Genomic DNA, 50,466 nt, shown 5'->3' on the forward strand with positions numbered 1-50,466 from the left:
GACAAATCTGAACAAGTGAAAAACCGACCAAAATTTGTTAAGGAACTGATATCTCAGTGAAATGTCAATTTATCTCGTCCATCAACTGGCTCGCTCTCGAACCTAGAGCCTGGGGATGAGTCGGTTAGAAAGTTTCACACTGCCTATTGTTTGATTGACAAGATACATTTATTTATAATACAGCCACAAATAAAGAGAAATCACAGAACAAACAGCTGGTGAGGTTGGGGTGCATTTTATATAAATAATCATTAAAACCCATTTTGGGGACTAAAACACCAAAACAAAACTAAAGATGCAAAAAAATCTAAAGCAACAACATTCTTGAATAGTTATGTATACTTGGCTTGACTATAGTTCCCTTTCGCCTGCATATGCCGTTAATGCATTTTTTATTAAATGATCATAATTATTACCGTTACAAATATTGTAGTTTATTGAAATGATCCATGTCATTCAATACACATCACAATGTGCGCTTTAATACAGAGTAACTGTAGGATAAACAGTATAGTAGTCTAAAACGAGCTACATTCATACAGTGAGGGGTGGGATTCCCAGTATGATTTGCAGAAGGGGGTAAGTCCTAGCCTCTTCTCCATTTCTCTCTGGAGCTTCACTCTTACATCATCACGTTGTCAGTCGTCAGACAGAAAATAACTAGTGAAATCAACCACTGTAGTGCATCATGTCCTGTTATTGCATGCTGCAGACCAGGCTGTCAAAACATTCATCTCCCCAACGTCAGGGAGCTGGAAAATAGAGAACACAAACCTGAGGGAATCAAAAACCGACAATTAGCTACAATCATTTACAGTATTACTCAATGAGTTATCAGCACCCCTCAATTAAACATTTGCACAATACAGTTAGAGATGACAATAGAGGATTCACATTGTATTACAGTCTGAATAATGCAGGATTCACATAGTATTACAGTCTGAATAATAGAGGATTCACGTAGTATTAGTCTGAATAATAGAGGATTCACATAGTATTAGTCTGAATAATAGAGGATTCACATTGTATTAGTCTGAATAGAGGATTCGCGTAGTATTAGTCTAAATAATGCAGGATTCACAGTGTTACAGTCTGAATAATAGAGGATTCACATAGTATTAGTCTGAATAATAGAGGATTCACATAGTATTAGTCTGAATAATAGAGGATTCACGTAGTATTAGTCTGAATAGAGGATTCACGTAGTATTAGTCTAAATAATAGAGGATTCACGTAGTATTAGTCTAAATAATAGAGGATTCACGTAGTATTAGTCTAAATAATAGAGGATTCACGTAGTATTAGTCTGAATAATAGAGGATTCACGTAGTATTAGTCTGAATAATAGAGGATTCACGTAGTATTAGTCTGAATAATGGAGGATTCACATAGTTTCACAGTCTAAAAGAACAATAGAACCAAGATTGTATGGATAGGATTCTGCATCTGTATTGCTTCTCCCCTCAGTTGGTGCTGTAAGAATGTGGCCATTTGCAGTGAGTGGGAGACCCCCCCCAGCTGTTACTGCTGGACTCTGTCAGACAGCAGACTCCAGACTGCAGCCAGTACCTGGAATGGCCCGTCTTTTACCAAAAACAATATCCTGTCCAGTCCATTAGGCCCAGTCTCAGCTGTGCTGCGAGTTATTTGCTGCACAAACTAATATAGATTGGATGGTGTCCCCTTCTCCATCCTCCTCCACCCTTCTCCTCCTTATTGAGAAAAGGCAGCTCAGTGTTTTTGGATGTCTCTGAGAAGATGCTGCAGAGGAGTGTGATCCCTCTCCACCCACACACACACACTCCCCCCCTAAGGCTCTTTCCTGATCGACTCCTAAGAGTGGAGCAGAGTCCAGGCACTAGCAGAATGTGTGGGAGATGCCTGCCTGCCCATGAGTCAGAAAGGATGCCGCTCGGTTCCCTCTTACTATTAAACGGCTATTCCATTTCTCACTGATTAGCTGTGGTCCCAGATCCATCCATGTGACTGAAGACAACAACCAATAGGTTGCAAATGATGTCATCTTCAATTTCCTACAGTACTGTAGATGTGGCGTTTCAAATATGCCAATAAAATCATTTCCCAGGGGTACTGTATTATATAATTATTTTAACAAATATGTTAAATGTGTTGCATATAGCACGATCACAATTTTGTAAATTGTCATAAAACGGGCAACATGTTTGTTAGGAAGGGATATTCTTCAAATTAGCATCAGAATCCCCTATTGGCTCAGGAGATGCAATGCATTTGTATGAACCTGTTAACCAGGCAGGAGTGCATGATGGGATCCTTAATTTTTCCTTCAGAAAGAGGAATGTGAGGCGTGAGGCAGGGGGAGCTTGTTAAAGAGTCAGAGCCCGTTCTCAGCAATGACTCATAGGGAGAGAAAGAAAGAGACAGGGAGGGAGAAAGAGGGGAACCCACATGAATGAGCAGGTGCCTCGGGGGGGAACACAGAGAGAGGGGGGAAAATAGGAAGAGAGGAGAGAAGCCTAGAAAGAAGATTATGCTGCATCTCCCTCCCACGCAGTCCGCCCACACACTCCTGCTCTCCATCCATACAGAGGAGAGCATCAGCGTCAGTCAGGGCTCTTCCAACCCCACCCCGTCCCTAGCACCATACGCTGCGTCAACCAGCCCAATCCTGCCTCTCCAATAACCGAGCCTTCCTCCCTCTCCTCTCCTTCCCTGGAGACGCCACTCTACTGTTCGGCTCCATAATTAGACTCCTCAGGCCTGTGTTTTTTTTACCTTGAGAGCAACTTGGAAGACAATCAAGGCACACATGCGTAATTACACCAGGCAGACGTGTAGCCAGAATCTTACCTCCATTTGCTTTTTTGTATACAGTTAGCTGTAGGTTTCAGGAGGGGATCAAAGGACTATGTCATCTCAGTTAAATTGATAAAAATGTCATCTTACTTGGATTTAGTAGCATTATCTTCTGAAGGTCACAGGGATGCCACAAGGTCTAAACTACACCATATTGTACAGCTGTTAAACACTCTCCCAATGCCGCCTCCTCCTCACCTGTCCAGTATATGTGTTCAGGGCTGGGGGTCCAGGGGCTGCCCTCATTGCTGCTTGCAGTTGGACAGCTTGCGGATGCGGCTGTAGGTGGACACTCCTTTGCGTGAGGGGTTGGAGGAGGAGGAGGAGGAGAGGCGTTCTGATCGGGACCTGGTCCTGCTGGTGGTTGGGTAGTGGTCCTGGTCTGTCTCTGTACCGTTCACACATAGGGTCCTGAGCCCCAGCCCCGGCCCCACACAACCCCCCTGGTGCCCGTTCTGCTCCAGCCCATCCTCATGCACCCGACCTGGGGAGAGAACACAGAGACGAGAATTAGAGGTTGGAGGTCAGTGGTCTAAGCTGACTCAGAGAAACATACGCTGTCAGCCATCAGGTTAGACTCCTGGTGGAAGTCATCTTTATGCACAGATCTGGGATCAACTTACTCCCCCAAACCATTAGGCGGAAATGAAAAAAATGCCCTTAAATCATTAGGTCTAGGACGTTTTTCCTCCACACTGTTAGTAACAGGTCAGAGTGACCCGAGATAATGGGGGAGGTGAGCACTGAGCAACCTTGAAGAAAGTTTGTAGACGGGCAAAAACTGTTGGGAGACCTTTACTAAATGTAAGCATATTTTTACTGTGTTCTTCAGCCGTTTGCATTTTTACAAAAGAGACTGTTCAGGGTCGCTCCCAATATAATTGTATTAGCAAATGTAGCATAGAAATAAAACGCTGCATTCAAACATAGACAAGAATTGCACATATCCCTGAAAATGTAAAATGTCTCACCTAAAGAGAATACATTTACTAATTAATGCCAAAGCGTTTCATGCCATTTCTTCTATGTGGGAAACTCAGCACAACCAAAAACAGCCTGCTTTATTTTAGATGTAGTTCTTCTAAAGTTACAAAAATTCTTGCAAAACTAAGGTGAGGTGGGCTTTAGCTTAAGTAGTGACTGAGCACATTTGGGTCCGCTTGCCAAATCAAATCCTCCAGACGCGAACAGTATTCCCACCAGTCTTGTTTTTTAGTCCAAGACTATGCTTCCATGTCTGGGAAACCCTAATGTAGAGTTAGGGCTGTTGCGGTGACAGTATTACCACCACACCAGGAGTCATGACTGCAGTCAAATTCCACGTGACTCAAAAATCTTTTCTCATGCACTCGGGACATGTGTTGGTAGTAGGCCTATCCAATTCACTAATGACCATCAGGTTACGAATGGCCTGATACTCAGGGCTCTATTGTCCTTCTAACCACTCTGACGTTAATGCAAATGCGATCTAAAAATCACATCAAACACTTATCATTAAAACAGTATCATGCTTTAAAAAAACTCACCATTAGGCTACATTTTGTTACATCTGTGATTATCAATTTGAAGAAAAGTTCAACAACAGGTTGGATCTGAATGGAAAACATGGTTGTTTGAAAGCCAAACACAATGAAATGGACAGCGCTTTCTAAGGTGATGATTCATTCAAAAGCCTTTAAGACATTGCATGTAGAACACCCATACAAATATCAGGGCTTATGCCTATATATGAGCCCAAGCCCGAAAGAAAAAAGAATTAAAATGATTGCGCTGTTATACAATACATAGCCTACCACATATTACGCAGTGGCGGTCAGTGTTGTTTAACTTCTTATGGCTTGAGGGCGCCATTTTCACGTCCGGATGAAAAGTGTGCCCAAAATATACTGCCTGCTACTTAGGCCCAGAAGTTAGGATATGCATATAATTGGTAGATTTGGATAGAAAACACTAAGGTTTCTAAAACTGTTTGAATGATGTCTGTGAGTATAACAGAACTTATTTGGCAGGCAAAACCCCGAGGACAAACCATCCAGGATTTTTCTTTTTTTAGGTCAGTCTTTTCAATGGTTTTTCATTGAGAATCCATAATTCTAAGGCAGTTGCTTGCAGTTCCTATTGCTTCCACTGGTTTTCAACAGTCTTTAGAAATTGGTTGATGTTTTTCCTCTGTGTAATGAAGAAGTAGCCCTGTTTAGAATGAGGCTCGAGGGAAGTGTATTGTTTGATAGAGGCGCGTGACCTGAAAAGCACGCTCCACTTTGTTTTCCTCCGGTATTGAACGCAGTTTATCCCATCTTAAATTTTATCGATTATTTACGTAAAAAAAATACCTAAAGTTGTATTACGAAAGTTGTTTGAAAAGTTTGGACAAAGATTAAAGGTAACTTGAGATATTTTGTAGTCATGTTGCGCGAGTTGGAACCGGTGTTTTTCTGGATCAAACGCGCCAAATAAATGGACATTTTGGATATATAACGATGGAATTAATCGAACAAAAAAAGGACCATTTGTGATGTTTATGGGACATATTGGAGTGCCAACAGAAGAAGCTCGTCAAAGGTAAGGCATGAATTATATCGTTATTTCTGAGTTTTGTGTCGCGCCTGGCGGGATGAAATATGATTGTCTGTGTTGTTTGATGGGGTGCTGTCCTCACATAATAGCATTGTTTGCTTTCGCCGTAAAGCCTTTTTGAAATCTGACACTGTGGCTAGATTAACAAGAAGTTCAGCTTTAAAATTTGGTGTATTGCACTTGTGAATGTATGAAAGTTCAATATTTTTTTATAATTTTCTTTTGAATTTGGCGCTCTGCCATTTCACCGGTTGTCGTCAAATCAATCCCGTTAACGGGATTTGAGCTATAAGAATTAAGATAAGTGAGGACAAATGCTTTTTCATGAGCATGGCCTTATTTATATTACAGCATATTGGATGACTGTCATTCATATTCCATTCACCCAGTTCAATGTAACATCAATAGGTTTAGGCTACTACACGATACTCGAATTTTCCCTATAGGTTGCCACAACCAAGCCTATGAATGAAAGTTTACAACGTAGGCGCACACAGGTCGAAAGAGAAATTTGAGGTGACACAGTGACAGACAGTTACACATTATATACCGCCTTGCACAATCTTGCCTGCATCTAGCTTGCAAATGAGTTTCTATTGGACAAATTCAGGCATTTTCATCCCGTTTTGTTTACTTCAGTTTAAGAAACGTTTTTCAACAGAATCGGTGGATGAATACACCCCTGATCATAGCAGCCACGTTGTATTCACTCTATGCACTCTTCTCCTCTCACCTTTTCTCTTCATGTGTGGACAACACATCAGCTGTATGTGACCAGGCACCGAACCGCTACACAGCCTACATCAACGTTAGTGTACAGTCAGTAAGCGGGTACACCAGCGGGCCTCGTGGTAATATATTTGTAATACCAAAAGCTTACATTGTGTTGGAAAGTCAAAGCCAGTGAGCTAACATACACCCTGCTCAAACAGAGGGATTCTTTCAGTAGGCTAAACTACCTAGCTGCATTTGCTAGCTAAGTAACGTTAAGTGAAACTGAAAAAGAAATGAAATCTCTATTTCCCCTCTTGCTTCTTCCTCATTTTGAAAGGAATTACATTTGTTCAACTATTGTCATTCCCTCTCTTTGAGTCAACTACTCACCACATTTTATACACTGCAGTGCTAGCTAGCTGTAGCTAGTATTAGATTAATTCTCTGATCCTTTGATTGGGTGGACAACATGTCAGTTCATGCTGCAAGACCTCTGATAGGTTGGCGTAATTTCTCCGGAAGTTGTCATAATTACTGTGTAAGTCTATGGAAACGGGTGAGATCCATGAGCCTCCTAGGTTTTGTATTGAAAAACAAATGATAGTCCCACTAAGCGCAAACCAGAAGGGATGTGTATCGCTGCAGAATGCTGTGGTAGCCATGCTAGTTAAGTGTGCCTTGAATTCTAAATAAAATCACAAACTGAGTGTCCCCAGCAAAGCGCCCCCACACCATCACACCTCCTCCATGCTTCACGGTGGGAACCACACATGCAGAGATCATCCGTTCACCTACTCTGCGTCTCAAAGACAGCAGTTGGAACCAAAAATCGCAAATTCGTACTCATCAGACCAAAGAACAGATTTCCACCGGTCTACCGTCCATTGCTTGTGTTTCTTGGCGCAAGCAAGTCTCTTCTTCTTATTGGTATCTTTTTTGTAGTGGCCTCTTTGCAGAAATTCGACCATGAAAGCCTGATTCACGCAGTTGATGTTGAGACGTGTCTTCAAAATATCCATATAAATTTTCCTTCCTCGTGATGCCATCCATTTTGTGAAGTGCACCAGTCCCTCCTGCAGAAAAGCACCCCCACAACATGGTGCTGCCACCCCCGTACTTCACGGTTGGGATGATGTTCTTCAGCTTACAATCCTCACCCATTTCCCCCCCAACATAACAATGGTCATTATCGCCAAACAGACCAGGCGGCATTTCTACAAAAAGTGCGATCTTTGTCCCCATGTGCAGTTGCAAACCATAGTCTGGCTTTTTTATGGCGGTTTTGGAGCAGTGGCTTCTTCCTTGCTGAGCGGCCATTCAGGTTGTCGATATAGGACTCGTTTTACTGTGGATATAGATACTTTTGTACCCATTTCCTCCAGCATCTTTGCAAGGTCCTTTGCTGTTGTTCTGGGATTGATTTGCACTTTTCGCACCAAAGTACGTTCATCTCTAGGAGACAGAACGCGTCTCCTTCCTGAGCGGTATGACGGCTGCATGGTCCCATGGTGTTTATACTTGCGTACTATTGTTTGTACAGATGAATGTGGTACCTTCAGCCGTTTGGAAATTGCTCCCAAGGATGAACCAGACTTGTGGAGGTCTACAATTTTCTTTCCGAGGTTTTGGCTGATTTCTTTTGATTTCTCCATGGATGTCAAGCAAAGAGGCACCGAGTTTGAAGGTAGGCCTTGAAATACATCCACAGGTACACCTCCAATTGACTCAAATGATTTCAATTAGCCTATCAGAAGCTTCTAAAGCCATGGCATCATTTTCTGGAATTTTCCAAGCAGTTTAAAAGGCACAGTCAACCTAGTGTATGTAAACTTCTTACCGACTGGAAATGTGACACAGTGAATTATAAGTGAAATAATCTGTCTGTAAACAAATTGTTGGAAGAATTACTTGTGTCATGCACAAAGTAGGTGTCCTAACCGACCTGCCAAAACTATCGTTTGTTAACAAGAAATTGTTGGAGTGGTTGAAAAACAAGTTTAATTGACTCCAACCTAAGTGTATGTAAACTTCAGACCTCAACTGTATGTATAGATAGAAAGATCATATTTACATAAGTAGTCAGACCCTTTACTCAGTACTTTGTTGATGCAACTTTGGCAGCGATTACAGCCTAGAGTCTCTTGGGTATGACACTACAAGCTTAGTACACCTGTATTTGGGGAGTTCCTCCCTATCTTGTCTGCAGATCCTCTCAAGCACTGTCAGGTTGGTTGGAGAGCGTTGCTGCACAGCTATTTTCAGGTCTCTCCAGAGATGTTCGATCGAGTTCATGTCCAGGCTCTGGCTGGGCCACTCAAGGACATTCAGAGACTTGTCCCAAAGCCACTCCTGCATTGTCTAGGCTGTGTGCTTAGGGTCGTTGTCCTGTTGGAAGGTGAGTCTGAGGTCCTGAGCACTCTGGAGCAGGTTTTCATCAAGGACCTCTGTACTTTGCTCCGTTGATCTTTCTGTCGATCCTGACTGGTCTACCAGTCCCTACTGCTGAAAAACACCCCCACAGCATGATGCTGCCACCACCATGCTTTAACGTAGGTTTCCTCCAGACGTGATGCTTGGCATTCAGGCCAAATAGTTCAATCTTGATTTCAACAGACCAGAGAATCTTGTTTCTCATGGTCTGTGTCCTTTAGGTGCCTTTTGGCAAACTCCAAGCGGGCTGTCATGTTCCTTTTACTCTAGAGTGGCTTCCGTCTGGCCACTCTACCATAAAGGCCTGATTGGTGGAGTGCTGCAGAGATCGTTGTCCTTCTGGAAGGTTCTCCCATCTCCACAGAGGAACTCTAGAGCTCTGTCAGTGACCATTCGGTTCTTGGTCACCTCCCTGACCAAGGCCCTTCTTCCCAGATTGCTCAGTTAGGATGTTTGTGCAGAACTTGTCAACTTAAATAGACTGTCATAAAGGTAGGAAATGTTTGAATCAGATTGGTGCCATCTCAGATGAGGCAAACACTCGAGTTTCTTGTCTGAACTGGTTTCGCTTCATTATAGAGAGCAGAACATGACATCTCTGTGATATGTTGCTTCAGGAACCAAGATAAAGTATGCAACAGGTTAGTAAAACATGCAAGTTGAAAAGGGAAAAGAAAACTCAATTTTCTCAAAGCAAACTACATGACATTAATAATCATTAATCATGACCTTTCATGAATGGGGCGATGAAGTCACCCTGATTTATGCACACAGGTTCACCAGGCACAAGATGACTAAAACCCCGGTCATAACGACAATCATCACCATAATTAACATCTGCACATTATTAGACTTGTTCAATCAGAAATCAAAGCGCTTCCAGCACTCTCAGTAATTGAACACCAGCTAAATGAAGTCTGACTGGGCCCTCGCTCTAAACCCCGTGAAGCTGTCGACACTGGGCTTACTGATTAGCCTGGGCCATAAATATGTAATCAAAGGCAGCACAGCGACACTGGGCTCGCCCTCATTAACCTCCCCCTCACCTCCCCTTTACTCCAACAATGGCTAACCTGTGAAGACCTGTGCCTGTCACCCCCTCTCTGACAACATCAAAGGTGACAAAAGAACAGGTAGAATCATAGTGTCAAAGCAGAGAGCGCGGGAGGAGAGAGAGAGAGAGGGGGAGGCAGAGGAAGGGGGGATATACAGTGCAAGTGACTTAACGAACTGCAGCAGGATGACTCACCTAGTTGCCATGGCAACTTAAAACACTCGCTACTCTCTAATCGGCGATTTTGAACTGCTGCTCATGAAACCGGCGAGCGGAGAGGGGGGGATTTTTATGTTTCCGGAAATCATTGAAATACGTGGTGGTGGTAGTGTTGTGTGTGTGTGTGTGTATGCACAAAATGAGCACAAGGCTGACGCCGGGGTCACAAACTAGGACGTTTGACGTCAAATACACCCCAGGCCATACATACACCTCCCTCTCTTTCTCTAAAACACCTCACCTCTCTAATGCAGTCAAGCTGTGCTCCCTCTATAATGGGTTGCATTGTTGCACAGTATGAGTGGGTGCTGCTGGGGTGGTTTCTATGCCCTAAATGAGCAGCAGCTATGTACTACGCATCCCTACACACATACAAATCCTTTACGAGTTCTTAAATTGCTTAAGAATGCTTCAACCGTGAGAGTGAGAGAGTGAGAGAGAGAATACAGGAGTGTGTGGTGTGCAGTACAGGAGGCTCAGACTGGGGAGGTGGGCGCAAAAAATAAATAAATAAATAAATAAATAAAAAGACTACTACTATATGACAGATACAAATTCTAATGAACATTTCTATCACACTGTTGTTCCCTTACACTCACACGGTTGTTCACCTTTCTCACAAATCAGTCTCCCAACAGGCATTGCCCTACAAAGCCACGCTGTGATTCCTGTTATTTTAAAGCCCTATTTTCCAAATGTAACAGCTCCAGCATGGCACAGAGAGCAAACACAACAGACTCAGATGATGGTGAGGGAAAAAAATAAAATTCGGTCCGATACCCATTTTTGGGGGGGACAAACTTGCCGATATTCTATTTGATCAGAGTCAGAGAAATTAAAAAGAGTGTTTTCCACACTGAATTCTTATAAATTGCCATCCAAAAACAGCAATTGTCCAATAAATATGCTTCAAATGTTGATTTCTTACATTGTGAAATGAATAACATGAGAATGACTGCAAGTGTTCAGATAAGCATAAGATTCCCTTTTTTCATCCTATTTATTAAATATATTAGTTATCGGTGGATTTATCGTCCGATACCGATATAGAGGTAAAAAGGCCAATATTGGCAGATATCGGTAAATTGATATATCGGTCAGACTCTAAAGGGTAGTGGGTATAATTTCACAAAATACCCTCCACAGGACACCCAAGAGGAAGCAGTGGTGAATCAAATCAAAAATACAAATAATATTTTTGTGCTTCCCTTTGAAGAGGAGAGTACGGAATAAAATGTACCCTGAACATAAACAAGTTTCCGGTTTAAATTGACTTAACTTTAATTGGCAACACACAATGCACAAGAAGCCACGGCAGACAAATCGCTTAATGAAAGACTGCCAGGAAATAGTGAATTGAAAGGAAAAAAATTTAAAGAATGATGGATACTCTCTCTGCATGCTGTCCTCATGTAATTGGGTATGGACCGATTGGAAACATTACCACAGTTCAAACAAGCCCATAAAGGTCTATTGTGGAAAGATAAATAATGTAATCTCCTTGAAAACCAATATAATAAAAAAGCTAATGAAAACAATTTCCATCCCTTCTTATCTCTAAGAAGACAGAATGGCTAGGAATGGCTGAATTAGTGTTTTGAACTTCACAGTGGTTATAAGAGAGGAGGCGGTTTGGCCAATCTTCTATATTATGACTCAGGTAGGCGAATCACTGCAGTCAATAGGGAAAAGTAAAACATTAACCCAAAACTAACCCATACTAGAATGAGTCATAAAATAAAAAATAAAAAAAGGCAAATAGCTGTGTGGTCTTATCATGGCATCTATCAAATGTACTGCTATCAGTTAACAAATCAGAAGATTACAGGGACACAGGAACAATCCAATTTCAGATTAGATTCCTAGATGCTATACAATCTAATCTTCACTGTTTCCATCTTATCTTTTGATATAATATGCCTGGTGGGCTTTTTGTATTAATTCAATACTGGATCCCTGTCGCTTTGAGGGAGTGAAACGCATAGTTGGCTATAGATTTGAAATACTTAGTGTGTAATATATTCTACATCACAGCCGGTGACTAGGGCTTTAACAGTGGACCAAGAATGACTATACCGTGTCTCTAACCGGACCCATGACACCAACAGCATGCAGTAATTAGCAGAGGCAGGCGAGGACTTATTGAGTGCTTCTAGCACCTTATGTTACAACATTTGTTCAAGACAGCCAATATAAGTCTACCTTCAGGCATTAGCTACTGCTATACTATATTACTATGACATCAAACTGTTAGAATGTGAGAAATGACCAATGCTAAATCAATGTCCTCAATGCAAAACATAAATATATCAATACTCCATATAAATATGTGCACATCACAGCAAGTTACAGACAGAGAGAAAAATAGTTCTAAGGACAGTAGAAATGAACCCAACAACCAAGTCCATGGACATTCTCAGAGCCTGAGGTACTCAACTTCATCTGCTCCCTCCTCTTCCAGACTCCTCTCAGCGATGACCTTGTCCAATCACTAATCTGAGCCGGGGCAAAGTGACTCACTGGTCCATAGTAGCAGCCAGCCCACAGACTCACTGGGCTGATGCAATTACAGATTGACTGACCAGCTCTTCCGAAGAGACGGATGGACTCACTCACTAGTACATAGATGACACCAGGGACAATTCAATATCCTCCTGAGGACAGATCTGGGATGATAATCTAATCCAGGGCTCTCCAACCCTGTCCCTGAAGAGCTACCATCCTGTAGGTCTTCGCTCAAACCCTAATCTACCCATCTGAACCTAATAATTACCTGGTTGACAAGCTGAATCGGGTTAGTTAAAACAGGGGTTGGAGCAACAACAACAAAAAACTACAGGAGGGTTGCTCTCCAGGAACAGGGATGGAGAGCCCTGATCTAATAATGGCGACAGAGGGGATGGCCACCTGACCAAGTGTGTGTTTATGTGCTGATCATATATATATATATATATATATAAAAAAAAACTGTCAACTGCATTTATTTTCAGCAAACTTAACATGTGTAAATATTTGTATGAACATAAGATTCAACAACTGAGACATACTGAACAAGTTCCACAGACTTGTGACTAACAGAAATTGAATGTGTCCCTGAACAAAGGGGGGAGGGGTCAAAATCAAAAGTAAACAGTCAGTATTTGTTGTGGCCACCAGCTGCATTAAGTACTGCAGTGCATCTCCTCCTCATGGACTGCACCAGATTTGCCAGTTCTTGCTGTGATATTTACATTTAAGTCATTTAGCAGACGCTCTTATCCAGAGCGACTTACAAATTGGTGCATTCACCTTATGATATCCAGTGGAACTGTTACCCCACTCTTTCACCAAGGCACCTGCAAGTTCACAGACATTTCTGGGGGGGGGGGGATGGCCCTAGCCCTCACCCTCCGATCCAAAAGGTTCCAGACGTGCTCAATGGGATTGAGATCCGGGCTCTTCGCTGGCCATGGTAGAACACACATTCCTGTCTTGTAGGAAATCACGCACAGAACGAGCAGTATGGCTGGTGGGATTGTCATGCTGGAGGGTCATGTCAGGATGAGCCTGTAGGAAGGGTACCACATGAGGGAGGAGGATGTCTTCCCTGTAACGCACAGCATTGAGATTGCAGGCAATGACAACAAGCGCAGTCCGATGATGCTGTGACACACTGCCCCAGACCATGAAGGACCCTCCACATTGATCCCACTCCAGAGTACAGGCGTCGGTGTCACGCTCATTCCTTCGACAATAAACACGAATCCGACCATCACCCCTGGTGAGACAAAACCGCAACTCGTCAGTGATGAGCACTTTCTGCCAGTCCTGTCTGGTCCAGCAACGGTGGGTTTGTGCCCATAAGCGACGTTGTTGCCGGTGATGTCTGGTGAGGACCTGCCTTACAACAGGCCTACAAGCCCTCAGTCCAGCCTCTCTCAGCCTATTGCGGACAGTCTGAGGACTGATGGAGGGATTGTGCATTCCTGGTGTAACTCGGGCAATTGTTGTTGCCATCCTGTACCTGTCCCGCAGGTGTGATGTTCGGATGTACTGATCCTGTGCAGGTGTTGTTACATGATCAGCTGTCCGTCCTGTCTCCCTGTAGCCCTGTCTTAAGCATCTCACAGTACGGACATTGCAATTTATTGCCCTGGCCACATCTGCAGTCATGCCTCCTTGCAGCATGCCTAAAGCACATTCATGCAGATTAATCTTTCTTTTGGTGTTTTTCAGAGCCAGTAGAAAGGCCTCTAGTGTCCTAGGTTTTCATAACTGTGACCTTAATTGCCTACCGTCTGTAAGCTGTTAGTGTCTTAACGACCTTTTCACAGGTGCATGTTCATTAGTTGTTTATGGTTCATTGAACAAGCATGGGAAACAGTGTTTAAACCCTTTCCAAAAAATTGGAAGTTATACAAATTATATATATACAAATTATATATATATATATATATATATATATATATATATATATATATATATATATATATATATATATCTCTATATATAGAGATATATATATTATTTGTGTATATATATATATATATATATATATATATATATATATATATATATATATATATATATATATATATATATACACAAATAATATATATATAGATATATAGAGATATATATATATATATATATATATATATATATATATATATATACGCCATCGTTTCATATGATCGAAAAGAGCTTCTGGACATCAAAACAGTGATTACTAAACTCGTCAGATGTGGCAGGGCTTGCAAACTATCACAGATTACAAAGGGAAACAGAGCCGCGAGCTTCCCAGTGACACGAGCCTACCAGACGAGCTAAACCTTCTACGCTTGCGTCGAGGCAAGTAACACTGAACCATGCATGAGAGCACCAGCTGTTCCGGACGACTGTGTGATCACGGTATCCTTAGCCGATGTGAATAAGTCCTTTAAACAAGTTAACATTCACAAGGCCGCAGGGCCAGACGGATTACCAGGATGTGTAATCCGAGCATGCGCTGACCAACTGGCAAGTGTCTTCAATGACATTTTCAACCTCGCCCTGACCTAGTCTGTAATACCTACATGTTTCAAGCAGACCACCATTGTCCCCGTGGTTACATACAACCTCATGCTAAATCACATTAGCTCAACTGTCCCACGGGGGGGTGGGGGACCAATCCCGTAGAGGTTAAACAATACAGATACCATTTCAAATATTAAAAGATTCCCTACGCAGAAATCCCTCCGCCATTTCCTGGTTGCAAAAATTCTAATAGTTTGCCTCACTTCAGTTTGTGACAAAACAAGCAAGTAAAAAGTGTAGAGAATATTTTTTTCCATAACCAAAGTTATCGTATTTTCAGCTGGTGTACAAAACAGAAAGGAAAAGATGCAAAAACAAACAAACTTAACGGGAAGCATAGAAATAGTGCACATAGAACAGATGGACTGCATCTTAGATTTGCTTTCAGTGAGAATTACAGAGCTATAACACAATTTCTATGTGAATTTGGTTAGTCACCCAAAAAGTTACATATGGCAGCTTTAACTTGATTATATAACTCAAATGTCAAACAGTATTTTCAAATCAAAAGTTTATTTGTCACATGCGCCGAATAGAACAGGTGTAGACCTTACAGTGAAATGCTGACTTACAGGATCTAACCAATAGTGCAAAAAAGGTATTAGGTGAACAATAGTTACGAAATAAAACAGTAAAAAAAGACAGTGAAAAACAGTAGCGAGCCTACATACAGACATCGGTAAGTCAGGCTGATTGAGGTAGTATGTACATTTGGTTAAAGTGACTATGCATATATGATGAACAGAGAATAGCAGTAGCGTAAAGGGGGTTGTCGGGTGGTGGGACAATGCAGATAGCCTGGTTAGCCAATGTGCGGGAGCACTGGTTGGTCGGGCCAACTGAGGTAGTATGTACATGAATGTATAGTTAAAGTGACTGTGCATATATGATAAAGAGGGGGGTTGGGGGCACACAATGCAAATAGTCCGGGTAGCCATTTGATTACCTGTTCAGGAGTCTTATGGCTTGGGGGTAAAAACTGTTGAGAAGCCTTTTTGTCCTAGACTTGGCACTCCGGTACCGCTTGCCATGCGGTAGTAGAGAGAACAGTCTATGACTGGGGTGGCTGGGGTCTTTGACAATTTTTAGGGCCTTCCTCTGACACCGCCTGGAATAGAGGTCCTGGATGGCAGGAAGCTTGTCCCCGGTAATGTACTGGGCCGTACGCACTACCCTCTGTAGTGCCTTGCGGTCGGAGGCCGAGCAGTTGCCGTACCAGGCTGTGATGCAACCAGTCAGGATGCTCTCGATGTTGCAGCTGTAGAACCTTTTGAGGATCTCAGGATCCATGCCAAATCTTTTTAGTTTCCTGAGGGGGAATAGGCTTTGTCGTGCCCTCCTCACGACTGTCTTGGTGTGTTTGGACCATTCTAGTTTGTTGGTGATGTGGACACCAAGGAATTTGAAGCTCTCAACCTTCTCCACTACAGCCCCGTCGATGAGAATGGGGGCGTACTCAGTCCTCCTTTTCCTGTAGTCCACAATCATCTCCTTAGTCTTGGTTACGTTGAGGGCACCACCCGGCCAGGTCTCTGACCTCCTCCCTATAGACTGCCTCGTCATTGTCGGTGATCAGGCCTAACACTGTTGTGTCGTCCGCAAACTTGATGGTGTTGGAGTCGTGCCTAGCCATGCAGTCGTGGGTGAACAGGGAGTACAGGAGGGGACTGAGCATGCACCCCTGAGGGGCTCCAGTGTTGAGGATCAGCATGGCAGATGTGTTGCTACCTACTCTCACCACCCGGGGGCAGCCCGGCAGGAAGTCCAGGATCCAGTTGCAGAGGGAGGTGTTTAGTCCCAGGATCCTTAGCTTTGTGATGAACTTTGAGGGTACTATGGTGTTGAACGCTGAGTTGTAGTCAATGAATAACATTCTCACGTAGGTGTTCCTTTTGTCCAGGTGGGAAAGGGCAGTGTGAAGTGCAATAGATTGCATCATCTGTGGATCTGTTTGGGCGGTATGCAAATTGGAGTGGGTCTATGGCTTCTGGGATGTTGTTGATGTGAGCCATGACCAGCCTTTCAAAGCACTTCATGGCTACGGACGTGAGTGCTACGGGTCTGTAGTCATTTAGGCAGGTTGCCTTTGTGTTCTTGGTCACAAGTACTATGGTGGTCTGCTTGAAACATGTTGGTATTACAGACTCAATCAGGGACATGGGACATGTTGAAAATGTCAGTGAAGACACCTGCCAGTTGGTCAGCACATGCCCGGCGCACACGTCCTGGTAATCTGTCTGGCCCCGCAGCCTTGTGTATGTTGACTTGTTTAAAGGTCTTACTCACATCGGCTATGGAGAACGTGATCACACAGTCGTCCGGAACAGCTGATGCATGCCTCAGTGTTGCTTGCCTCGAAGCGAGCATAGAAGTGATTTAACTCGTCTCGTAGGCTCGTGTCACTGGGCAGCTTGCGGCTGTGCTTCCCTTTGTAGTCTAATAGTTTGCAAGCCCTGTCACATATGACGAGCGTCAGAGCCGGTGTAGTATGATTCAATCTTAGCCCTGTATTGACGCTTTGCCTGTTTTATGGTTCGTCGCAGTGCATAGCAGGATGTCTTGTAAGCTTCCGGGTTAGAGTCCCGCACTTTGAAAGCGGCAGCTCTACCCTTTATCTCAGTGCGAATGTTGCCTGTAATCCATGGCTTCTGGTTGGGGTATGTACGTACAGTCACTGTGGGGACGACGTCCTCGATGCACTTACTGATAAAGCCAGTGACTGATGTGGTGTACTCCTCAATGCCATCGGAAGAATCCCGGAACATGTTCCAGTCTGTGATAGCAAAACAGTCCTGTAGTTAGGTATCTGCTTCATCTGACCACTTTTTTATAGACCGAGTCACTGGTGCCTCCTGCTTTAATTTTTGATGGTAAGCAGGAATCAGGAGGAGAGTTGTGGTCGGATTTACCAAATGGAGGGCGAGGGAGAGCTCAGTACGCATCGCTGTTTGTGGAGTACAGGTGATATAGAATTTTTCCCCCTCTGATTGCACATTTAACATGTTGATAGAAATTTGGTAGAACTGATTTAAGTTTCCCTGCATTAAAGTCTCCGGCCACTAGGAGCACCGCCTCTGGGTGAGTGGTTTCCTGTTTGCTTATACAGCTGACTGAGTGCTGTCTTAGTGCCAGCATCTGTCTGTGGTGGTAAATAATCAGCCACAAAAAGTATAGCTGAAAACTCTAGGCAATTAGTGTGGCCTGCAATTTATCACAATATACTCTACTTCAGGCGAGCAAAATCTAGAGACTTCCTCAGATTTCGTGCACCAGATGTTGTTTACAAATATGCTCAGACCCCCCCCCCCACATTCATCTGTACAAACAATAGTACGCAAGTACAAACACCATGGGACCACGTAGCCGTGGAATCCCAGAACAACAGCAAAGGACCTTGTGAAGATGCTGGAGGAAACAGGTACAAAAGTATCTATATATATATATATCCACAGTAAAACGAGTCCTATAATCGACATAACCTGAAAGGCTGCTCAGCAAGGAAGAAGCCACTGCTCCAAAACCGCCATAAAAAAGCCAGACTATGGTTTGTAACTGCACATGGAGACAAAGATCGTACATTTTGGAGAAATGTCCTCTGGTCTGATGAAACAAAAATAGAACTGTTTGGCCATAATGACCATCGTTACGTTTGGAGGAAAAAGGGGGAGACTCGCAAGCCGAAGAACACCATCCCAACCATGAAGCACGGGGGTGGCAGCATCATGTTGTGGGGGTGCTTTGCTGCAGGAGGGACTGGTGCACTTCACAAAATAGATGGCTTCATGAGGAAAGAAAATGATGTTGAAGCAACATCAAGACATCAGTCAGGAAGTTAAAGCTTGGTCTCAATGTGGTTCTTCCAAATGGACAATGACCCCAAGCATACTTCCAAAGTTGTGGCAAAATGGCTTAAGGACAACAAAGTCAAGGTATTAGAGTGGCCATCACAAAGCCCTGACCTCATCCTATAGAAAATGTGTGGGAAGAACTGAAAAGGCGTGTGCGAGCAAGGAGGCTTACAAACCTGACTCAGTTACACCAGGTCTATGAGGAAGAAATTCACCCAACTTATTGTGGGAAGCGTGTGGAAGGCTACCTGAAACGTTTGACCCAAGTTAAAGGCAATGCTACCAAATACTAATTGAGTGTATGTAAACTTCTGACCCACTGGGAATGTGATGAAAGAAATAATTCTCTAATATTTTTCTGACATTTCACATTCTTAAAATAAAGTGGTGATCCTGACTGACCTAAGACAGGGAATTTTTACTAGGATTAAATGTCAGGAATTGTGAAAAACGGAGTTTAAATGTATTTGGCTAAGGTGTATGTAAACTTCTGACATCAACTGTAGACATTTAATAATCTCATGAATGTAATGCACAGTTGACACTATTGTCCAGGGAACACTTTACTTGAAGCCCCCACCAACCCCTACATAACACTGTTGTAACAGTAACACTGTATTTATGTTGTATGTACCTTATCAGCCTACCAGCTGTAAAGTTCAGTTCGGAAATCAAAAATTCTTCTTCATTTCTCTATCGCTCCACCTCTCCATCGATCTCAATCCCTCAGTCTCTCACCTGTCATTGTGAAACCCTGAGAATAGATGATCTCTCCATCTCCGTAGAAGAGTTCGTCGTCATCCTCATCATCCTGGTCGGCGTAGCCGTGCAGGTGCTCCAGGTAGGGCAGCACGGTCATACTACGCCACGCGTCCCTCCGGTCAGCACTGGGAGGCATGGGCACCAGAGGCTCCGTTGCAGGGTGTTTCTTCCTCACCCAGCTAAAACCACAGAACATTGGTTATAGAATAAAAATTCCCAAAACTTAAAATAAGATACAATCTTAGTTTTGGGCCCCTACCTAATTTTTTGGGGCGATATATGCCTTTCATTTAGGACCCATCAAGCTTATTCTTTATTTGTGCAGCTAATTTAGCCAGGTGAGTCAGTTGAGAACCAATTCTTAATAATGCTGGAGATGCCCAAGGCAAAAGACTCAGCGACACCTTATTTGCTTAAGGTGTCATACTTTGGGATTTTAGCAATTAGACCCTTTATCTACTTAACCAGAGTCATATTAACTTGTGGATAAAATGTGCATCTCTGTGTCCAGTATGTTAGAGGTAGTTTCACGAGCCAATGCTAAATAGTGTTAGCACAATGACTGGAAGTCTATGGGTATCTGCTTCAAGTCATTGCGCTAATGCTAGTTAGCAACTTCCTTCAAACTTCACGCATCTGACTCAGGCGAAGTCGATAAAGGACCTCATTGTCAAAATCCCGAAGAATCCCTTTAAACAAGAGGATTTGCTTATGGAAACATCACAATACAGTGCCTTTAGAAAATATTAACATCCCTTTGCTTTTTTCTCCCAAGAAATGTGTTACAACCGGAATTTAAAATGTATTCAATTGTGCGTTACTGGCTTCACACACACAACCCCATAATGTCAAAGTGGAATTATGTTTGTGAATTTTTACAAATTAGTTAAAAATGAAAAGTGTTATGGCAAGCCTAAATAAGTTCAGGAGTAAAACTTTGCTTAACAAGTCACATAAGTTGCATATGTAATAATAGTGTTTAACATGATTTTTGAATTACTTCCACATCTCTGTTTCCCCACACATACAGATAATTGTAAGGTCCCGCAGTCAAACAGTGAATTTCAACCAGTAAGACCAGGGAGGTTTTCCAATGCTTGTAAATGAGAACTTGTTCTCAACTAGCCTACCTGATTAAATAAAGGTGAAATAAATAAATTAAATAAATAAATGCCTCGCAAAAGGCAGGCACCGATTGGTAGATGGGTAAACATTTTAAAAGCAGACATTGAATATCCCTTTGAGCATGTTGAAGTTATTAAATCCACTTTTGATGGTGTACCAATACACCCAGTCACTACAAAGATACAGGCATCCTTCCTAACTCAGATGCCGGAGAGGAAACCGCTCAGGGATTTCACCATGTGGCCAATGGTGATTTTAAAACAGTTACCGAGTTTAATGGCTGTGATTGGAGAAAACTGAGGATGGATCAACAACATCGTAGTTACTCAAGAATACCAACCTAAATGACAGAGTGAAAAGAAGGAAGCCTGTACAGAATAAAGATTCCAAAATATGCATCCTGTTTGCAATAAGGTACTAAAGTAAAACTGCAAAAAAAAATCCTGAATAGAAAGCGTTATTTTTGTGGCAAATCCTACACATTTGAGTTGCTTACCAAGATGACATTGAATGTTCCACGTTATAGTTTTGACTTAAAAATCGGCTTGAAATTCTATGGCAGACTTGAAAATGCCTGTCTAGCAATGATCAACAACCAACTTGACGGAGCTTGAAGAATTTTAAAAAGAAAAATGTGCAAATATTGTACAATCCAGGTGTGCAAAGCTCTTAAAGACTTACCCAGAAAGACTCACCTGTAATCGCTGCCAAAGGTGATTCTAACATGTATTGCCTCAGGGTTGTGAATACTTATGTCAATTAGATATTTCCATATCTCATTTTCAATACATTAGAATATATATACATTTTTTTAAAGCAGGTTTTCACTTTGTCATTATGGAGTATTATGTGTAGATGAGTGAATTATAATTTGTAGAATCCATTTTGAATGCAACAAAATGTAGAATAAGTCAAGGGGTATGAACGCATTCTGAATGCACTGTATATGTAACATATGCAACATCCTTGTTAAATGTGTGAAAGAAACTACTAAAGGGGGAATGTCCCAGGGCTCTGCAGCTGACATGTAGAGGAACATGGGGACAGGCATTGACATCTCTATGACAAAGAGGCAAGCTTCTGTCATATGCCACGTCATTAGACAGTGTGTGTTCTCTCAAGACCTGGGTTCAAATACAATTTCAATTATTTTAAATTACTTTTAAATACATTTCAAAGTAAGAATTTCTAGATTTTTTTCCTTTGAAGATACATTCTAATATTCCACTAATTGTATTTGGAAATACAGTTGGAAAGTATCAGCGTGTATTTGAAAATACTCAAATACACAGGCAAGTGTATTTTCAAATACAAATACTCCCTTGCATTTGAATCCAGGTCAGTTTGGGCCTAGAGTTTTGAAATAATGTATTTGGGAATAAGTATTTGAAAATAGTTTCAAATAGCAGGCCGTTTATAGAAATGTTTTAAAATACTCCTAAGACTGGTAGTTGATTCAGCACCACATTATTAGAAAATACTCAATTACATAGAATAAGTATTTAAATAACAAATACTTAGATAATGTATTTGAAGCCAGGTCTGGTTCTCTCTTACTCATTTACACATCAAATAGCGTGCACACACACTAGGGGCTCCTAATTAGGGGGCATGGTGGAAACAGCTGGTCTCCCCCAAGAGCACAGGCCTTTCATGTGTTTCATATTCAAAAAAGACACTCCCTGTCATCCATTACTATCATAGTAATTTGACATGCAAATACTCAACTACTGTACTGAAGTACAGTACAGAGATAGAGACTTGTTAGTGTAAAAAGCCTACTCCCAAGCCAGCTTCAAAGCCAAATCTCCAGTGTCCTCACATTGGGCTAAATACTAGTGATGGGGGGGTTCCCCTCGTCTCTCTGCAGCAGACATATGGTGAGCAATATGTTTGGAACACCAAATCGCAATAAAATCACAATATCGAATCACAATACTGTATCGTATTGTGAGGTCCCTGGAAAACACCCAGCTCTAGTAAATACAGGACAACAAAGTAGTCTTTGCAGCCAGACATGATTTGCTCTGAAGTAGGCAGACTATAAGTGCAGATTAAGGACAACATAAGCAGAGCCGCAATGCACAACAATAGAGCGATGTGTCATGACAACTGACCAAGGATTTCTTTGTCATTCTCACTGCAGTATGTGTCACCACTAAATCTCCTGCATGTCATGAAGCAGAATCATTTTGACAGGGCTCATATTTTAGGAGGCAGAAATGTCCCACGTCCCCTTCCTCCTATTGCCAGAAATAGTGAAGAGCTAAGCAACACACTATGTAACAGGCAGCTTCCTTTCGGAGAGAGGAGTGAGTAATGGTAGAGGCCTGTGGAGACCTTGGCCTTTTGTTTCGTAACACATGCAGCGTCAGTGACGACAGCCTTGCCATGGGGCCACAGAGGTAGGTGTATCTGCGCACAGTATGAGTGCGTGTGTGGGTGCATGCGTTTTCTGTACATTGTGACTTGGGATTGATTGTGTGCGTTTTCTGTACGTTGCGTGTACAACTCCTCTTTTACGTTCAATCTACACCTCCGTCCAAAATCTTCTCCATCTTTTCCATGATTATAACAGGACACACTCCCACTCACTGATCAAGTGCTGCAGCCATTCTCCTCCACCTCCGCTCACTAGTTATATAAAGAAGGCTAACCAATGGAATAAGCAATAAGCAGTTACTTAAAGCAACTGATATATGTATACTGAACAAAAATATAAAATGCAAAAGTGTTGGTCCCATGGGTCATGAGCTGAACTAAAAGATCACAGAAATGTTCCATACAACATTCCACAGGCCACAATCAACAGCCTGATCAACTCTATGAGAAGGAAATGTGTAGCACAGCATGAGGCAAGCGGTGGTCACACCAGATACTGACTGGTTTTCCGATCCATGCCCCTACTTAAATATATATATTTTTTCAAACATATCTGTGACCAACAGATGCATATCAGTATTCCCAGTCATGTGAAATCCATAGATTTGGGCCTATTGAATGTATTTCAATAGGCCCTGATTTCCTTATATGAACTATAACTCAGTAAAATATTTGAAATTGTTGCGTCTATATTTGTGTTCAGTGTCTTCATTGTGATGTGCATTTAAGACAAGGCCAGTAAAATGTGTAGGGTAGGATAATACATGTGTGTGTGTGTGTGTGTGTGTGTGTGTGTGTGTGTGTGTGTGTGTGTGTAGGGTAGGATAATACATTGTGTGTGTGTGTGTGTGTGTGTGTGTGTGTGTGTGTGTGTGTGTAGGGTAGGATAATAAGTATCAAGCCTCCATAATGCAGCCTAGTGAAGCTGCTTCACCTAATGAGAATGGGGCCCCTAAGGAGCCGGGACATTAAAGTTGCATTGACTCCAGCATGGTGTCGCTACCCATTGTAATTCTCCTTAATGTTAATATTTGCACAGAGCTGGGTAATTAATTTTAAAGACCCATCTGCCCTTTTGCCTGGTTAAATATTTATACAGTCGTTTCTCTCCAGCTCCTATTTACGCCTCCTTATCCTTGGTTTATTTTGGCATGGCCACACATAGAAGGACCACATATGAAGGAGCGATTGATTACATACTCTTGAATAATTTTTATTAACATGCTTGAAATGCTTGTTATTAACATGCACTAAGGTAGGTTAGGCAACACGGGACGCACTACATCCTATCATGATGTGCAATCCATACCTGGAAGTGAAAGGAACTTGAAGTTAAAACAAATTAATAAGCTATGAATAAGCCATGTTAATAAACTGAATATTGAAAAAGCATATGCTAGACGTATCTAAACCAACTCGCCAACACAGTTCATTTAATGCGATGCAGTGCCGTAGACCGCTGCGCCACTCGGGAGGCCAACATAGTTCATTACAAGCATGTGTATGTATCTACACTACCTGTTTTCATCATCTTTCTCTCATTCCATTTTGCACCCAATACAGTGAGCCAAAATGAAATATGATTTTAAAGCGGTTTTGAGAGGCCCACGGTGAATACAATACGTGATTTTCCCTCCCTCCCTCCCCGAGCTCTAGCATCACACAGATACGCTTCAGTCATCTGTTGCCGTGGTAACTGCAGCCGGCATTCACCAGAGCATCAGCCCATGTTGTCAAGAGTCTTTAAGGGCTTGGGGGGGGGGGGGGGGGAACTGGAAAGTTAGGAGTAGAGAGAGGCAGCGATAGATTGGCTGGGCAGGGAAATGCTGCCTGTCTGACTGATGCCTTTTTAACTACAGCTCATCAGAAGCCCTGAGGTAGCACCAAATAAGGCAACAGCTCTCACTACCACATGACTTCTTGGTGATGTTAGATAGAGGCATACAAAAGGTTGGAAGCATAATTGGTTGTAACTAGGGTTGAATGGCGGGAACCCGGTTACCGAGATGTATTGCCCAAAACCACTCCCTTCTCCCAGGATAAATAGCTGCGAGAACCCGGTAAATTATTTACATGAAAAGCATGGCGTGAAATGGAACTGTTAAATTATATGCAATGTCTAAATCTGGCTTCGCTACGGCCTCTGCATGATGAATCAATCCTCAGGGTAGACAGCCCATCTCACTATGGAGCAGCAGTTGCATGTAGACCCATGATCTCATCACGGTAACTTTATTTTCTTGTGACAGGTAGGCCTACACTTGCTGCAGCATAGCCTATGTTACAATAACATAAAGACAGAATGCGTGTCTAATTTACCCATCCATCCATCTGGAGTTAAACTGCAGTTGCAGTTTAAAAACAGCCCATCACTCGAATATCTTTACTTTAAATCATTGCACGCGCGCGCACGCACTCTTTCTATGTCCTCTCTCTCCATCAACTACATTCAAATTGCATCCAAAACAGTTGTTCTAGATTTATATATAGACGTCCTAGTCTATGTCTTTCAGGTAATAAATTCAATGCAGTATCAGCCTTTATATTAGGCTAATTAATGATGGGTTATGCATAATAAGCTTGTAACTTATAGCCACTATCTCTTGCGCAATACGGAACCTCCCGTGTTCCGCTGGCCTCTCTCCTGAAATAATGCTCCTTAGCTCTTGGAGTCCCATGCAGGAAAAACTAGACTGGAATAGCTTGCTGGACATGATTTCTTATTCCAATAGACTATTCGAATAGGGATGCAAGCTCGTTTCCTGAATGCTAAATACAGCAGCCAATAGAACTCATGGGTAGTGTGAAAGAAGAGCAAACGCGCAATAGCGGTCTGTAGCAGTTATTTGTTCAGACCCTTAACCGTTCAATCTTCGTGAAGAGAAGTGAAAGCCTTTTGCGTCTAATTCTAAACCTATATTATTCAAGGATGTTATTAGAATGATGAAGATAAGGGCAACAAAACATTTCATTTAACTGTTGAAAGCGAGGAAGGGATGAAGCAACAATAGAGAGAAAGAGAAGGTAGGCTATAACATTACGGGAAATATTTAAGATATATATGCGTCAGCCTACTGATTATATAAACAGGCCCTATTACATTTCAAAATTAAAATAAAATTTGCTAGCCCATACTTGTAACTTTGTAAGCCCCATGGGCTATTATGTGTTTCTGTGGTGCGTAATGTGCAGTAGCCTATATCATATAGGTTATGTATTGTATAAAAGCCTGTTCCAACACAATGGGCCTCATATTAGACCTCCACATGATCCAAGAAAGAGGCAGTGGGTTCTGTTTTCTCCTCCCATCATTATGGAAATGATACAATTTGGCCTTCAACAGAGCACAGATGCAAATGACAACAAATCTATCACAAAAGTGACAGCTTGTTTCCTCGAGCACTTTACATTCATCATCCTATGTTGAAAAGAAATAGATTGGACATTGCTCATCACCGGACTGCTGCCCCCCCCCCCCCCCCAATTAATCTCTGATTTAATTTTCATTTCAATTAAGAGCACTCTCTTCAGCAAGTATGGAGGTAAGTTCAATTGCTGCTTCAGCTAGAAAAGGAGCACGATGACTTACTTGTGTTGTCTAATGTTTTGTATTGAGAACCTCTTCTCAGGGTCATACTCAAGCATTCCTGGAAGAAAAATACAAAAATTTATTATTGACAGTTTCGTAATAATTTGATGAGATGCATTTATTCCTTTCATTATGTCCTTATTTTTGTGCGGTGTATAAAATCAGGGCTATTTGACAACAATGAAAACAGACAATTGAGCATAATGACCGTTTCCATCGAGAAAAACAGAGTGCCTGTCCTTCGAACACATCTTTATCTGAGAAATGTTTTCAGTACACTGCATATTCGTGATACATCAAAATAACAATTGTTGTGACACACAAGGTACAATCACACCAGAGCCATCTCCAAAAGACAAACCTCCAAGAATGAATCACTACTAACTGCTAAGTACATTTGAGTGGTCAAATTAAGTCCAATAAAGAGGAAAATCTATAATTCTGTGGCCATCTTGTAATGAGTGATTCCCCACAAAACCAGGACAAAAAGATGCCATGATTTGGGGGATTTTCACAAAATGTTATCCACTGAATGGTCCTTTGGAGGAATAATTGTTGACATATATATCTAAAAGCATAATTGAGAAATAATTGATCAAAGTTGGCATCCCTAAAATACTCTTACTACTGCAGCTAATGCTTTCATCTCTAATAAGGCTTAATAACATGAAATAGAATATTGGGAGTGCCAGCAGCAGTGTTAGTCAGTCTAGACCAGGGCTCTTTAACCCTGTTCCAGGAGTTACCCTCCTGTAGGTTCAGTCCAACCCCAGTTATAACTAACCTGATTAAGCTTATCCACCAGCTAATTATTAGAAACAGGTGACCTTGAGTAGGGTTGGAGTGAAACCCTACAGGAAGGTAGTTCTCCAGCAACAAGGTTGGAGAGCCCTGGTCTAGACTCTTACCTCTTAACAGGCTAGAGAGCAGAGGGCCACACTCCTCTGGAACACTGTAGTCTCCCTTCCCAATGTTCTCAAACAGCTTATAGATGTTGTCACCTTCGAAAGGGTACAGGCTGGTTGTTATGTTATAACTGAAAGAAAAAAATACAATTCCAAAATCAAGAAGAGTACTTTAATGAAGAATAATCTCCAGGGGTGCAACTTTCACCGGGGATGCATGTCCCCCCCACATTCTTAAATTACATTTTTGCCCCCCCCAGTATCATCATTGGAATGTGGCACAAAAACGAGGCAACAGTGTGGTTTAGGACCATGCGGACGCCTCCGAGCAGCCATGTAGGTTTCACATTATTAGACAGCAAAGCATGTTCAATTCAATAAATTGTATTTTTCCCCCAAGAGGCATGAAATAAATATGCCAACTGAAACAATTAATGTCGGAGTGGCCACTCACAGTGTGACACCAGCAGACCAGATGTCCACTTTGAACCCTGAGAAGGTGTCCAGGCCGTTGGCGATCTCTGGGGGCTGGAAGGCCGGAGAGCCCTGGCTCGTACAACACGTGTCGTCCTCTGCAAATGGGTGCAGCGCCTTGGGAGGGAAAACAGGAATACACAGATAATCATTCGGCCCCATAAAGGTAACCCAATTAAAGGGCAATATAAAGTGGATATCTGAAAACAGTCAGAGGACTAGGGGCTCACCTCTGCTACACCCAGGTCGGAGATTCTTAGTGCGCCATCCGTCGTCAGCAGTAGATTCCCTGGTTTAATATCTTTGTGAACTATTCCTTGGCTGTGCAAATATTCCAAGCCGTCTAGCAGCTGGCAAAAGTACCTGGGGAAAAATAGCAATACATCTGTATTAATGTCACTGTTTGGTGTTAGTGTTTGGCCAGATATCTTTAAGCCACATATCTATAACTATTGAATTGAGATGTAAGATAAACATACCCATGAGCTTGAAAGATTGGAAACCTTTTCTCATCAACACTGTCCAACATCTCCTGCATTCCACATACACAATATTCCATCACCATATACGTAGGCAGAGTCAAGGAAAAGAGACAAGGTGGCAATGGTGTCATACTGGTAATTTAGCAAGGCGCCAAAACAAACGTGCTATACATCATCACCAAAGGATTTATATTAATTCTACACAAATAACCTTGAATTCTAATGTCTACTACAGTACTGATCAATATGTGGTTGACTGACTAGTCACTAATCCATGAAACTAGCTAGATACACAAAATATAAATCTATCCAAGTCTGGGAACATGCAATGTCCTTGAGAATACATTCATCTTCCTGAATGGACCGAAGATGACAAGGCAATAAAAGCGTACAAATTGTCAAAATGAATGTCAAAACAATACTCATTTCTGTATTCACACTCCTCAGGGTCACTTATAGAAGGCACTCATCTAGCCAGCATCCTCGGCCAGAGCGGGGAGGAGAGAGGCATGAAAGGGGATCATTAGTTCCTATAATAATGTTCTCACCTCAACAATTACCCTAAAATGTCAATTGGGATTTATTTGACCTGACATTGGCAGAATCCTTCATGATCCTAAATAGCAGGTTCTAAAGCCATCTTAAGTGTTAACTGTACTAAAATGTATTGGGGAGACCCTTTTAATGTCAGAGACAAAGGCTACTGAGTGTCTATGTAGTGTAGAGCAGCAGACTAAGGACAAGCCAGAGATCATTACAATCAAAGACAGTGAGTTGGGGGGGCAGAAGGTAAATGCCTTGTGAAGTTAGTTAGTCCATCTGATTTAACCTTGCCTTTATCTCCCCAAGAGGCCAACAGAGACCCCTTGTGGTCATACTGCTGAATTACAGCAACATGAGCTTTGAAGGACAGTGCATGCTTGTTTTTACAGTTGATCTGCATAGCTTACTCGACAACTGTTCCATGGGACAAGATAATTCTCCAGATGTGAGGAAAAAGGCATCCCAAAATAGACTAGCCTAACCCACTATCCACACGTTATTATGCTTGGATAAATCTTATGCAGTGCTTGCGAAGGCTTTGTTAGTGCGACTTGTATGACTCGTGAGACATCACTATGGTTTAGATCAGGGGTGGGCAAAATTTTGGGTCGAGGGCCACATCGGGATTTTTGAAATTCAACAGAGGACCGCATTTTTTGGGGGACAAATTGTTTGTTAAAATCAATTTGCGGGGGCATCCTGAGTGGCGCAGCGGTCTAAGGCACTGCATCGCAGTGCTTGAGGCATCACTACAGACCCGGGTTAGATCCCAGGCTGTGTCACAGCTGGCCGTGACCGGGAGACCCACGAGGCAGCGCACAATTGGCCCATCGTCATCCGGGTTAGGAGAGGGTTTGGCAGACTGAGATTTCCTTGTCCCATCGCGCTCTAGCGAATCTTGTGGCGGGGCGGGCGCAGTGCACACTGATGCGGTCGCCAGGTGCACAGTGTTTCCTCTGACACATTGGTGCGGCTGGGTGAAGCGGGCATCATGTCAAGAAGCAGTGCAGCTTGGCTAGGTCGTGTTTTGGAGGATGCACGGCTCTCGACCCTTGCCTCTCCCAAGCCCATAAGGGAGTTGTAGCGATGGGACAAGTCTGTAACTACCAATTGGATACCACGAAATTGGCGAGAAAAATAAAAAAATAAATAATGTAATCTCCAAAAAAAAAGTACATTTAATGTTTCGTTGGCCGGATTCAAGTGCCGGATAGGACCCGCGGGGCATACTTTGCCCCTCCCCTTGGTTTAGATACTCATGCTAAAGAATAAAAACATTTTTTAAAGGATATATCTTTTGTTTCTCCTCATTATACAAAACTTCGACCAACTGGATAATATTCTTGTGCCTCAATCTTCGTAGCAGCTGAATCTCTCTGTAAAGAAATTAAAGTGTTTAGATATGGTAATAGGAAAACTGGAGTAATTGCACTATGAAATAATAATGCATTTTCACCAGCACTCACAACAAAAGATACAGGGCAAAAGTAATTTGAACAACCTTCATGTTGTTTTATCTTCTGGCCTTTCAAAGGCAAGATTTATTGAGATAAAAATTTGTGTCCTGAAAAGCTCAATTTACATTCCACTTCAAATCAATAGTGAGGTTAATTTTACATTCAGTAATTCCTCAGAGTAACTCCTGAAGTACATAATCTGACTAGAAGCTTATTCACACACCAAAACAACAAATCCATCATCAGCACAGATAGCTTATTCTGTAGATCAACACTAAAAACACTGAAAAGCCATGCAAAGCATTCCACATACTTTTTAACATTTTGCTCCCCATTGGGGATGCGTCTCAGCTTCTTCTTCTTGAGGATCTTGACTGCCCTCCTGCAGAGGGTCTCAGAGTCCAGCATCTCCTTCACCTTCCCGTAGGAGCCCTCCCCCAGCAGGTCTCCCATCAGGTACTTCCCAATCAGCTTGGCCTTCTTCCTCCGCGGCTCGTAGATGACTTCAGTGGAGTCGATGCGGTGGATGAAGGTTTGCATGCACATGGTCAAGTCGTTCTCCAAATAGTCCATGTGTTCATGGATGTCCTCGTCATTCATGGTTGCCGCTTCCCTTCAGCAACGTGACTGTTCTTTAATACTACTGTACTGTTTGTTTCTGGATGCCCTGGGTCGGACAATATGAAATTGCAAGAAAAATATTCCAATACTGAATATTGAAATGCAGGATGTTGCAACTGCAGAAAGGCTACAGAATGTTCTCCTTAACCTGCTGACCATGCAGCACTGCTTGAGCAGATAAGTGAGTGGATTGGGTTTGGGTACTGTCCAATATTACACTGTCTACAGTGTCTGGCTATGGTATGAGGGAATGGTTTGGTTCTTTGTTCTCTGATGATATAGGCCTATTCCCTCCTTCTTAGCCATGTCCTTGTGACACCTGGGACATGCAGTGTTGTGATGTGTGCAGCTTTCTTTGGTTCTTGGTGAATGTCATGTTTTGGGCAACTTAATTGTGAATCTGGTATATGATTTTCATTGAGTTCTTCTACAATGTTTAGCTGATCTAATTTTCTACCTCCATCCCATGTACCGAATAAATCCGGGGTACTTGCCAAGACTGCAAAACTGGTCTGCCAGCGTCAATGAATCGTTGCAGGGATCCTCAGATCTGCATTACAAATGCACAATCGCATAAGCATTTTGATGAAATCGCATAAGCATTTTGATGAAATTCACATCATGAGATGGCACCTTCCAAATGCTTGGAATATGACAAATACACACTACCAATGACATGGATGTGCTATCATAACGATTTACATTTGAATACTATCTCCAATTACAACAAACAATGCTAAATATTCTTGTGAACATCACATCCATTCAACAACAATAGGCAGGTCATGGGTAATATACAGTAATCAGTGAGATAGGAAAGTGCAAACCAGCAGATAGCGAGCGAGGCTAGATAGCTTCCGTACGGGCACACAGAGGCACAATAACAATTCTGAGATTCGATTCATTGTAGCAGCCAACTCTTGTGTAATAACAATATCTCCCCAACTAGCTAGCCTGTTTGCCAAATAGCTCTTCACTACTGTAACGCTTCGCAGTCACATCCACAAACCAAGCAATGTTATTAGCATTCGGCTAGCTAGCTTAGCAAGCATACTAGATAGATAGCTAGTTAGCTAGCTAGCTAGCAAGCATACTAGATAGATAGCTAGCTAGCTAGCTAGCTAGCTATGTACGACCAACCTGCTAGATAACGTAACGAACGCTGCATTTATTTCACGTCCCCTGCCGCCACGTCATTTTTCATAACATTTGCAGTTACGGGGTACATGTTTTGTATGTTGAAAGAGGTCAACTTTACCTTGTATGCCACTTGACCGATATCATCGATTGCCCATGTAGAAGTGCTGGATGTCAGAAACGCCTCCATCTTGTTTACATACTCCATGCTCCAAACCAAAGACAGTAGAATATGAAGATAGGGTCAAACTGCTTCTCCAATAGAAATCCCCGATCACAGTTGTAGGCGATGTCATGGCGACGTTGACTAGCAAAGCGCATGCGTATAAATACGTAATCGTGTCTAATGGCCGTCTCGCGCTAAATTCAAACAAATCAAAGGCACTCCTTCGATATAAAGTTGTTTTAGACTAAAATAAAAACGTTTCAGTTTGTCACTTTCTCGAGATTGGAGTAGTAATATGTTCAACTACTTAAGTACTTGTCTTGAATCTAGGTTGTGCATTTAGATTTCGAGAAAATTAACAATTAAGGAATACTTTTTAATTTCTCTCATTAACTCATTCTCTCATTAACTTAAGCCCCAAACCCCGGCCTGGTCTGTTTGGTCTGTTTCGCAAGCGTTCCCGGAAGTCTCGCGATGTTGGCCTCTGGGTTTAGAAACGCTGTGTCCAAACCATAGAAATTCACCATGCAGAAATATATTTCAACCGTTAAGAATTGTGGTATAAGAATACATGGCGTGATCCTCCGAGGGGTTAAAATTCTCCATATCAAAGTCATACAGTAGTCTGCTACTAAGGTTGGTTATTCTCAAAAAATAAAAAATGTTTTTACCATGTGTAGTTTTTTCTGTAGAACAGGACGGTTTCTGTGAGTTGACCTCAATGAAAACATGTCTATGAGCAAAGGATTGAGGGCCCTGTGAAAAGGCCCTATCATGTCAATATCAGCTGGTGAGGCTGCATAAATACATTATTGGATTATGCTAATAAATTATAATAATGATTTTATTCAGCCTTCTCTTATGTGGATGTGATTGTTACCACTCACCAGTTGATGGCAGCACTGGTAGATTCTATTTTTCTGGACCAAATGCAAAGTGGCCCCAATGATACAGTGGCACATTACAACACAGCCTACAAGTAAACAGACAGATGGATGGAAAGAGAAAAGACAGACATACAAACAGAAGACAGAATATATGATCAATAGGTTGATATAACATATATCCTTAGTCATATAGCTTTGAGAAGACCCTAGATTCCACACATACTTCAATTTCATGCTGTTTCACAACATTTCTCCAACTTGAAAGGTCCCATCAGTATTGCTTTGCCATAGAGTACATAAATAATGGAGATTTGAAGTGGTTAGTCTGGGTTGTCATGCATTGGCCTCATTATCTGTGTGGCCCAATGATCCAAACCATGTGAGCTGCTGCAGTGACCCAGTGCTCCAGCCCACCCACTGCACCACTCTGACGGGTCCGCATTCCTGCTGTGCCCTAGGGTCTCTGTACAGCAACAGAAGGCAACATCATTCATCACAACTTACAGCAACAGCATATGCTACTTTAATTTTCTCCACCATCAAAGGGACTACATTAATGCCAGAGACAGACAGATGGGAAGATTGACACAACTTTGGCTCCCAAGCAACATCATACTCCACAGAAGAAAGAGGCAGTGAGAGGGGACAGAAGAAAGAAAGGAGCCGGGGGGGGGGGGGGCTGAAAGGTATTTCATTTCCACAGAAATCAATTGGCTAGCAGCCAGATGTGTCCATGTAGACCACAAGGACAGCTCTCTGATAAACAACCAGGGATCCAGGGATGCAGGAAGAATGATGGAGGCATACATCTGGCTAAAATGGGGCTCACTCTGCCATTCTCACTTTGGGGTTCTATCAGTGAAATGAGTGCCAGACAGGGTTACAGATCAACTGATTACATGTATTACATGTAATCAGTTACATGTAATTTGATTGCAAAAAAACTCTAACTGTAATCAGTTACTTAACCAGCAGAAATATTGTAATCAGATTACAGATACTTTTGAATAACTTGATAATTACTTCAATTCAGAAAGGATGTCGGTGAGAGAGAAAAAGAAACATTATGACGCCTTTCTGTTTTCTCAATGACATTCAATTCAGCATTGAAAAAAGGCGCAAGTTTAAGTTTGTCCCACCTGAGCGAGTCTGACTACAAGTCAAAGACCACTATGATGATACACCAAATGAGTTTGATGGATCCTTTTAGTCTTCTTCTAATGCCTCTTAAGGTGAAAGTAATCCAAAAGTAACAGTAATCAGAGTGTGTTACTGAGTTTGGGTAATCCAAAAGATTCCAATTTTGGACAGGTAACTAGTAACTTTTAACAGATTACATTTTGAAAGTAACCTACCCTGCCTTGGTGCCAGTCCCCCGCCAAGCCACCACAATCACCTGCCATCGCTCTGATACAGATGTTTTGTATCTGCTTCTGCTTCTCTGCCTTGGTGGCCCTGTCGCTGTTGAAGACTGACTTGGGGCCACAAATTGATTTTATCACGTATTAGCTTTAATGTGCCCTCCCTCATAAAAAGTGAAAAAGCCTGTCCCCTAGCTTGCCCAAAGACTGATAACCAATCTCTAATATGTGGGTATTTATCTAACCACATCGAGCTCAGTGGTAGTTGAGACTGTCTATAGGCAGGATGTGTCTGATTTCATTGGTTAGTTAATGATACAGATTCACTTTGCATACAGTTTAGGTTAATCTATAGTGCAATAATAGTCAGTAGAGTTGAGGAAATTAGGCTCATCTGCACTGAGGGAAATTAAGAATCATTATTGAATTCTTATTAAACTATTCTTTATTTTTGAGTTAATTAACCCATAAGCAAAATCTGACACACATCCACAAAGCACTGTGTACTTGTGTAACAGCAGTCTCCCATAATCACATCTCACAATCTGCTGAGTTTCGTTTGGAGGAGAGAACATGCAACACAAACCAGACAGAACCTAGACGACAGAGCCAGACAAGTGTAAAGAGACTGCTTCCATTTGCAAAGAAAATATTCCTAATAAGTCACTATGGTCACTACACTCTTAAAACAATCCAGGCTATAAGAAAAGCTTCATGTCATACTGTGCATTTGGAAAGTATTCAGATCCCTTGACCTTTTCCAAGTTGTTACATTACAGCCTTAAATTGATTAGATTGTTTTTCCCCCCTCACCAATCTACACACAATGCCCCATAATGACAAATATTTTTGATATATTTTTGAAAAAACTGAAATATTATATTGACATAAATATTCAGACCCTTTACTCAGTACTTTGTTGAAGCACATTTGGCAGCGATTACATCCTCGAGTCTTCTTGGGTATGACACTACAAGCTAAGGACACCTTATTTGGGGAGTTTCTCCCATTCTCTCCAGATCCTCTCAAGCTCTGTCAGGTTGGATGGGGAGCAATGCTGCACAGCTATTTTCAAGTCTCTCCAGAGATGTTCGATTGGGTGGCTGGGCCACTCAAGGACATTGAGAGACTTGTGAGGTCCTGAGTGTTCTGGAGCAGGTTTTCATCAAGGATCTCTCTATACTTTGCTCCATTCATCCTTGCCTCAATCCTGACTAGTCTCCCAGTCCCTGTTGCTGAAAAACATCTCTACAGCATGATGTTCCCACCACCATGCTTTATCGTAGGGATGGTGCTAGGTTTCCTCCAGACGTGACGCTTGGCATTCAGGCCAAAGAGTTCAATCTTGATTTCATCAGACCAGAGAATCTTGTTTCTCATGGTCTGAGAGTCTTTAGGGGACTTTTGGCAAACTCCAAGCAGGCTGTCATGTGCCTTTTACTGAGGAGTGGCTTCCGTCTGGCCACTCTACCATAAAGGCCTGATTGGTGAATTGCTGCAGAGATGGTTGTATTTCTGGAAGGTTCTCCCATCTCCACAGAGTAACTCTTGGTCACCTCCCTGGTTCTTGGTCACCTCCCTGACCAAAGCCCTTCTCCCCGATTGCTCAGTTTGGCTGGGCGGCCAGCTCTTGGAAGAATCTTGGTGGTTCCAAACTTCTTCCATTTAAGAATGATGGAGGTCACTGTGTTCTTGGGGACCTTTAATGCTGCAGAAATTGTGCCTCGACACAATCCTGTCTCGGAGCTGTACAGACAATTCCTTCAACCTCATGGCTTGGTTTTTACTCTGACATGCACTGTCAACTGTGGGACCTTATATAGACAGGTGTGTGCCTTTCCAAATCATGTCCAATCAATTGAATTTACCACAGGTGGACTCCAATCAAGTTGTAGAAACATCTCAAGGATGATTAATGGAAACAGGATGCACCTAAGCTCAATTTCGAGTCTCATAGCAATTTCGAGTCTCACCCTGCTCCTCCGCTCTCTCCACTGGCTTCCAGTTGAAGCTCGCATCCGCTACAAGACCATGGTGCTTGCCTACGGAGCCGTGAGGGGAATGGCACCTCCGTACCTTCAGGCTCTGATCAGTCCCTACACCCAAACGAGGGCACTGTGCTCATCCACCTCTGGCCTGCTGGCCCCCCTACCTCTGAGGAAGCACAGTTCCCGCTCAGCCCAGTCAAAACTGTTCGCTGCTCTGGCACCCCTATGGTGGAACAAGCTCCCTCACGACGCCAGGACAGCGAAGTCAATCACCACCTTCCGGAGACACCTGAAACCCCACCTCTTTAAGGAATACCTAGGATAGGATAAAGTAATCCTTCTAACCCCCCCCCCCCCCCTAAAAGATTTAGATGCACTATTGTAAAGTGGTTGTTCCACTGGATATCATAAGGTGAATGCACCAATTTGTAAGTCGCTCTGGATAAGAGCGTCTGCTAAATGACTTAAATGTAAATGTAAATGGGTCTGAATACTTATGTCAATAAGGTATTTCTGTTTTTGCTTTGTAATAAATTTGTAAACAATTCTAAAAACCTGTTTTCACTTTGTCATTGTGGGGTAATGTGTGTAGATTGCTGAGGATTTCAATTTGTTTAATCCATTTTAGAATAAGGCTGTAACGTAAAACAATGTGGAAAAAGTCAAGTGGTCTGAATACTTTCCGAAGGAACTGTATTTCCTATTATCGGTATACCATTTTTTAAAAGACAGAATTGTGATATTGTTCTTATTGATTATAGCTAACATTGTCCACAGAGCAAATGATCTCTATGTAACACAATTGAAAGCTGAAAAGTGCTAAAGTGGTTCTACATTATTTGAAATATTTATATGAAAAATGATGTATTACTTATGTCCATATAATAATTTAAAATGATGCAAAACCAATTCGAAATGTGGTATGCCTACTTTACAATCACAATAACATTATCAGAAGATGCATGGTGCAGTTACATCTGTTGCACTCTGGTGAGGGGACGTCTCACGTAGAACACTGTCCGTTCCAGCATTTTAACTGGCTGAGACCATTGCCTATCCCAGCAGCATAACTCAGTGGGTTAGGCCAAAATATTTATAAAGAGGGGAACAACATCACTAACAACACATTCATTCACTTAAGAGAGAGAACTCTGCGAACTTCTCCATTGGCAAGTTCAAAATATTTGAAACCATTTGCAAAAGGACAAACACATTTTTTTGCAAGTTTTGCCAGAACTTTTATTTTAGAACTTTATATTTTCTTGTCACCATGGGTTTTTTGACTACTCTTTTCGGTGTGACACTTGTTGCTTTGTGTCAAATCTTTGGAAGATACCATGTAAATGGTGAGTAAAGCTTTTCAAATGTATTTTCTAATAAATTATGTTTTATACATTATGATTAATTATTAAAGTTTTTCTATAAAAAGAATAGTCTAACTTTAATAGTTTATGTTTAAACGTTATTCAAAGTTTTGTATCATTCAAAATTGATAGTAAAAAAATGTAGAATGAAAATAAACCAACTAGAGCCATAGTTTTGCTCGCTTGATACTGAGAATTCTATATTTACAGAGTGCAGGTGCACATTGGTGTTACTACAGCTTAATAATAATGTATGTATCATCACTGGTTGGAATTAATATACAGAACTGCATATTTCTGGATTCCAAAGTAATTTTAATGTCTCATTTTGGCTACTTTAGTATATTTTATATATTATTTTTTAAACAATATGAGAGATGTGTAAGTGATGAGTTCTAAAACCTATAAACAAAACTATGACAGTGCAACAGCAGGTCTCTATTCTCCTGTCTGAATTGGTGGATTAAAATGCTGGTAAAGTGTATTGTGTGTGGAGAGAGAGGTCAGCCAGGTCTGGCTATGACTGGTCTGGTCCATTCAGCCCACTTTGATGTAGAGTACACAGAGTCCTGAATATTGTACAAGTGGGCTCTGGCTCTGAAGTCAACTGAAGTGGGCTATTTGTATTTCCAGGAGGCCATTGTATACATTCAATTATAAACTGGGTGATTCGAGCACTGAATGCTGATTGGCTGACAGCCGTGGTATATCAGACCGTATACCACGGGTATGACAAAAATTTATTTTTAAGGCTCTAATTACGTTGGTAACCAGTTTATAATAGCAATAAGGCACCTCTGTCTGGGGTTTGTGATAAATATATATTTACATTTTTTGGGTTTGTTACTTTTACCCATTTTTCTCCCCAATTTCGTGGTATCCAGTCTTGTCTCATTGCTGCAGCTGCTGTTCGGAATTGGGAGAGGCAAATATCGAGAGCTGTGCGTCCTCCGAAACATAACCCGCACTGGTTCTTGACACAATGCTCACTTAACCCGGAAGCAGCCGCACCAATGTGTCGGAGGAAACACCGTGTACCTGGCGACTGTGTCAGCATGCACTGCACCCGGCCCACCACAGGAGTCACTAGTGTGCGATGGGACAAGGACATCCCTGGCGGCCAAACCCTCCCCTAACCCGGACTACCCTGAGCCAATTGTGCGCCGCCCCATGGGTCTCCCGATCGCGGCCAGCTGCGACAGAGCCTGGACTCGAACCCAGGATCTCTAGTGGCACAGCTAGCACTGCAATGCAGTGCTTTAGACCACTGCGCCACTTGGGAGGCCTGGGGTTTGTGATGGCCAATATACCACGGTTAAGGGCTGTATCCAGACACTCCACGTTGCATTGTGCAGAAAAACGACCTTTAGCCATGGTATATTGGCCATATACCACACCTTATCGGGCCTTATTGCTTAAGTATGTCTACTTTAAGTATGTCAATCATGTGAACTCATGTATGTCAAGTATGTAGAAAAAATCCAACTAGACGTGTTATTGTGTTTGTTGTGGTGTGTTCAGCGGGGATGTGCTGGCTGCAGCAGAGCCAGGAGCAGCGCTGTGACATGGTGCTGATGCGTGGGGTCAGCAGGGAGGAATGCTGCGCCGGGGGCCGTCTAGACACGGCCTGGTCCAACACCAGTCTGCCCATCAACGAGGTCAGCCTGCTGGGCTTCCTGGGAATCGTGTCCTGCAAACTCTGCAAAGGTAACAGCACACTACAGTTCCCACAATGACCTGCTGTGAACCAACTGTGTCAAAATGACAACATCAGTCAACCCTATCATCATTGAGGGTGTTATGCTTTTTCTCAAACTATTTGACTTAAAAGTAGATGCTGATTTATTTTGATTATGATTCCCTACTATCACAATCCTTGACGCTTTATCATTTTATTGCAAGCCACCATCCCAGGCAGTGTCCTAAAGGTACTTCAGACAAGTTAGGATTGGTTTAAGCTTCTTCATATGGTCCCCCTTGTTGTCAGCCTCTGACAAAGAAGTGACAAAATGCAAGATTGGGTGCAGGTCTTTGTCATTGTGGGAAAATGTAGTCACTGAGAAGCAGTGGCCGATCTGAAATCAGCAACAGCTGCTCACGTGTAGCATCAAAACCTCCTTACCTTTGTGTTCCTCTCTAAAAAAAATTCATACTGCCACATTTCATTTAGATGTGTTGGAGCCTATTTGGATGAATAAGAGATAGATCATATTTAATACATGGAAACATAACTGACAATGAATAAAGCAAAGAAGTTTAGGGGCCACATTTGAGTATAGCTCCAAATGGCAGCTCATTTGGCCATAGCCAGACCACCTGTCTTCTTCTTGGGATTACTTTGATCCATATGGAATTTCCAAGCTAAGTTGATTTCCAGAGGTCTCTTATAAGTTTTTTGAAAACTTAGCTGTGGATCTGGGCCAGGTGTTCCATCTAACTCTGTCCAGCTGTTTTGAGTCGCTTCCACTATTGGCCAGGTATTCAGGTTCACTCAAGGATATTTATGCCTGTTTTTAGAAACTAAGGCACCTGAACATGTGCATGTGTTCTCTGGCCAGGGTATAGTGGATTATTTTAAGCCATGTGAGGATGATTAGGCTGAAGCCTTGAGCAGCTACCAAATACCAATTGAATCATAGATTCAAAATGCGGTAGCATCCCTGCCAACTAGGGAATGATGGATCATGGTTTCTTCTTTCAATGGAGAATAAGGCTATTCCAGCATGCTGTTTATTACCAAAACGGTATGAGCCAAATCAACAGCAGCATTAGAATGACATGTCAGCATAAGGAAACGACGAAATGTTCTCATTAATAACATGATTCTTCAATGATAAGTGAATGAACTCAAGTGATCCAGAATGAGAAGCAGACAAGTTATAAAAGACACGCTACAAAATTAAATCATTTAGATGCATTTGTATCTCTCTATCGAGAGGCTGTTCTACCACAATGCAATTGTTCAGTAATATATCTCCTCAAAGTTGCAGTGCAAATGAATGACATTGAAAAAATTGAATAAATTGGAAATAACCTTCCTCCTCCTCCCTCCTCTAATTCACTCTGCATGAATTATTTCCCAATGCTGGCTGGGACACAGGCCTGGTTGCCTCCCCTCAGAGAAAAAAAAACACATTCCTGTTTACCACAGGAGAAATGTCTGCCACATGCCCAGATGTCTGTTCCTCATAATGTGGAGCACTATTTGGATCATTAGTCCAACTGAAAGAACAAAACTACAGCATCAATGTACATGTGATACTGTGGGGAAGTGCTGTTCTATTATCATACTGTAGCACTCCCTGTCAGACTCAGACTGAACCTCCACAGTTGGTCCTCTTGGGGCTACTGATTTCCAGTGGTTCAAAGCATTCCTGGGTGTTGACTAGAACTCCATAACTGGCCTATCTTTCAATCTGCATTGATTTGTGAAAATGTATAAAATCATAACCGGCTGCCAGTAAACCCAGACCAAAACATAACAGAAAAAGGGAACTGCTTGGATTCCCTGGAAGGGAGGGGGACAAATCTAATACTTGTGTGAGAAACCCAGAGGTAGCAGAGTTGGCCTCTTTGGAGATGGAGAATAACAGGATATTAAAGCAAGTGCTCGCAGAGAAAGGAAATAAAGTCCTGCTTTTTTACAGGATCTCAGGGATCAGGGCCGAACATCACTCTGTATCAGGATCAAACGGGTCCCGAGAAGCCTGTTGAAAGTGGCGATGGTATCTGTGTTGTTTTAGGGTTACAGTACTAGGAGACTTCCTATTGACCTGGCTAGGCCTTGGACAGTCTACTAGTGTCCGTTTAGCCTGCGTTTCCTCCTGCCACATCTGTCAGCCTGTAAAACCCAGTGACAGGCCTTTGAACTGGCTCGGTCTGCTCGAACACCCCTCCATCCATCTATGAGACTTAGCCCATTGCAGGGATCCATTCCACTGTCATGGAAACAGGCACAACCTCAGACACATTCCTACAGACTAGACATCCTCGAGCATGACCATAAACAAAATATGTGTTTATTGCAAATGTTTTGCTGGATGAATCATGCTGCGGTGAAGACAACATTTTTCATCCATTTTATTCTGTTCTGTGGAGAATGAATCTTGAGCATCAGATGATCTTGATGACAGACCATTGAATGTAAGTTAAAGCTTTGACAATAATACTGACTTTCTACTCTATGTTGGGCAGAGACCTGTGATGGTGTGAACTGCGGCCCAGGGAAGGTGTGTAAGATGATGTTTGGACGTCCTCAGTGTGTGTGTTCTCCTGACTGCACTAACATCTCCATAAAGCATGCTGTGTGTGGGAGCGATGGGAAGTCCTACCGTGATGAGTGTGCTCTGCTGATGGCCCGCTGTAAGGGCCACCCTGATCTGGAGGTCATGTACCAGGGAGAATGCAAAAGTGAGGACACCTGTGCTTCAAACGACTTATCTTGCATATGTCAGCAGTTTGGTTATTTCAAGTACTCATTGTGCTACTGAAGCAATATTACACACAATATCGGATACAAATATGTGTCCATGTTCTGTCCAGAGTCGTGCTCCAACGTGGTGTGCCCGGGTACCCACACCTGTGTGACGGACCAGACTAACAGTGCCCACTGTGTCATGTGCCGCATGACCCCTTGCCCAATACCGCTGAAGTCTGAGGTGCCTATCTGTGGCAACGACAACATCACCTACCCCAGTGCCTGCCACCTCCGCAGAGCCACCTGCTTCCTGGGGCGCTCCATAGGAGTGCGTCACTATGGAAACTGCTCTAGTAAGTCCCCTTCACCTTTCCTGATCTGTCAACACAGCCTAAGTATAGAAATGAATAAACAACCTAAATTAATTTTCTAATGACTTTAGATATTTAGTACTTTGCATTGATTTGGCATGTGTTGGCTGTGCTTTATCTTTTTGTCCTGGGTTCTCTCTCTCAGGTGTTCCGAGGAACACTCTGGATTTGGAGGGCAGTGAGGAGAATTCACTCTAGAGGGACAGTTCTGGTGTGGTCCACCTGGTACTACAGTCCACCTGGTACAAAGATTTCCAAGAGATCACCTTCGATAGGTGAACCAGTGTTGTCCCGCTGTTCACTCCCCAAGCTCTGATTGATGTTGATCTCTTTTTTACAGTCACCTATCCCTTCCATCTCTACCACCTGTACATAGAATGACGATACATTTGATGTGGGAGAACCTACTGGAAGAAACCATTTTTATTCCAAAAGGAAACCAATACTGTATTTGTTGATGCATGCAATGTATGTTAAATGGGATGATTTGCTCGTAAAACTGTGGAAACAGATGAAAGGCATATATCTTAAAAAATAAATATGTAGTCGACTTTGAGTAGAGGAAGATATGTGTATATTGTAAATAAATACCACTACTATTTATTGGAGAAGGTATCAAATCTGTTATATTTATGTTTTTACTCTGTATACAAATCCATATATCCATAGGTCAGCTTTTACAAAAAAAATGTATTTATTGTATTTTGTTTTTAGATGTACATGTATTTCAATGGTCACTGACATTCTTTTATTTCAGAGAGTTGTTTTTATTTTTGTGTATTTTCATATCCCTAAATGAAGTGCATTAGTCCCCTAAAAGCAACATGGCAAGCAACCTCAATTTGTTTGGTTACTGGATACCACATTTAGTATATGTCAATCATGTGAAGTCATGTATGTCAAGTATGTTTCGGTCTTGTTTGGAGGTGAGGGAAGTCTCAGCCAAAACAAAGTATACAGCATGTCTCCTCTTGCTCTGCCTGCACAGAGTATGATACTGTTTACGCTGGAGCCCAATCAAAACTCTGAGCCACCCGCTGATTACTGAAATTAAAAGTTTAGTTCTGTCTGCAGCAGTTTTATTAGGCTGTTTGTTCGACACCAAGCCTTTACAATACCTTCACTGTTGAAGTCTTGGCTTTGTTTATTTCATATGTTTGTAGGTCCTACGAGTTCAATATAATGCCATTCGGGTTGTTGAATACACCATAACAGTGGAACTGAAAAAATTGACAAATGTTGTTAGCCTTATCAAATTGAGAACAGAATCAAATTTGTCTGGGAATGCCAAATGACCTCAAGTTAACTCACCGGATCCCCAGACTATGCAGCTGAATTTATCTGTTCAATGTTGAAATACTGTCTACCATTTGAACCAAATGGGCAGATAGCTATTTGCAAATAAGTTATCGTAATGTGAATGAATAGTGCTGCCCATTTATCTAGATGATTTCATTGATTTTGGGATAACAACAAAAAAAATACATACTGTTGTTGAACAATTAAAAGTAGTTTATTGTAAATACAACTCCATTTCATGTACATGTACCAGTGTACCTACTGTGAAATTTAAATGATAAATGTATCTTCTTATTTTTGTATTTTTGTACTCTCAACATAAACTATAGTATTTGTCATGATGCCTCTTTCATTTCTGGTGCGACTTCAACCGTCATTAAATTCAGCACAAAGGAGTAACACCTGTTACACAAGTCAGAATTGTCTCATTGGCAATGACAAGGAGTGGAATGTTAGCTAAAGAAAATGGTACATAGGCTATGGTCTCTCTGGTTTAGTGTATAATTCCAGACAGACTTTGTCCTACCCTCTGTTACCCTCTATCATACAATATATCACTTACAGTACAGACACTGCATGCACAGTAATTGCCATTCTATATGTAATGCTAACATGCCCTTCGTCAGTCTAAAAATACACACAATAGTAAAGAAATGTATCAATGGCAGTCATTTCAAGCCTCATGTGGCTGCGTGACAAGCTTATATGCACAGCATCTATCACTTACTGCCAAAAGGAGGTCGCGTTCCTGATTATGAACTGTGGTGAACTGTCCACGTTAACTACCCTCACAGAAGAGCAACAGGTGGGCTAGAGTGATGGACGGCTTTTACTATGCTGCAGTCTCTGTGCGTGCAATGGCCCTGGCGCCTGACAGCCCACTGACAGGCCTCAGAGGAGAGGAGACCAGAGGAGAGGGGCGGTGGAGCATCAAAGCAGGGGGACAGGCCCCCGTTTCCTGTCCCTGTGGAGCCTCCTCTGGAGGAGAGGAGGTGGGTGAGGTGAGAGACAGAGGGCCACTGACTGACTCACTTTTCTGTATGAAATACCTTCCTTGTTTTCCTTACTCTGACTGAGAACCACTCCTGGACTGACTGGGCCAGCATCTGGTTTAACTTTGGGAGATGTTTATATTCTGATCCAAGCACCCTTTTATTACATTGGGAAAGGACTTAAATGTTTGCTCGAACGGGCAATAACAATGCTATCGAAAAGTGGTTGTTTTTCTGATATGCATGCATCTTATTTCTTGTTCTACAATTTCTCTACTGTAAATTATGTTCTTTTCTTTTCTGTTTTCTAATGAAATGATACGGTATCAGATGACATAGCGGGAAGAATGTGTGACGCTGCTAACCCATTCCATTTAGCCTAGGTTACTGAGTTCTGGTACAAACTTTAATGGCCTGATGATCTTGTCATCAGCAACCAAGACCTGACCTCAATGTGATCCAATGGCATGCACCACTCAATAATGCCAGCTCAGTTTTTCACATAGTGATAATTGGCATATAAAAGTATATTACACAGGCTATTCTATATTACAGTGAAGTACCAAAGGGCCTAAAATTGAAGGAATTTGAAGTAAAGTTTAATTATGGAGAACGCATGGGGAAATGTAAACACTTTAAGGCGGTGGTTCCCAGACCGTTAACTACCCTCATGTGACCCATCTAAAGCCGTTTCAATTGTCTTGTGACCCACCCAATAAACAAACCAATGTTTCTGGCACCAATCTAGACTAAACTGTGACCTAAAGGAATATCTGTGACCAAACAGTAGAACAGAAAACACATTTATTGTCAATTAGTTGAAAATGAAATGTTTTTCAGCCTTCCCCAACACCTGAGATACCAGAGGAGGCTGGTGGGAGGAGATATAGAAGGACGGGCAATGGCTGGATTGGAATTAATGGAACGGTATCAAACACATCTAACATATGAAAACCACAATTCCATTCCAGCCATTACAATGAGCCTGTCCTCCTATAGCTCTTCCCACCAGCTTCCACTGCCAGACACACACACACATGTCGAGAGGCACAGGGTCAGCAGCAGTACAGTGCCCCTGGATGGAGAGCAATGTGGGGGGTTAAGTGTCTTGCTCAAGGGCACATGGCAGGAAATGGTACATGGGATCAGAGACCAGCAGCCTTGCAGCTGCCAGTTCACGTTCATTCCCATTTTTGTGTTGCCCGGCCCGGGGCTTGTGATTCGTAGCACACCATGATCACATTGTAACGAGTGTCGTACGGAGTAGACCAAGGCGCAGCAGGTTGAGTGCTCATCTTAACTTTTATTGAACACTTAACAAAACAAGAAAACAAACGAACGCACAGTATTGCAGGCTACGCACAGCTATGCAAAAACAACTTCCCACAAACGACAGGTGAAAAAAGGGCTACCTAAATATGACTCCCAATCAGCAACAACGATGTACAGCTGTTCCTGATTGAGAGCCATACCAGGCCAACACAAAGAAATATACAACATAGAAAAACCATAGAAATACAAAACATAGAACAAAACCCCAAAACCCCGACAACACAAAACAAACACACCCCTGCCACGCCCTGACCAAACTACAATGACAAATAACCCCTTATACTGGTCAGGACGTGACACACATGCTCCACAGAGCAATCTGTTTTCTACACATAAGGGGGCTGTTCTGAAGGCCACTTCCTGAATGGAGGGAGTGGGACTGCGTGTGTAATCCTGCTGTAGATGATGTGTCATGCAAATCCGTGGGTTTTCCCAGAACACACTGCTCTGTTGCTCTGAATCTAACAGATACACATGGCACAAATCCCTCTGTCAGGAGCTCCAAGTGAAATGTTTAGACTTTCAAACAAACACTTGTAGCAACTACGTGTACACATTCAAGTTTGAGAGCTGTTGGGTCCATCCATTTTGATCATACACAAGTCCTCATAGCTCTCTCTCCATGCCTATTTTTGTCTATTTTTCGTCGTCATGGTGCGTCATTTCCTACAGTCAACTGACAACTTCCAGTAACTTACGCCCAATAGTTTGATCGGCATAGACGTCTTGACAAAAACATGCTGGGGCTCTCAAAGAGACCACCCACTCTCCACATCACACCACTTGATTTTAAACAGCCCCAACCCCACAGCTGAAACTAATTAATATACAGTGCCTTCGGAAAGTATTCAGACCCCTTGACTTTTTCCACATTTTGTTACATACAGCCCTATTCTAAAATGTATTCAATAAAAAAGATTCCTCAGCAATCTACACAGAATACCCCATAATGACAAAGCAAAAACAGGTTTTTAGACATTTTTACGTAAGTATTCAGACCCTTTGCAATGAGACTCGAAATTGAGCTCAGGTGCATCCTGTTTCCATTAATCATCCTTGAGATGTTTCTACAACTTGATTGGAGTCCACCTGTGGTAAATTCAATTGATTGGACATGATTTGGAAAGGCACACACCTGTCTATATAAGGTCTCACAGTTGACAGTGCATGTCAGAGTAAAAACCAAGCCATGAGGTTGAAGGAATTGTCTGTACAGCTCCGAGACAGGATTGTGTCGAGGCACAATTTCTGCAGCATTAAAGGTCCCCAAAAACACAGTGACCTTCATCATTCTTAAGCGGAACAAGTTCGGAACCATCAAGACTCTTCCTAGGCTGGCCAAACTGAGCAATCGAGGGAGAAGGGCCTTGGTCAGGGAGGGGACCAAGAGCCCGATGGTCACTCTGACAGAGCTCTAGAGTTCCTCTGTGGAGATGGGAGAACCTTTCAGAAAGACAACCATCTCTGCAGCACTCCACCAATCAGGCCTTTATGATAGAGTGGCCAGACGGAAGCCACTCCTCAGTAAAAGGCACATGACAGCCCGCTTGGAGTTTGCCAAAAGGCACCTAAAAACTCTCAGACAATGAGAAACAAGATTCTCTGGTCTGATGAAACCAAAATTGCTCTTTAGCCTGAATGCCAAGCGTCACGTCTGGAGGAAACCTGGCACCATCCCTACAGTGAAGCATGGTAGTGGGAGCATCATGCACTGGGGATGTTTTTCAGCGCCAGGGACTGGGAGACTAGTCAGGATCGAGGAAAAGATGAATGGAGAAAAGTACAGAGAGATCCTTGATGAAAACCTGTTCCAGAGCGCTCAGGACCTCAGACTGGGGCGAATGTTCACCTTCCAACAGAACAACAACCCTAAGCACAGAGCTAAGGCAATGCAGAAGAGGCTTCAGGACAAGTCTCTGAATGTCCTTGAGTGGCCCAGCCAGAGCCTGGACTTGAACCCGATCGAACATCTCTGGAGAGACCTGAAAATAGCTGTGCAACAACGCTCCCCATCCAACCTGACAGAGCTTGAGATGATCTGCAGGGAAGAATGGGAGAAACTCCCCAAATACAGGTGTGCCAAGCTTGTAGCATCATCTTGATGCTGTAATCGCTGCCAAAGGTGCTTCAACAAAGTATTGAGTAAAGGGTCTGAATACTTGTGTAAATGTGATATTTCAGTTTTCTACTTCAAGTACTGCAAGATATGTATCCATTTGACTCCATCATTACGTTGTCAACATAAACTTGTCATCCACTGTGCCACCACTAGGCTAACATATCACTCCACCTGCACCATTAAACACCAGCAGTGCCCTGTTAGCAATTGAGGGCCATGCTTTCAATTGCGGGGGGTTAATCAGACCATCAAGACAAGAGATCAACAGATTTGGGAAGTTGCGCAAAAAGTTAATTGTCCCCAATTATGCAACTTTTATTTTCCTGGATGTGTCTACTGGGACAGCCTGACCCCTGACTGTGTCTGTGTGTGGTCTGATTGAGTCAGTGGAGACGGCAGCTGGATTTGCTGGAGTGTGATATCATTTTCATACAGATTCTTAGCAAAATATTACAGCTGTGACAAACAACCATTTAATTGTTTGGTCTATGAATGGGATTGGATTATTGTTGATTGACCCTCTGCACCCTGTGATGACAAGGTCACTGATTGAACCCAGGTGTGGGCACAGGTTGAATGCGTCACTGGGGGAAGTTATGTTACCCAAAGTCAACTTACGCAACTGAGTAGATGTTGTTTCTTACACCATCAGCATCATCACTGACATACATTCGGTGGGCTAATTTAGGCACAGGCAGTAACTATTTTATAAATGTTGGCTCAAGAGAGGGCCAAAATGCCTGCCTATTTGTCATAGTTGGTTGTATTCGTTCACAGAAGTCATGCATAACCTTTTGACAAGTGCACATTCAGCAGCGTAAATCAACGTTTCGAAGATACAAGCAAACGGTGACAATTTATATCAACTTGATAGATTAACAACAAGGACACAACTAGATAGCAAAAGTAACTGCAGAGAATTCCCTTCTCATCAGAAGGGAACAATGTACCCCCAGTGAACTCCTGTGGCCATATGGAATCTATTTCCTCTGACTATTACACACATCTCAGCAACAGACTTATGGTGAGGGAGTTCTAGACTGGAGGACTGCCTGCCTGCCTGCTTGCCTCTGCCCTGATAACATCTGTCCCGGCTCAGTGCAGGAGCGTGTCGACAATAACAGTCTGACGCACAAGCCCCACTATGTATCTCCTCCACCATCTACAGTACCGGTCAAAAGTTTGGACACACCTAATCATTGAAGTGTTTTTCTTTATTTTTACTATTTTCTACATTGTGGAATAATAGTGAAGAAATCAAAACTATGAAATAAACATATGGAATCATGTAGTAACCAAAAAAGTGTTAAACAAATCAAAATATATTTTAGATGTCAGATTCTTCAAAGTAGCCACCCTTTACCTTGATGACAGCTTTGCACACATATGTATTAGTTCATAGGTTTGATGTCTTCACTATTATTCCACATTGTAGAAAATAGTAAAAATAAAGAAAAACCCTTGAATGTGTAGGTGAGTCCAAACTTTTGACTGGTACTATATATTGTTGTTGCTCTTTTGGTAATTGTATTGTTTTCACCGCACTCAGCCTTTTGACACATATGCTGTGTCTAACACAATGGAAAAAATAAAGTTCTTAAATGGTTCTTCCTCAGCACTTGAAGTTCCTTGGAGAACTCGTTGCCCAGTAAGGAACCTTGATATGGCATCTACGGTTCTTCAGAATTCTAAAAGGTCTTTGAAATGTATGGAAGCCAGCAGATGTGTCCCTTTCATAGCACATAGCAAATTGGCCAGTGTTAAGGAGTGTTTATTTTTCCATGTAACCTTTCTAGTGTTGATTCAGGAGTTAAATTAACACCGTAAAGAGTTAAATCAACACTCTTTGTTGTAAAATAACCCCAGTGTTAATATATTAATAACCAGAGTTCAACCAAAACCACGCCCATCATTATCAGATTTCCCTGCATGCGCTATTGCAGGTAGATTTTTTGAATTGT

At 42.3% G+C, this 50,466-nt stretch overlaps 2 protein-coding genes across 3 annotated transcripts; one reads left to right on the plus strand and one right to left on the minus strand.

The window, feature by feature from the left end:
* Positions 1-219: 219 nt before the first annotated feature.
* On the minus strand, positions 220-32,503 carry LOC106613746 (serine/threonine-protein kinase STK11). Of its 2 annotated transcripts, none has more exons than XM_014216318.3 (11): positions 32,331-32,503; positions 30,765-31,622; positions 30,287-30,370; positions 28,449-28,538; positions 28,200-28,332; positions 27,950-28,086; positions 27,499-27,626; positions 26,591-26,648; positions 19,471-19,673; positions 3,034-3,319; positions 220-752 (listed from the first exon to the last, which is right to left on the minus strand). In XM_014216318.3, the coding sequence occupies exons 2-10, from the start codon at positions 31,049-31,051 to the stop codon at positions 3,078-3,080; spliced, it is 1,362 nt and encodes a 453-aa protein (XP_014071793.1). In that variant the 5' UTR covers positions 31,052-31,622; positions 32,331-32,503; the 3' UTR covers positions 220-752; positions 3,034-3,077. The 2 variants fall into 2 exon arrangements, with proteins under 2 accessions (XP_014071793.1, XP_045543429.1); XM_045687473.2 differs by having other exon boundaries at positions 220-774; positions 32,331-32,502.
* Positions 32,504-37,719: 5,216 nt separating this feature from the next.
* fstl3 (follistatin-like 3 (secreted glycoprotein)) lies at positions 37,720-44,400 on the plus strand. Its single transcript, XM_014216321.3, has 5 exons — positions 37,720-37,957; positions 39,497-39,682; positions 42,170-42,385; positions 42,518-42,745; positions 42,909-44,400. Exons 1-5 carry the CDS (start codon positions 37,882-37,884, stop codon positions 42,959-42,961), a joined length of 759 nt encoding a protein of 252 aa, XP_014071796.1. The 5' UTR covers positions 37,720-37,881; the 3' UTR covers positions 42,962-44,400.
* The last annotated feature ends 6,066 nt before the right edge of the window (positions 44,401-50,466 follow it).

Source organism: Salmo salar, chromosome 10, assembly GCF_965601325.2.
Source record: "Salmo salar chromosome 10, fSalSal1, whole genome shotgun sequence".
In the NCBI taxonomy this organism is placed as follows: Eukaryota; Metazoa; Chordata; class Actinopteri; order Salmoniformes; family Salmonidae; genus Salmo; species Salmo salar.

What these genes read in the sequence shown, in the direction of transcription:
- fstl3 (XM_014216321.3), top strand. Translation starts at nt 37,882, where the DNA reads ATGGGTTTTTTGACTACTCTTTTCGGTGTGACACTTGTTGCTTTGTGT. An exon ending in TGGAAGATACCATGTAAATG is followed by an intron (nt 37,958 to 39,496) that starts GTGAGTAAAGCT and finishes TGGTGTGTTCAG; the next exon opens with CGGGGATGTGCTGGCTGCAG. An exon ending in GTACCAGGGAGAATGCAAAA is followed by an intron (nt 42,386 to 42,517) that starts GTGAGGACACCT and finishes TGTTCTGTCCAG; the next exon opens with AGTCGTGCTCCAACGTGGTG.
- LOC106613746 (XM_014216318.3), bottom strand. Translation starts at nt 31,051, where the DNA reads ATGAATGACGAGGACATCCATGAACACATGGACTATTTGGAGAACGAC. An exon ending in CAAAACATTAGACAACACAA is followed by an intron (nt 19,674 to 26,590) that starts GTAAGTCATCGT and finishes CTGTGGTTTTAG; the next exon opens with CTGGGTGAGGAAGAAACACC. An exon ending in TCAGGGTTTCACAATGACAG is followed by an intron (nt 3,320 to 19,470) that starts GTGAGAGACTGA and finishes TTCTCTCCCCAG; the next exon opens with GTCGGGTGCATGAGGATGGG.